Here is a 72089-nt window from a genome sequence, read left to right as displayed (position 1 = left end):
TTTTGCTTGGGAGGCTTTTGATGACTTCTTCTATTTCTTTAGGTGTTATAGGGTTATTTAGATGGTTTACTTGGTCCTGGTTAAACTTTGGGACCTTGTATCTGTCCAGGAATTTGTCCATTTCCTCCAGATTTTCCAATTTTGTGGAGTATAAGTTTTTGTAGTAGGATCTGATGATTTCTTGAATTTCCTTAGTTTCAGTTGTTATGTCACCACTTTCCTTTCTGATTTTGTTAATTTGGATACTCTCTCTTTGCCCTTTAGTTAGTCTGGCTAGGGGTTTATCAATCTTGTTGATTTTCTCAAAGAACCAACTCTTTGTTTTGTTGATTTTTTCAATGTTTTTTTTTTTTTTTGTTTCTATTTGGTCTATTTCTGCCCTAATTTTGATTATTTCTTGCCGCCTACTCTTTTTGGGTATATCTGCTTCCTTTTGTTCTAGGGCTTTTAGCTGTGCTGTCAGGTTGCTGATGTGAGCTCTCTCCAGTTTCTTCTTGGAAGCACTTAGGGCTATGAGTTTTCCTCTCAATACTGCTTTCATTGCATCCCATAGGTTTGGGTATGTTGTGTTATCATTTTAGTTGAATTCTAGAAAGTTTTTAATTTCTTTCTTTATTTTTTCTTTGACCCTGCTATCCTTTAACAGAGCGTTGTTTAGTTTCCATGTGTATGTGGGCATTTTGTTGTCTTCGTTGTTGTTAAAGACCAGCCGTAGACCATGGTGATCTGAGAGGATGCATGGGAGTATTTCAATCTTCTTATATCGATGAAGGCTCGTTCTGTGTCCAATTATGTGGTCAATTTTCGAGAAGGTGCCATGGGGTGGTGAGAAGAAGGTGTATTCTTTTACTTTAGGATAGTATGTTCTGTATATATCTATTAATTCTAGTTGGTTCAAAGTCTCTGCTAGTTTTGCAGTGTCCTTGTTCAGTTTCTGTTTCCCTGATCTGTCCATTGGTGAGAGTGGGGTGTTAAAGTCTCCCACTATTAATGTGTGGGGTGAAATGTATTTTTTGAGCTTTAGTAGAGTTTCTTTTATGAATGTGGGTGATTTTTTATTTGGAGCATATATGTTAAGGATTGAGAGTTCCTCCTGACAGGTTTCCCCGGTAATGAGTAAAAAGTGTCCTTCTTTATCTTTTTTGATAACTTTTGGTTGGAAATTTACTTTATTCGATATTAGAATAGCCACTCCAGCTTGCTTCTTGGAGCTGTTTGCTTGGAAGTTTTTTTCCCACCCTTTTACTCTGAGATAGTGTCTGTCTCTGTCTCTGAGATGAGTTTCCTGTATGCAGCAAAAGGCTGGATTTTGTTTATGTATCCAGTCTGATAGTCTATGTCTCTTTATTGGGGAGTTGAGACCATTTATGTTAATAGATATCAAGGAATAATTGTTTCTGTTTCCTGCCATTTTTGCTTTTTTGGGTTGAGTTGTGTCTGTGTTTTTTTCTTCTTTTAGTTTTCTTGTTTAGGAGTTTTCTTGTTTTTACTAGGCTGTATTTTCCCTCCTTGTATTGGGTTTTCCACTTATAATTCGTTGTAGTGCTGGGTTTGTGGTCAAATATTGTGAGAATTTTGATTTGTCTTGAAATATCTTTGTCTCTCCATCGATGGTGATTGATAGTTTTGCTGGGTATAGCAGCTTGGGCTGGCACTTGTGCTCTCTTAAGGAGTGCATGATGTCTGTCCAGGCTCTTCTAGCTTTCATAGTCTCTGTTGAGAAATCGGGTGTGAGTCTGATTGGTCTGCCTTTATATATTACCTGACCTTTTTCTTTTACTGCTTTTAGTATTCTTTCTTTTCTTTGGGCACTTGATGTTTTTACTATTATGTGTCGGGAGGTATTTTTTTTCTGGTCCAACCTATTTGGAGTTCTGAAGGCTTCTTTTATGCTCGTGGTCATCTCATTCTTGAGGGTAGGGAAGTTTTCTTCTATGATTTTGTTGAAGATATTTACTGTGCCTCTTAGTTAATACTCTTCACCCTCTTCTATTCCTATTATCCTTAGGTTCGGTCTTCTCATTGTGTCTTGTATTTCCTGGATATTTTGGGTTAGGAGCTTTTTGTTTTTTGCATCTTCTCTGGCTGTTTTGTCTATGTTTGCAATGTTGTCTTCTGCCCCCGAGATTCTCTCCTCGATCTCTTGTAATCTGTTGGAAATGCTTGCTTCTGTGACTCCTGATTTCTTTTTTTGGTGTTCTGACTCTAGAGTTATCTCTTTTAGCGCTTTCTTTATTGTGTCAATTTCTGTTTTAATTTCCCTCTTCCATTCCTTTATTTCTTTGGTTCTGTTTTCATCTCATTCTTTGAGTTCTTTGAGTGTTTTTCTTGTTTCTTCTTTAAAAGCGTCTGAATCTTTTTGCTTTTCCTCCCTTTCTTGTTTAAGTAACTCTATCAGCGTCTTGAGGCATGATTTCAGGTCTGTGTCTTCTTTCTCTGGAGTGTTTGGAATTCCGATGTTTGCTACTATCGGAGAGCTGGGTTCTGGTGTTGCTAGATTGTCTTGGTTTCCTTGGGATATACTCTTTCTCTTTCCTCTTGCCATTTTGTTGTCAGTGATATGTTCTTGCCTTTCCCTTGTATCTGGTCTGTGTCCCTGGTACACTTTCCGTGTGCACTCCGCAGAGATCTCTCTACTCCCCGGCAGCCCAGGTTCCGGGTGGCAGCTGGGCCAGGCTCCGCTCTGCGTACTGAAGTCGCCTCCGGGTGGGAACAGAAGTTCCTAAGATCTGTTCCTGGTCACAGATGCTCAGCCTCTCCGAGCCACCTTTCCGGCTGGCAGGTGAGCCAGGCTCCGCTCTGCGTCCTGAAGTCGTCTCTGGGTAGGAACAGAAGTTCCTAAGATCTGTTCCCGGTCCCAGTTGTTCAGCCTGTACGAGCCGCCTTTCCGGCTGGCTGTTGGGCCAGGCTCTGCTCTGTGTCCTGAAGTCGTCTCTGGGTGGGAACAGAAGTTCCTAAGATCTGTTCCCGGTCACTGGATCGGGGAGGACAGGGCAGGTCAGGGCAAGGGGTGCCCTTTCCGTGTGCACTCCGCAGAGATCCCTCTGCTCCCCCGCAGCCTAGGTCTCCCACTCACCAGTTGCTCAGCCTGTACGAGCCGCCTTTCCGGCTGGCAGTTGGGCCAGGCTCTGCTCTGCGTCCTGAAGTCATCTCCGGGTGGGAACAGAAGTTCCTAAGATCTGTTCCCGGTCACAGTTGCTCAGCCTGTACGAGCCGCCTTTCCGGCTGGCAGTTGGGCCAGGCTCCGCTCTGTGACACTTTTGTGATGCAGCTGCTCTGAAGCCACTCACGCTCCTGTAACCAATCATAGTTTGTTCTTGGAAGTGAGCTGTGCTGTTTAGTTTGTCATCAACTTGAATCAACTAGAGTCACTAGGGATGAGCCTCAACTGAACAACTGCCTCCTTCAGACTAGTATGTGGGGCATCATTCTGATTCATGATTGGTGTGTGAGGCCTTAGTCCATTATGGGCAGTACCTTCCCTGGGCAGGTGGGCATGGGCTATATAAGAAAGCGGGAGCAAACCAGTAAGCAGTATTGGTTACTGACTTCTGCTTCAGTTTCTATCTCCAGGTCTTGAATTTCCACCTTAGCTTCTCTCAGTGATGGACTATAAACTGTAAGATGAAGTAAACCATTTCTTCTCCAAGTTGATTTTCGGTCATGGTGTTTATCACAGCCACTGAGAAATTCTATAAAGTCATTCACCCACCAAAATAAACATGGCCAGAACGGTTCCTTGGGTCTGTTGTTGCCTTTTCTGGGGTGAATAGACATCTATTCATGTATTCTCAAGGAAAACCAGGCAGCACCATTTTAACCAACAATACTTTCCTTACCTTTGCTTCTTAAAGTAAAAGTCATGGAGCATGCCCAGTAACCCATCTGCAACATGCCTGTTCTTCTGAGACTTTGTCCTCAATGATCCTCGGCAGTTACTTCCTGGCCTTTATCATGTTTTTGAAATGTCATGTGTTGTACTTATGTATCCTGTTTGCCATTTGTTGTTGGCTCTTCCCCGAGGCCACTGTATGGATAAGGTTACTTCATGTCTGATGTCTTTCCTGGAAGGTCTTTTCTGAACACCTCTTATATAGCCAAATGACAACTTCTTATGTCTAGTAGAATATCCCCCCGCCCCTTATTACTTTCTAAGCATTTATCTGGCACATCATTCCTTTGTTGCTTGAAATTTTACGGGTTGTCTTGTAACACTAGAAGAGGAGCCACATAAGCCAAGAGGCTTTTCCTGTCTGCCCATCATAGGGTTCCCATCACTAAAACAGGGGCGACAAAGCCATTTGTTAATTGTATAGACAGATGCTGGGTGAGAAGCCAAGCAATTTATGTATTATTTCTTGTTGCTTCTCTCCATATCTACTGTTAGGCATTGTTCTTGCCTTCAGTTTATTGGAGAGGAGCATGAGAGACCAACTCTTCACACAGACAACTCTGTTTCTCACTACCAGGACTTAGTCAACAAACAACTTCTACAAGGAATAAGTTTGCTCCTGCTTCTGGCTCAGGACCAACCAGAGAATCTCAAGTGTACACTTGCCATGCATCAGGCAGGGTGCTCATTGAGAGAGGGAGGTTCTTTCAGCATCTGTTGCTGAACCCCAATTGGGGCACGCCTAACATCCTCTTAGTCTTCTTCTGTAGCCCTCTCCAATTCCTCTGCCTTCCTTTGCATCTTGATTAGATTCGAGTATTGTGACTAACTCCATCGTTATTGAAAAACTTCAATAAGTGGCTTTTATTTGTTCATATTTGGGTGGTCTTTGTGTATTTACCCTAAGTGATGGTTTGAATGAGAATGGACCACACAGGTTCATAGATCTGAATGTTTGGTGAAACTGTTTGGGAAGGATTAGGAGGTGTGGCCTTGCCAGAGGAGGTGTGTCACTGGGGTTGAGGTTTGAGAAAGCTTCCATTTCCAGTTAGCTCTCTGCCTCATGCTTGTGGTTCAGGATTAGCTCTTAGATACTGCTTCAGTCAGCCTGCTGCCATGTTCTCCATCATGAGGGGATGGATTCTAAGCCTCTGAAACTATAATCCCCCAATAAACTCTTTTAGAAGTTTCCATGGTCATGGTGTCTAATGACAGCAGTAGAAAAGTAGCTATGGCATTCCAAATGGAGGCAGCTTTGGGCAACTGATAGTATCTCAAGTTCCTACAATTAAGGAAGAGAAGAAACGGGCCTGGGTTGTAGCTCCATATTTGATTTTATGGGAAAGAAGCTACTGTTCTTTTACCATGCTATACTTTATTTCAAGAGGGTTCTCCTTTCCTCTGCTCCCAACCAAGGAACTAATGGTATGGCGACTGAAAGGAGGGAGTGGGGAAGAGGGAAGATTGTGTAGTTGAAAAGAACAGCAAAGCAAAGAGCCCAGGCCAGTGGCAGAAGATCAACACAGACGACTCAGTTATGAGCTGAGCATCAGTCATCCGTCTCTATGTTGTTATTTGTCTAAAGACAAGTATGACTATGGGGAGATTTGAATGAGAAGAGCAATTAGTATTCCCATCCATCTCAATGAGAGATAATAATAATATTAATTAATAGCCATGCCAGGATGCAGTGGAAAAATTTAAAGTCTACAGGCAGGAGACCTTGAGAGACCACATTTTTTCCTGAGGACTTTTCTGACAGGTGCCCATCTGTTATAAGAACAAACAGAGGTTCTCCACCTCTTCTGTCATCTTCAGCCAGCAGCCCTCGCTTCCTCATCCTGTCATGGTTGTGGGGGTATATGAGGGATAGGTTTAGAGTCCCAGGAGGCTGGTGGGCCAGGACTAGGGTTGGGGATGAGGTGTGATATTATCAATTCGTAATCCCCTAGAGTAGTGGTGTTACCTAGGTAGGGTTTGAGGGGTAGCAGATCTCCGGAAAGTGCTCTTGTGGGGGGATCCCTCAGCATTAGCACCCATCTTCCGATGACAACACAGGTTTTTCTCTGGGGCTTTGTTACTTATCTCTCTGCTGCAAGAAAATACCAGACCAAAGCATCCTAAGGAAGCAAGGGTTTGTTTTGGCTCACAGTCTGAGGGTGTCATCAATTATGGTGGGGAAGGCAGAGCAGCCCGAGCTTGAGGCAGCTGCTCCCATTGCATCCTCTGTGAGGAAGCAGAGAGCGATGTGTGTTGGTGGTCAGTTCACTTTCTGCTCTTTATTCAGCTCAGAATCCCAACAGGCATAGCAGACATCCAAGGTGGGTCTTACTGCAGCTAACCCAATCTAAAGACTTCTTTATAAAGATGCCCAGAGGCTTGTCTCCATGGTGATCTAGACCCTTTCTAGTTCACTGTTAATATCAGCCACCGAAAGGAACTATCTGCCCCTGGCTCTCAGTCTACGGCTGGGTTAGAACCCCGCCTCCTCTTCTCATCCCCAGGGATAACACATGGGCTAGACTTGGTGAATCAGCATACTTCCCTTTCTTGATCACTTTGGCCTAGGGATGGCCAAGAGGAAGGGTTGAAGTTGCTCAGATAAGGATTTGGAGCAGGTAGTCATCGAGAAGCCACAAAAGACCATGGGTAATTGGTCCACCCTAGGAAGTTTCCCTCTCTTGCATCTCACCGGAGATGTCCTCTATTAAGTGCTGCTGGAGCAGCCTCTATGACCATTGGCGTTGCTGCTCTAACTGGCAGATCATCCCACCTTGTCTTCAGTCGGATTCCAGGGTTCATTTGCACGATGCAGTAATGATGTATGAAAAAAAAAAACCCCTCAGCTGACACTACTTAAACGAGTAGATGGGTGTCTGGGTGTTCCCCGCTCTGCAGCTTGCCAGTAGATTTGGGAGTTCTCACTCCACGGCTGCTGTTCTTTGAGAGCACTGGAGCCCGTTCCCGGTTTATAACCTCGGTGGTTAAAATAGCCCAGGTGTAGACAATTAAGTAGAAAGTGGCAACATCTGTGAAAATTTCATAATTATGCTATTTATAGGGAAACAAGCTACACAATGACAATATTTAACAGTAATTGCTTGGGACTGAGTGCAGAGTGGATTGGGTGTGAAGTAAAAGATTGCAGTGCAGTCTAAAGAAACCCTATACCTGGTTGCACACTGCAGCACTCTTTTTAAAGCCAAAGGTTTGTTTCCCTCAACCTCAGGCTGAAGTCCTCATACACTAGGGTTGAAGGTTTACCTTGTCTGCGTAGCTTCTACAGTGGCATTTCTGATCTATATTGAACAAGTAGTCTGCATTTCTGTGTGGGTCTAGAACATATATTTTAAAAGTAATTTTTTTACATTATCTATATGTCTCTGTGTGAGCTCATACATGCCACCATGTGTGGAGGCCGGAGAATAACTTGAAGGAGTTGATTCCTTTTCTTCCAACACATGGAATCCATGGATCAAACTCAGGTGGTCAGGTTGGTGGTAAGTGCCTTTGTCCATGTGCCAACTCAGTGTCCCAGAAACCTACATTTTGAAATGAATTCCCAAGTGAGCTTATGCCCGTGGATGCTTGGGGTCAGATGTTCTGGATGCTTGGGCACAATGAGGAAATATTTCTTATGGATCTTGTGCGCTGGGCTCAGTTGACTTTGTAATATCAAGACGAAGTGGTGGAGGAGAAAGACAGACAGACACACTGAAGCGTAGAGCAAGGTGAATGGAGGTGAGCCAATGTGGTAAGGTGCTGAAGAAAAACTGAGGAAGGGAGAGACATCCCATTCCAGTGGGATCCAGTCAGAACTACAGAAGAAGGTCATTCTCAGTGAGATCTGTAAGACCCGGACCCCGAGGATGGAGAAGAACCAAGTGTTCCTAGAACTTGGGGGAAAAAGGCATGTAGATATTACCTTGCTTATCTAGGGGGAAAAAGCTTGAAAGCTTGGGTGGGGGGAAAACATGAACAACAGTGGGGCCACGTTGGACAGCAACAATGCAGAACTTGCATACTACACTGATGGTGGAAAGTCATCTGCACCTTAGAGATAGTTTGTTTTACATGACATATGCTAAAAGTCTATTTTATTTTTGAAAATTTCATACACATATACACACACACACATACATACATACATACATATACACATATAATTTATATTTTGGCCACACGCACCTCCTTTCTTCCCCCTACTCTCCGCAGCCCCCATAGCATGTCTCCCTACCAACTTCCTATCTCCTCCACCATTTGAAATCCTCCCCTAGTGCAATTACCGTCATCCATCTGCACATGATTATGGGGCCAACCACTGAGGATTAGACAACCGACTAGTGGCCACACTCCCAAAGAAAAGTGACTGTTTCTCCTTCAGTGGCTGTAATAGTGCCTCAGTAGGGGTGGAGCACCTCAGCCAGGGGTGTGGACTTATGGACTTTTAGCTAGCTTAATCTTGTACAACTCTTTTTTTTTTTTTTTTTTTTTTTTTTGGTCTTTTGAGGTAGGGTTTCTTAGTGTAACCCCTGGCTGTCCTGGAACTCACTCTGTAGACCAGGCTGAGCTTGGGCTCATAGAGCTCAACCTGCCTCTGCTTCCCGACTGCGGGAGTAAAGGTGTGAGCATCATCACCCACTTGGCTGATCTTGTACAAGTTTTCTGTATGTAACCCTAGCTGCTGTCAGATCATGTGTGTCACTGCCCTGTCATAGGACCCCTTCTGTGCTCTGGCTCTAACATTCCTTAGGCCTGGGCACAGTTCAGTGGTTTTAAAACACACCGATACCACTGGGAAGCGAACCCCAACACCATCCAATCTCAGAACTTTCACTTAGGAACTCTGTGTTTTCTCAGCATCTAGACTCTGAAAGCGTGTATTTTCCTGTCTGCTCGGGGACTTTATTTAAGTGAATTATACTATTTCTTAGTTGCGTGCAGTTTATTTCACTTAGCATTTAAGCTTCCTCCATGATACAGCAGATGTTAGAATTTCTTCCCTTTTAAAGGCTAAACAATACTCCATTGTGTGTACCTATTACTCAGGTCTATTCATTCATCTACTGATGGGCATTTGGCTTCTTGATAGATTTCAATGAGAGATGATTATGAAAAGATCCGTATTTAGAATAGAGAGAGGCACTGCAGGTTTTTCTTTGTGTCTGAATGAGGATTCTGGAACCTGGATGCTCAGGGCAGACAAGGAGGTGTTACACAACTGTCATGGAGTGAGCACATGCTTGGCCGTTGCATTGAAGAGTGGGGGAAAGAGTTCTGTGATTGATTGGCTATGTCTGGTGTGCTTATGGGATGCTGTCTGGAACTGAGAGAGTTTCACAGCCTGATGAACAAAGAGCTGGCATCCTTGGAAGGGTCTGAAGGGTCATTTCTAGCTTCAGAACCTGCCTTGGTTTAAGAGGATCATGTGGTTTAGCCTCCTCCGACGGCTGTATCTGAAAGAGGAAGACCAGTAGTGTTTTCCTTGGTTTTCTCTGCTCAGTCATCAGTGCTGAGGACAGGATAGCTCTGGAATTCCTGATACAGGAATCCACATGAATGCTTATTCCAGTTATCATGTATCAGCAGATTCTTAGGGAACCGAGTGCTTTTGGCAAATTGGAGTCTGCATTTGTGCCTATGACCCTGGGTGCTATGTCTGTGGGATTCCCATGTTTTTCCTGATTTATTCTTTTCCTGTTCCTCAAGCAACTTGTTTCTTCTGTTCCCAGGGACACACTCCTCTCCTGTTCTCTATGATCTTGGTGGGGAGGAATTTCCATCAAGGTGCTTTGGCTAGCTTCACCTCCCAGCAGTGGGGTGCCCACAGGGTGCAGGTGGGCTTATTAGAATTTCCCGAGACCCAGGGACTGGTTTAGGGAGAGCTAAGCCCCTGACCACTGAGACTTTATACCCCTCCCCCATCTTATCTTCATTTCGATTGCTGTGAAAAGAAAACAGGCCAAGGCAGTGTATAAAAGAGAAAGCAGTTGTTTGGAAGCTTTCTTATAGTTCCAGAGGATGTGTCCATGACCATCATGGTGGGGGGCATGACAACAGACAGGCAGGCGTGGTGCTGGGGCACTAAGTAGCTGAGAGCTTACAGCCACAAGAGCAAGATCTATAAACAGGAGCCAGAGAGAGCTATCTGGGAATGGTGTGGGCTTCTGAAACTTCAGAGTCTGCCTCCAGTGACACACCTCTTCCAACAAGGCCACACCTTCTAATCCTTCCCCAAACAGTTCTATGAACTAAGGACCATGAATTCAAGTATGAGATCCGCCATGAGACCCTCTCTCGTTCAACCCACCACTCTCACAAGACACAAGCAGGGCCTGTTGCAGATAAGGGTCAGCAAGCATCCTTTGTGATAGCTCCAGGGGTGACTATCATGGAGCGTTCTTCCCTCCCTCCCTCCCTCTCTCCTTCTCCTTCTCTCCCTCCCCTCCCTCTCTCCCTCCCTCCCTCCCTCCCTCCCTCCCTCCCTCCTTCTCCTTCTCTCCCTCCCTCCTTCTCTCCCTCTCTTTCTCCCTCCCTCCTTTCTTTCTATCTTTCTCTCTTCCTTCCTTCCTTCCTTCCTTTCTTTCTTTCTTTCTTTCTTTCTTTCTTTCTTTCTTTCTTTCTTTCTTTCTTCCTTTCTTCCTTCCTTTCTTTCTTCCTTCCTTCCTTCCTTCCTTCCTTCCTTCCTTCCTTCCTTTCTTTCTTCCTTCCTTCCTTCCTTCCTTCCTTCCTTCCTTCCTTTCCTTCTTTCTTTTTTTCTCTATGTCCATTGAAGCTTCCGAACTCTGTCTTTGCTTTGCAAATGTTGCCATTGACGACACACCAATGAGTAGATGTGGCTAAGCTCCAGTAAAACTCTTTTTACAGAACAGGCAGTTGACCACAGTCAGCTTGCTGTCAGCCCTTGGGTCAAATTGAAAACACTGGAATATAGCACTGTGGGACTCAGCTTCTGAAGCGAGCCATGTTCATAGCTAACATGATGTTATAGACGAGGAAGTGAATGAAGAAAAGCCAGGGTGCCTGTCACCAGGGGAGTGTTATAAGCCAACCTGGGCCTGCTGGCTATAAACAGATCAATTCAAGAAGCAGATGAATTAATGGAAGAAATGTAATAATGGGGACAGGATCCCCAGTGTGGCCATGACTGCAGGCATGGGCATGCCAGACATGTCAATCAGTGATTGGTATTTAAGATCTTAAGATAGGGTTTTGTCATCAAAGAGTCAAACTCTTATGGACTCTCTGCAGAGTCCTAAAATTGCAAAATGTGTGGATCTGGAAAGGCTTTTTGATATTTAGGAGGCAGAGAGAAAGAAGGAATATTTCAAAGTCATAGCTGGGATTTCTCTATGAAGTCTGATCTCAGAAGTAGGGAGGAGGTTCACCCGTAACTCATGCAAGACTCCTGTGCTCCTTCACCCATTTTATGTGCACCAAATGCCAACCTCTGCAGGGTGAAGAGTAAAACAGACACACACTGTCTTACACAGGACATGTCCCTTGTATGTTTGGGACTCACCTCATCCAATGTTTCAGTCTATTCTTCCATCAGCCTGAGAGACGGGCTGCAATTCCTAACTACCACGGAAGAAACCAGATGTGGGGCTCAGAATGGGTTAGTGATTGGCCTAAAGTAAGCCAGACAGCAAATGAAGAGCTAGGTGTAACCCCAGTCCAGGAAAGTTCCAGAATGGAGTCTCTCTTCCTGCTTCTTCTGAAAATACCCTGATGCCTTCCCAGAGAAGAAGCTATGAAAGGGGTGTTCATCAAAGAGCCCACACTTCTATAAGCCTGCATGGTATATAGACCAATGAAGCAAACGAGGCAACGCCAGGGTACCTGTCACCAGGTACACCGGGAGTGTTACAAGCCAATCTGGGCCTGTTGGCTATAAACAGACTCCAGCAATTCTTCCAAGTAAATTGGTTGGTGCTATAGCTGAAGAATTCTCTCTGCAAAATGCTAACAATGCAGTGGTGGTTAAATTTTATATGTGCAGGATTATGACTTGGAACATAAAACGGAAGAAAAAATGTGCAACTGCCAAGAGCTGGGCACATAATTATTTCTTCTCTCCCTTTCCCTCTCCAAACCCGCTTCTCAGCTCTGGAATGTCAGAGTTTCCTTACGGAGAAAGTAAACAGTGAGAAGTGCTGACCGTGAATGGGGACACAGCTTTCTGTGGGGACACTGAGCAGTTCGTTCTTCTCTTTGTCTGGAGAAAAATCAGATTGTCTCAGGGAGAAGTGCAGCCTGTTTAAAAGCCTTGGCTGTTCCCACCCAATGCTCTTATGCTTTGGACACTAAGGGGAGGCTGTGCTTCTTGTCTGTGCTGGATGACTGGGATGCTGTAGGGGTGTAGGCAGAGCTTGGCACTTGAGCTCAGGGCCAGGACTGATGGGGGAAATAAAGGGAGGGAGAGTGGAATATGTCCCCCTCCTCTGCCTCTGTCTTTGCTGCTCTCTTCCCTTCTCATCCTGCAGAGAAATGAGAGGCGCATCAAAGAGAAACACAGGCTGAAGTGACAGAGGAGGACAGGCAGTAAGGGAGGAAACAAAGCAAGGGAAATAAGACCCAAAGTCAAACCTTGGGAGACAGCTAAGAGGCACAGAAAAGAAAACAAAAAGTAGCTGCAAGCACACAGAAACAAATCACATATGCCATGTACACACAGCTCACACAATACACACAATGTATATGCACAAACACAAACAACAAACAAACAGTACAGACACACAAACAATATAGGCATCTGATATATATACACAAACAACAACAACAACAACACACACACAATGCTAGTTAGTTTTTGTCAACTTGACACGAACTGGAGTTATCTGGGGAGAAGAAATCTCAGTTGAGGGAAATGTCTTCCTCAGATTGCCTGTAGGCATATCTTCAGTGCATTTTCTTAATTAATGTTTGATGTGAAAGGGCCCAGCCCACTGTTGGTGGTGCCACCAGTGTGCAGGTGCTCCTGGTTGGTATAAGAAAGCAAACTGAGCAAGTCAAGAAAAAAAGACAGTAAGCAGCATTCCTCCATGGTTTCTGCTTCAATTCCTGTCTCCAGGTTTCTGTCTTCAGTTCCTGCCCTGACTTCCCTCAGTGATGGACTATACACTCTAAGGGAAATAGACCCTTTTCTATCCAAGTTGTTTTTGGTCACTATTTTATCATAGAAGTTGAAAGCAAACCTGACCACATAAACAACTACATCCACAATAACACACACAAACAAAAAATAATATAAACACACACGAGAGCACACGCACATGCATACACATACAAATAACACATGCATAATACACACACAGAAGAAAGTGTGTCTCATATGCAAACACTGAGAGTAAGACAGGAGACAGAAACACAGAGGGACAGATACAGAGATAGAGAGAGATAGAGACAGAGACACAAAAGACCAGAGATGGGGAAACAAAGAAAATCAGGGAGGCAAATAAAGAAATAGGCAAAGACAGAGCAGATGGAAGGGCAGAGCTAGAAACAGATAGGAATCAGGAGCAGAAGGAAGGGGGAGGTGACCAGGAGAGAGAGAGAGAGAGAGAGAGAGAGAGAGAGAGAGAGAGAGAGAGAGAGAGAGAAGGGGCAGTGAATGCAGGAGAAACAGAGGGAGGCATAGAAGGAACCAGAAGGGGGCCTTCCCCAGCAACAGCACTCACCCAGTAAAGAAAGACCGGTGTTTGTGGTTTGGAGCCTTTAAAACTCACAGGTCCAGAACTTAGGCTGCATCAGGGGACCCTTGACTCCACCCACAGCTCCCAAACTTCCTGTCCCTCGATGTCAGAATATCTGTATTGGTGTCTCAGCCTTGGTTCCAGGATAAATGCATTGTTCTGGCTGGTAGTCCAGCAAGCCATGGGCAGAGAGCCCAGAATCCCACCAAGGACTGACAGTCCAAGCCTAAACTGAATCTGTGCTAATCTACTTGTGGTACTGCTGCACCACCCTTCGTTACCACAATCAGGCTGGCGGCCCTGATGGGGCAGCAGAGTCTTCTTCAAAGCAACATCCTGCTGATCTAGGACCTGTGTCAGCATCATGACCACACAGCAGCACAGGAAGACATCCTGGGTGTAAGCAAGCATGTACCATTCCCTAGGAGAGATTATGGTGATCGTATGTGTGCAAGAAGGTCTCACTGTCTGTCTATGAGGGAGGGGGAGATCCTGGAGATGCCCCAGCTTTTGTTATCAGACATCGCTGCACACACCTCTAATCTCATCGCAGGAAGATAAGAGCTGGAGGCCAGCCTGGGCTCAAACACACATGTGAGTGTCATCAGTGCTTTAGAAGACAGCCACACAAACATTGTTTTCTTGGGGGGGAAGGGGAAGAGACAGTGAGAAACAAGTTTCTGGTCACTGGTCAAGTCCTCTCTCTGACCTTAGAAAAAGGAGGCCACAGACACTCAGTGTATTAGTGAAGATTTCATGAGGAAGCCTTTAATCCTTTTGAAGGCTGAGGCGGGAGGTTCACAAGTTGGAGGCTAACCTGGTCTACCTTTTAAGGTGCTCTCCCGAATCAACAGTAACAACACACAAATACACAGAGTGGAGAATTTTGCCAAAGCAGTCGAATAAATGGTTGAAATGGATGTCCACATCCTGATTCCAGAAACTTATGACTATGTTAGGTTGTCTCACAGAGGGGAATAAAGGCAGTGGGTGGAATTAATTGCTGACTACTGAAGAGAGGAGGTCACCCTTGAGGGAAGTGTATTGTAATCATTGGTTTCCCCCAGAGTAGAAAAGGGAGACAGAGGAAAGAGCAGAACGCAGATACAATGATATTGACTTGGCTTGAGGGAAGGTGCTATGAGCCAAAGATGGCTGGTGACCACCAGAAGCTGAAGAGGACAATGAAATGAATTCTTCCTTGGAGGCAATTCCAGACTCCAGGGCTCTAGATTAATTAATATGCATGGTTCTAAGCCTCTAGGTTTATAGTAATTTGTTGTATTCATGATAGGAAAGGAATATACCCCCTATTAAAAATTCCCCTCTTCTCTTTAGCCTCCAGCAGAGAGGAATCTATTTTGGATGATGGTTTTATGGAAGCCAGAGGGTGGGAGGCTGATGGAGGGGCACCCCAGCTACTAGGGATTGCTCACATTTGCTGCCAAGAGACTCACACTTTAACCTTGCACACAAACCACGTTAGCATCCTACGTTAACTGTTACTGAAGACACTTCTTTCCCCAAAGAAGTTACTAGTAAATATGCCAAAAAATAGGTGGCTTGTTTGCAATCCCAGCCACAAGGCAAGGCTTTTATGGGGACACAGGGACTCCTCTCAGGCTCTTCTCAGTCCACATCCACTGCAGGGCCTGAAACAGGAAGAGTTCTGGGCTGCTTTGTGAGAGAAGAGTTCTTGCATCCAAGGTCACCCTGGCCAAGTCCCCATTTTCAGGAGCAATCTCAAATGCCTTGTCTTATCAGGAACCCAGCAGGGGAATGAGCAATAATGATATTGGTTTTGCTCTTGACTGCTGCTTCACAAACCCCACTTTATCTCACCTTGCCCTTCTCTCTCCTTGTCTTTCTGCCTTCCCTTTATTTCTGTACATCCAGACTCTCTTGCTCTCAAAATTAAAAGGGACTAGCAAATGCCCAGGCAGCCTTGACACGCTCTCTCGGCATCAAACGCTCTGGCCTGTCTGGGGCTGCTTCTGCCAGGGGCAATCAGCCCTGGAAGTTGGGAACAGTTGTATAACAGGAAATTTCAGCCCTTGGCATCTGTGGGCTGGAGCACTACCGGTGAGAATACCATCAGGCAGCGTGGATCATCTTCAGACACAGTGGAAAAAGAAAACACAATAAAGATATTTCCATTCGTAGGAATAAAAAGAAATCAGCTCAGGGCGTGTGCTCTGGTGCAGTGGCAGAGAAAATCCAACGGGCAGATTTTGTCTGGAAGTAAGGGAGAGACAGATGAGGAAGGGTGGCTTTGAAACTGGGTCCCAAGCTCTGACACTCTAAATCTTCCCACACCTGGGAAGGGGGGATACCCAGTTTCCACACCATTTTCTGCAAGGTAGCACAAAAGCTGTTTTCAGTCTACAACTCTAAGGCATATGACCTCTGAGAAATCACCGTACTCTTTTCGTACCTCAGTTTCCTTCAATATGAGATGGGCATATTCTTGGTACCATCTTCATAGGTCTATGGATTTAGGAACTCAGTGAAATGAGTCATGTAGGTGTCTGTCTGTAGGGCTTGCTCAGAAAGTGTTATCTATTGAGATGGGGCCATGACGCCATTCTTCAGCCGGTACCTGCTTATGATAGGGATCCATCTTGATTGAACTCATGGGAGGTGAAAGCTGGGACGGCTTCTGGGCTTGGGCAATGCAACGGATGGATAGAATCTTTTTCTCCTTCCATACCTCAGCTTTCTAGACCTGCCAACCCCCACTCACTACTTTTGTGTCTTTCTGGGGATGGCATTCACGCCCATGACCATTGATAGATAAAAGTAGATAGATTTCTCTAGAGCTGGAAGGACAGAATCTTATTTCTAGCTCTAGGCAGAAAAATCCTGGAGAAACATTGTGATGAACTTGGCTTCTGTCTACTGCTGCCCTTGAACCAATCCCATGTCAGAGTGGTGAGGTCCAATAAGTGGCTTAGCCTCAGTCGTCTGACTGATATTCTGTGCTGGGTTCAGCTTTACTTTGGGGCTACTTGAGGTCCTATTTGGTAACTGAATGACCAATGTCTTGCAATGATTGCAGTCCCATGCCTGGCTTAGCCTCAACCACTCCATTGTTGGGGGTGGGGGGGTCTACAATAGGCTCATCTTTAATCGCAAGGCCAGAAGGATTTGATGTATGCTTGGCATGAAAGGAATATTTTGTCAAAGACAGAAGCAATAGGTGTCTGATAACAATAAAAAACAAGGAGCGCAGTATATTTTCTGATACCCAGCAGATCCTCAGCTAATAGATCTTAACCCGATAGTCTTAACGTTACTCAGTGCCTGAGTTTCAGCCATACATTGAGGTCTGGCAGCTGGTTCAGATTCTATTCCTATGGTTATCCCAACAGGGATCTCAGTGGGGGCAGAAAGCACGGGACAGCACAGTTAGCATCCAGGGGGCAGGGGCCTGGCAGGTGCCTTAGACAGTCCTTTGCCTTTGTCTTTCAGGACCACAGAAGCAGAAGATTACCACGCCAATATCTCCAGCCTTCCAGAGGTGTCCACTTGAGCCCTGCCTGCCTCCAGGACCCCGTCACTTGACAGGGATGCTCCTGCTACTTAGTAATTAGGCTGTGATTCTTGTTTATTTGTACGCTGTACTGTAACTCCCTCTGCCCGAGGCTGGAACTGGAGCTCAGCAAACACAATTTCCTCCGAACTAATTTAGTTTTAAGAGGAAAATGAAAGTTTAAAGTAGTTTAATGTTTTTGGTGAAGCCATAATGGCTGGGGAAGATTGGGTGATGTGAACCAATAAAGTACCCTAATTCTGATAATAATTCAAGCCTTAACTCTTCCCCTGCATCAGTCCCATGTCAGCGCTGACACATGGCCCAGAACAGCATCAGCAAGTCAACAATTGGGCAGTCATTCTTTTCAATTTACTTTAATTCATATATAAAAAAGTCAACAGTCCCGCCTTTGACTTGAACAGAGCAGTTGGGACAAGACTGTTACTATCACCGGCCCCACCTTCTAGTTTTATCCCAGATTCATATTTGCATTCCCAAGCTTCCCTCAGACCTCAGGACGACAGCCACACCTTTGAGAGACTGGGGTTAGGACTTTAGCTTAGAAGGTGAAAGCTTAGGAGAGTCCTAGCTTCTCACTCACAAAACGGAGACGGTTTAGCAGACTGTTGCAGAATCACTAGGGAAGTTTGGTGGCATAGCTTGGTGGGGTACCCAGAAGATGAGACCAAAGGGGGTATGTGTGGAGTGAGTAATTGTGAGGAATATGGCATCCCATTCATTGGCTGCACTTGCTGTATGCTACAGCGGGACCCGAAGAGCCACTGGGACGTGTAAAAGGCGCAGTATTCCTACTGTTAGAAATCGCCATCTTTTTGTTCCCTACCACAGAAATGCCCTCCTAACCCAGGCGGTAAAGAATCCAACATGGAAAGCACTTGGAAGACTCAGCACAGAGTAAGCATGCAGTAAAATATTTGCTGGTTTTCAAAACAGACAGGTCTAATGCAAATACTCCACATGTACAAGGCTAATCTCCCGAGAGTCTCTGCTGCGTGGGCTGCGGGGATTCCGCCTTCAGAACGCCCTTTTGTTCACGCCTGAGTTGATGGTTGCAGACTTGAGGGCCTGGGAATCCATGTGTCTGAATTCTCATGACTCTGAAAATGGCCGTCAGCTCTATCTTGAGACAGGGAAGTGTGGGGCTTGCTGATGACATGTACGCTTCGCTCAGACACCCAAGTGAATCTTGGCTGTTATTTCTTAGTTATGTGGACTTCATCATGCTACATGAACCATGTGGGTGCTCAGTAGTTCTCATCCATGCAATGGCCATTATGGTGCTGCTGTATAGATCACGAGGGGTGTAGACATCTCTTGGGCAGCTACTTTTCTAGGCTGTCCTTTGAACCCTATGACTAATTGTCTGCAGCCTGCAGGGAGCACGGTCACGAATGCAATTCAGACTCACCTCTTTTCTTCTTTTCTGCAGTTTGAGAGAGGTTCTTAAAAATGCTGTGTAGCTAAGGATAACCTCGAGCTTCTGATCCTCCTGCCTCCACTCCACAAGCACTAGAATGAAAGGGGTAATCTTGGTTTATGTGACCCCAGGGTGTCAAATTTGGGGCTTCCTGCACGCTAGGCAAGTATGGTCCCCAAAGAGCTACATTTCTTCACTGCTGCTTTCAAATAAAAGCCCTTCATTGTCTGCCTCTTGCTCAACTCTCCAACCAGATGTCAATTTTGCAACTCTTCCTGCCCTGTGCTAGTTCCATGGACCTTCCATCTGCCACCCAGAGCTTCCAGGCTCGTTTCTTCCTCACAGTGGTGCTTCTGCACGGAGCCTTTGTCTCTCACATCCTTTCAGGATTGGCTTCCTGTCAGTTATTCTTGTCCCAGTGACACCTTGTGCACCTCAAACGTCACCTTTTGCCTGTCTGGCTAAAGTTGTTCCCTTTCTTCCCGTTCCCTCCATGCCTTCGTTTTTCTGATTATTCAATTTTATTTGTTTATGGTGATTGCTGTTAGCAGATACATCTGCCTGTGGGATTTCTGGGTCCCCAGCTATTACTTGTGTTGTGGAGAGAGGGAAGTCTTACTTCTGTATCTTTAATACATAGTGTGTCTGGCACGTAAGGATGCCTGATCAAAATTTATGAAATATGTAAGCCAGGAAGTGGTACTTTCAAGGTGATGGGTAGGAAAACAAAAAAAGGAAAGCACTGTGTTCTCTGCTTCCAGTTCTGTAGGTTAGCTCTTCTTTTTCTGCTCCTTCTCACTTCCTCCTCCCTTCTCTCTTGCACCCAACCTCTGCAATTCTTTGTGCTTATGTGGCATTGGAAGGTTGTTCCAGTGCTGGTATGGGGTGGGGGATGGGTGGAGGAACTTAGTGTGTGGTCTCCCAGTTTGTTAGATGTGTGGTTCACGTATGGCAAGACAGTATATATGGCAGAATGGCGACTGCCTTGACTTGCGTGTGGCCAGGTGAGTGTGTAGAGGCTAGGTATTCATATCTGTCTGGCCTGCATAGCTTTGCTTCCTTCTGCTTTAGCTGACATTTGGTGTACTTCAGCAGGTATGAGCACCGTTCCCCCACACTAAGTTCTGGTGACTGTTGAGCAAGAGCTGACATTTAAACTGAGACATTAGAACACAGACTGGCCTACAGGGAGACAAAGATTTCATGTGGGAGCACCATAAGTCTTTTGTTTAGTTATTTTAAATTTTAATAAAATATAATTACATAATTTTCTCCTTCCCTTCCCTTGTTCTAATTCCTCCAGTGCCCCATTCTAGAAGTCTTAAAACTTTGAGAAACAGCTTGTCTGTGGAGCTAGGACATAGTAGTGAAGAAGGGTCAGAGAAAGTGCATGTGTGTTGTGTGTGTGTATGTGTGTGTATAAATAACCCAACTCCAGGAAACATAGTTCTCAAGTATGCTTGTTTGCAGTGGCTGTACTCAACTCTGTCTGGTATATTTTTCTTCTTTCATCTGGAAAATTCCTGTTCATTCTCTAGAAGCAGACTCACCTGTCTTTTGTTCAAATAGGCATGCTTCTTTGTCTCTGTTTCTGTCCTGACACAACATTATGCCTTGTATTCAACCACATGTTTGGTTTTCTGAAGCATTCACAGGTTTCCCTACAGCCTGGGTTGAAATCACAGACTTCCTGGGTCTATCTGTTTGTGCGCAGAGACCCTTCTATCAGATGTGAATGAAGGAATTCTCATAATCTCTTTGGCATACACAAACTAAAGCCAGAATGATGCAGAGGTGACTAGCAGAGCTCTGGGGAAGGAGGACTCTTCCTGTGTGCTCAGTGAATGATGGCTATAGAAATGCCATTTGCACCTCAGCTATCCATGCTCTGCCCATAGCAGACATCACCAATTGATAACCTATATTCAGACCTTGTCTTAGTCCAGAGTTCAACTGGACATGCTCAACTGCATAGAGGTTCATCTATGACTGGAACTATTTGCTATGATCAAATCTTTAGTTAGTGCTGCCCAAATCTCTTCTTCAAGTCTCTTCCTCTGCTTCAAGGACATTGTGAGACTCTGGGGATAGTATTCAGGAGCCTGACTTTTAAAATAAGAACTTGAGGTGATTTGGGGACATGCTAAATACTGACACAAGCTAATCTAGCTGTCACTGTCTCGAGCTGCTCAAATGAGTAGATGCATAACTTAGCAATGCATGTACTTTGAAATATATTACAAAAAAGGAGAAGGAAGACTATTCTGACAACACCATTCTTCCACAAGTTTCTCAGCCTGAGATGGAAAATTCTAAATTTCCGAAGAAACTCATCCCATGTTTTAGAACTATGCCCTGATAATTTCTTCATTACTTAAAAAATGAGGAATGCATCACGGACGTTGAGTGCCCTCCTGTGTAGGGGTTATGCTAATCATCTCGGTACTGTTCTGATTTTAGTTAACGTGTCGTGAAGCAAACAACGAGACAGCCTTCATGTTTTATCCCTCTGTCTCATATTACATGTGGCAATGTCTCTCAATGATAATGATGAAAAAATTTGAAACCCCCAAATTTCTTTGATATCCTCAGCTCTAGTCAATAAAGATGTTTATTTTAATAGAGCCAAGAAGCAGTTAGCTTTGGAGGGCAGCCAAAACATGGGGAGATTCTGTGGTAAGCATTACCTATTATCTGGAAGAGTGAACCTAAAGAAAAGTATGTTTGCTTCCTTTTCTGGTCTTCAGTGACTTTGGGGTTTCTCCACTTAGAGCCTGCACTTCAGGTGCCTCAGATTCTCATCCCTAGCAATCCTCTCTCCTCTCACCCCTGTCTGTACAGCATCCTGCTTACTGTTTATTCCTCTTTCACCTATGACTCTTAGCCCAACCTCTAACTGTACTCTCTCGGCCCAATTATCCCCAAAGGTGAAGTGTTCCTGACTGGATTTGGAAGATTTTTGAATGGATGATGGGGGCACATTTCAGGCAGGCTGTGTGCTATGACAGGGACAGTGACAGGCAGAAGGGATGGGGGAGAAAACAGAGCCTTGAGGCAGGGGAAATAGCTCGGTCAATAGAGCACTTGCTGCATGGATGGGCATGCATCTGTGGTCCCAGTATTGGGGATGGGGTGGAGACAGACAGATTCTGGGGTATTGGTAACCCCCCAGCCTATCTGAAAATGTTAACTGTAGGTTCAATGAGAGATCTTGTCTCAAAAAAAAAAAAAAAAAGGTAAAGAGTAACCGAAAAGGACACCATGGTTCTTCCCTCCTCCTGTGAAGGAGGGACGAGAAGGGGAGCAACATTTAGGATGCACATAAATAAAATAATTAATCGGTAAAAATAATTCCAGAAAACCTGAAAAGAAAAAGACACCATGGATGATCTTCCCATCATCTACCCTCATGACCGCCCCCCCCAGAACCTCCCCCCCCAACCAAACCACCACCAACACAGAGAGAAAGAAAACAGAATCTTATTGTTGGCTTATTGAAATGACTCAGGGGGTGAAACTGCTTGTCACACAAGCCTATCAACCTGAGTTTAATCCTTGAAACCCAGGGAGAAAGGAAAGAACTGGCCCCTGAAAGTTGTTGTCTGATGTCTACGCTGTGCCTGAAAGAACTCTCTCTCTCCCCTCCCTCGCTCCCTCCCTCTCTTTTTTCTCTCTTCCCTCTCTCTCCCCGCTCACCCTTCCTGTCTTTCTCCCTCTCTTTCTTAGACAGAAATACCCACAATAGTGAGTACACACAGAGACCAAGGTTTAATCTTCAGCACCTTAAAATAATAATAAAACAACATAAATGCAATCTTCAGAGAAAGCAATTCCAGAATAGTCAAATTCACAGAGACAGAAAATATCTGCAAGAGGTGAGGGGAAGAGGAAATGGGGAATGTGATGGAGAGATAGAGATGAGATTGTCTATAGGTTATTGATGATGTTGTAGACTTTATACACATGCCCAAACTCACTAAATGTACACTTGGAAAAGGTGACTTTTCTGGCATGGAATGTAACTCAAAATGATTTTAATAAATAAGCATGATTTTATTTTGTGGTCAAAATAGCTGAGGTCTGAGTCATTTCAGCTACGCAGGAAATCCCAATTTTGACTTAAGTCCTTGGACTAGCTCATGTGTATATTTTGACCACTTTCACCTCTCTCTTCGTCATCTTTTATTAAACTTCTGTGGGGCCCCTTCTTCTCCCTTAGGAGGCCTTTTTGCTTTCATGCCATCTGTTGTTTTGGGTGGGAGTTACTGTATCATGGGCAACCTACCAGAGTTTATATCACTGAGGAAAAAGACTTTTCCTATCCCCAGCAACAATTAACTCTCAACAATCCCTCAACTGGGAGTCATGAATCTTTCCTAGGGGGGACTTCCCCAATGCTCAATACTTTGGAGCATGGTCTTGTTTCTCTCTACTTTTTCCGTATTAGTGTCCTTCCTCCTGATTATTACTGTCTGTCCAAATTGTGCCGACACATCAGGGCAGAAGGCAGACTTCATATGGGGGGTTCTTTAATATTCCCTTTATTTATTGTATGCATGTTTGCATACTAGCAATCGTGATCATATTGTATTCTGTTTTAACACAGTTTGCCTTACTGGACTGTGAGCTCCTTAAGGACTGATTATCCACCGATGACACTTTCTGTTGACAATAATAGAAAGTCAGTTCCAGTTTTCTCAGAAGACAGATAAAAGGTCTAGGGCCCAGGCCTCCACCAGATGTGTTTTCTCCTGGACTCAGCTCTCTTTGCCTGGTTTGCCTTTGTTTTCTTGCAGGCTCTGCTGGAGGGGGCAAGTGCAACTGCCTTCTGGTGAACTTAGCTCTGTTCAAGGTTTACCTTGGAATGTTGATTCCCTGGAGCCATTTTTGTGGGTAGGGAGAAGAGATGCCTAGGGACTTGCACAGCTCAGGAGCAAGAAAGTGGATGAAATTGGAGAGATATTACTTAATACCACAGGAGTTCATTCTGGCTCATGTTCTCAATACTTAGCACATAGGCATTTAGTAGACAACTATTGAACAAGTCTGTAATACAAACACTTGCTTTCTACTGGCTATTGAGAGGAAGGAGTGCTGTACTCTGAATGGTGAACAGGACAGAACAGACATCTGACACTAAACCCACATAGTGTTTGGAATGGATATATGAAATGTGGGCTGTGAATGATGCTCTGGCAGTTTGTCCTAGCACGTGCAAGGCTCAGCATGAATCCCCAGTACTCCAAAAGCCAAATACCTCCACCATCAAAGAGGTGCACGGCTGTTTTGGCAATCTCTTTTACATCAGGGAAAATGTTCTAGATATTTGGAAAGTTAGAAAAAAAGATCTCAACCCTTTTGTACACTGATGTTGCTGTGGTCCCTCTTGAGAGTCTGTGAAAGAGAGACTCTCAGGAAATCTTTTGTTCATGGATGTTGCCGTGGCCCCTCTTAAGAGTCTGTGGAAGGGACGGACAGACAGACTCTCAGGAACTTTGGCACTGTGCCCATACTTCTCATGGCACGTTACCAGTTCTTGGGTCCTAAAGATCCCCAGATGTTATAACTGCACAGTGGGCTTTGTGTGTTTCACAATCCTTCATTGTTTTCAAATTTTTTCTCCTGGAACTACCCTGACTCAAGGCTAGAGGGCATTGTGTGACCGTAGTGAAGCTGTATCTGCCAGAACTCCTAGGCTTTTTACGCAAAAAGGCTTGCTTGCTCAGTTAACTAGTGAGTTCTTCCCACTTCCAAGAGGGAATGAAGTCAGCCCTCCTGTGAAGAAAAGGATGGGGCCAGGGGGAGAAGAGCCACCTAAGTGTTTCCCTCATTTGTATGTTGATGAAATATCTGCATTTCCCCTAGAGTTCAAGCGCCTGGTTTGGATTGATTTCCCAGCAAGGACCTGGGTATGTTGGGATATTCGGCAGATGAGGCTCAGGGTCCCTGCCCTGCCTCTGGCTTCCTGTGGGAAGAGAGACCCCTTCTCTTGATTGAGTCTGAGTCTCAGTGCTCTTATCTGTAAATTTCGGCACTGGATTAGGAGCTCCCATGCTAGACATGGTGCACGAGGCTTCTCAGGTTTGAATATTTCAGGAGTGGAGGAGAGTGAGGAGGAAAAAGATTGCAACCAAGGAAACTGTGGCTAGACTTGCAATGCATCAGGAAATCCCATGAGGGTGTGTGAGCAAGGCAAATGCAGCCAGTGGATTTGAGAACGGGAGAAGGACCTCTCAGAAGACTGAAGGGTGTGTGTATTAATGCAACCTACTTAATCCAAAAGGAAAGCAGCTCTGGGTAAAGAGCTGTTTACACAATCTCAAGGATCAGCAATGCTTTGTGTAACCCTCTCCTCCCAAATGTAGACTCAGTCTAGTGACTCATTTCTGACCAGTAGCAAGAAACACAGAGCCTTAGCCCAACAGGCCACTAAGAAATAAATCCTACCAAGAGATTCCCCAACCCTGAGTGAAGTTAGGAGTGGATCTTTGTCCAGTTAAACCTTTGGATTAGACTCCAGACCCCACTGACCGCTTGATAACAGAACCCGAGGGAGCCTGAGGCACCTACTAAGCCATGCCTGGATTCCTGACCCACTAAGTACTGACATATCAGGGCATTGAGTTACATAGCAATTGATAACTAACATGCTAAAACAGTATCTTTCAGATCATTCTTTCTCTCTGTGTGCATGTGTCCGAACACGCACATGTGCACATGTGTGTTTTCATGTGTGCGTGTATGTACCTGTGTCTGGAACAGAAGTTCCTCAGTATACCATCGCCCTTCTTATTTCTGAGGCAGGGTTCTCAGAGACTTGAAACTTGCCAAGAAAGCTAGGCTAGCCAGTGAGCCCCAGGGGGTGCCTCTGTCTCCATCTCTTTGTGTTGGTATTACACTGTCATGTCCAACTTTTCATGTGGGCTCTGAGAATTGAATCAGGTTTTTATGCTTGTGCAGTGAATACTTTTCTGTCTGAGCAATTTCATGGCCCTTCAGACTATTCTCTCTCTTAGTAGTGTGAATTAGGGGGATCTTATTTTATCTTTGATTGATTTATTTACTTATTTATTTAGTCATGTGTGTGTGTGTGTGTGTGTGTGTGTGTGTGTGTGTAACAGAGGACAGCCTCTATGTGCATGCATGTGGGGAGTGTGTGTGTATGTGTGTATTTGTGTGTGTGTGTGTGTGTGTGTGTGTGTATGTGTGTGTAACAGAGGACAGCCTCTATGTGCATGCTTGTGAGGAGATCAGAAGATAACTCACAGGAGTCAGTTCTCTCGTCCCACTATGGGATGGAATTAGGTGGTTAGGCTTGGTGTCTTCACCTGCTCAGTCATCAATCACTAGGTACATTTTAAAAATGTCTCCAAGCATTGGTTTTGGTATTTGCAAAGATGATAGTGACGTCATGTATGAAAACTGTGTGATGCAGCGTCTGGAGCAGGGGCACTTAATGACTACAGTGATTGCCATCGCTGATGATACTTTCTCTTGGTACCCTGATCTGTGCTGTGTGACTGTTTTGCCTCTCTGTTCCTATCTTCTTCTTCCTTCGCTTTCTTCTTCCTGTATCTTCTCATCATCCCTCTTCCTCTACTTCCAGCTCCACTCTCCCCTTCCTGTACTCCTCCTGCATGTCTTCCTTATCCTCTTTCTCTTCCTCCTTCTCTTTCTCCTATTCTCCTCTTCCTTCTCTTCTTTTTCTCTCTCTCCTCCCCTCCAATCCTTCTTCATCATCGCCACCCCCATCCTTGGAATCCAATAGCACAGATAGAAACTAGTAGGATTTTTCTAAAATAATCTGTCCTGAGACCTTTCCCTCATTCTTACAGTCATGAAAATCACGACTGTAAATGACTGGGCACCCAGCGAGCACTATCGTCTGGCACCATCTGTTTCAGGTGGCAGTAGGCCTTAGGTGAAAAGGACCGAGTTGAACCCTTTTCTGAGCTTTGTGGAGTTGCTCCCAGAGAGAGGCTGTGAAGCTTTCCACAGTGACTCACTTTCCAGTTTCTTTATCTGGAGAGAGAAATCTTTCAATCTTTTCTCTAGACTGGAGGCCAGCATTCATTTCCAGCAAAGCCTTTGATATTTATTTTATTTCCAGCAGAGTTAAATTGTAGTAATTAATCCAGCCTAAAAATGTCCCCTAAGAAATGAACGCCACAGAAAAGAAACTTAGAGCCCCATTTAAAGTATTTGTAAGTAATTTCTCACGGCTAATTGGTCCTCCCAGGCAAAAATCTTACTGTTTCAACAAACACTGGTCATTCCAACGTGAGCGAATGGCCAAAGACTGTGACCTATAAGCACTGGAACCTGAAGCTGCTCATGTATTGAGCCTTTTCTCTACCCCTATTCAGGAAGCTGAATTCCAACCAGGAGTTAGCTGGTAGGAAGACATGCTCAAGTGAAGACTTCCACGTACCTTGTGGCATTCCTGATTTAAGGAACAATATCTTCTTTTGGGTGGTCAGGAGAGATGATTTCCGCAAACAGTTACTTAAGACAGGTGTGGAGGTGCAAGCCTGTGATCTCAGTACTTGGGAGGAGAGGCAAGATAATTCCAGACCATCTATATAGTGAGAGTCTACCAAATAACCAAACCAAACCAAAACCAAACCAAATTAGAAACTCACTGCCTTATAGGATAACCTTATCTACATTTATTTGGCAGAAATGAAAATAAAGATAATTTGGCTCCTGAATTGTTTAATTGGAAAACTAGTTGTTTAACTTTGGAATGCTGAACTTATATACAGTTCATCTGCATGGGAGTGTCAAGTAGCCATTGGTTATATGAGTCTACAGATCAATGGGGTGAATATATTTGGGGGGTAGATATAAGTGGAAGGCATACAAAGCTCTTCACTGGGTGGGGTGACAGAGACAGGCAAACTAAGCTCCTTTTTGTAATGGTGTTTCTTTCCTTGATCATCTCTGGAGTCACCATGTAGATTCTTAGTTATTCAGGCTGTCACTTCAGCTCCCTAATTCCTTGAGCTTGTGTCTCTTTGAGCTCTCCACAGGAGAGGCTGGGTACAGAGAGGAGCTGGGTATCTCATGAGTGCTCAAGGTCATGCAATGTGTTCCTTGATAATGCCTCACCCAGATTTTGCCCTACTCTGTCTTTGTGCTATGGCTTTCACATGTTCATGAATCTGGCAACCTTTTTTCTTTTCATCCTTTTAGGGCAAGAAACTTGTGGAGGCTTTTGTTTGATTGGAACCATTGGAAATCATGAATGTTACAGCTGTTTATGCCCAGAACCTCTCTTTCCTGGAGCCATGTAAAACCTCAGTTCCCTTATTGGACCATTTGGGTTTCATGTTCAAATTGTGAGACACTCATCTTTCTCCTTGGATGTGTGCCATCCAAATGGCTGCATCTCTGTCCTATTCTGTCATTTCCTGTACACTCTTCTCTCTGCATGACTGCTGCTTTCATATATGTCATCATATGATGGTTGTTCTTTGTGAGTCTTAGTTCCTTCCTGTACCCTGTTCTATTCTGTTCGACTATTATGCCTCCGTTTCTCCTCTCCTCTTCCTCTTCCTCTTCCCATGTCTTTTCCCTGTCCTCCCTTTTCTATCTCCAATTCCCCTTCCTGTCTCCAACTCCCCTCCTTCCTCTTATATTCCTCCTGCATCCCTTCCTATCACTCTTTCTCTTCCTCATCCCTCCTCCTTCCTTCTCCTTTTCTTCCTCCTATTCTTTTTTCTTCCTTCTCCTCTTCCTCCCTCTCCTCCTCCTCTCCTTCTCTTGTCTCTGAAGGTGCCAGCTGTGTTCCAGTAAAGACAGAACCTGTCTGTTTTTCTCACTCTTGTATCCCCTAGTGTCTGGTATCCAGTAGACATTCAATATTGCTCATCTAAGTGGATGAGAAGATCAACTTTGACCTAAAGACAGTAGGTCAAAGAGAATTAGTTACTTCTGGAAGAAAATAGGTAAAAGCCACTTACTATCATATTATTTTAGGAAAAGGAAGAAGTCCCTGCCACCATGGTCTTTGTGAAACTCATCTTGATATGGAGGAAGAGGACATTTCTCTCAGCCAAAGTAAGGGTATTGTTGCATATATAATTTCCTTCCTCACTGAGGTCTCTTAGGAAGCCTTGCCTAGATGCAATTTTAGCCTCAACAGAGAACATATAGTTATTACCAAGCTGTGAAATCATAACTTCACCATGATTTCCCTTCTTTTTTTCTGAAAGAAATTGGTGTGTCAAAGTAGTTTTTCTGGAAAAGTTCACTGTAGACGGTAAGATTTCTTGGCAACAGTCCTGAACTGATCTTGCTTTGGGAACTGTGTTAAGTAAGCTAGCCTCTCTTCCTGGACCACAGTCCTCCACTTTCACAATGTTAAGTCAAGCCAAGCCATTCCCATGGACTTCCCATGGGGAGGTTCTTACCTATCCATCTAGTAGGATAAAAACTAACATTGCAGTTTGGGACTTCATATCCAAGGATGGGATCTAAACAGTTATGGGAAATACCATGTGGCCCTACTTTTGGGAACTTTGTAGATTAGCTTTCCCATGTAAGCCTGCTGCACCCAGGAGACCACAATAGCTCTGAATACTGCCATCCTCTCTCACCCATCTTTATGTTGGTTTATTAGAATGTATTTGCCAAGAATGATGGACACAGAGAAGGAACAATGTTTAAACATGGTGCTACATCAATTTCATCAGAAAATATTATATCTGACCACAAAATTTATTGTATAGGCTTCTGGGAAGGAGTTGTTGATAAAAGATGGAACATCTTGGAGAAGGGATGCTACTCTCTGTTGAATTTTCCTGTGTGACAGAGGGAAGAAAGGCTTGCTCATTATCTCTCCATGATACAGCATTTAACAAATACTACGTCTTGAGAAATATCTTCATGATACACAACTTCTCAGACAAGAACATCATGGGGGAGGCAGGTTAAGTCCCCAGATCCAGCTTTGTCACTTGGTTACTGGATGAATTTGGGGGAACCTTCTTAAACTTTCTGAGCTTGTTTGTAAAACTGGTCGTTGCCATTGCTACCACACTCTAGGCTATTGTGAGCTCTGTTCTTTTATACGCCCTGGCCACTGTCACCTTGAAACCACAGAAGCCATGAGTACTGTATGAGATACAAGACAGGCTCAGTAATATTCCCTGATGCAAGTGTGGAAAGCTCATGAGTGCTTGGCTTGCACGCACGCACGCACGCACGCACACACACACACACACACACACACACACACCATCTTGTGCCCACCTGACTCTGCACTGATTTTTGGGATCTAAGAAAGTATTTCTTCTCTAAAATCATTACAATTCCTGACACTTGCTCACAACATTTAATGGATACCACGTTCAAGTGGATGTGTAGCATCACCTCTAGGTTCATTTCTTCCCACTTTTGTATAGATTACTTCATTTATATTATATAGTACACTTAAATGGCAGGCGCCACAATTACATACATGGTACAGACAAGGGAAAGAAGGTGTCCAAGGGTTCTGTGGTCTCATTCTTTCACTGTCATCTCTAGCACATCTCATCTTTGGGGCACCTCTGCCAAGGTGGCATTTTCACTTTGTAACCTGGGAAGCTGAAGCCTGGGGGACACTAAACAAATTTTCTCAAGTTTCAAAGCAAATGTAAGACAGCTTAGAAGCATAAACCTATACAATTTCCAGACCTAAAGTCTTTCCCCTACATAATGTTCCGGACAGAACCCACCTGGTTGCAGTCACCTTGTGCTCTACTCTATCTAAAATACCATCTGCTTTAAACTGTAGCACCCCTCTCCCTTCTTAATGCATCTTCCTTAACTAATTCCCTAATGCTCAATAGCCACATTTTTTTTTTCTTCAGGTTTTTATCTCCATCTCTTTAACAAAATTGTAAACTCTCTGAATGCAGAGGTTTCGCCCTCCATTTTATCCATTGTTCTGTCCCACCACCACCTGCCGCCAGAGTTGCCTGGCTCAAGGTAGGCACATATACAATTTTCAGTCTACCAATAACCTCAGCTCTACCACTCTGTCATTGCCTCTGATGATTTGCTTTAGTGAATTTTCTACTGTCTTTGCACCTCCATTTTCTCAGTAGCAAAACGAGAGGATTGTAAACCCACCTTATAGAATAGATGCAAGGATTAAAGATGTTAATGTAACTAAGAGGTCTCAAACAAGGTCAAACGAACATTTAGGAACACAAACAATGTAAACTATGATTACATAAGTACGTTCTTTTTCCCCCTCACTTTTATTGGATATTCTATGTATTTACATTTGAAATGTCCCCTTTCCCCCACTCCCATCATAAGTACATTCTTTAAGGATTTCAGCTATCTCTTTATGACTTTGCCAATATTTGTTTTTACATATATTAGCTAATTGACTCCTTTAAGCATTCATTATCTTCCTCCTCACTTTATAGATGAGGAAGTGTAAGGATTAAAAGACAGTGTATTTTTTAATGACTTTAATCAGCGTCTGGGAGAGGCATTTATCTCTTGGCTCCCAACAAAGTCATCCTATCCTCTTCAATTGTTTTTCTATGGAAGCTAGCCCAATATCACACTGCCAGTTCATACTGCCATCCATTAACCACAGAAGCTTTACACCACCCGTGTTGGTCTGCAAAGTGTGTCACTGACATACTTCTTTAATTAATGCCAGTCTCAATGTAAAGCTGAATTAATAGGACTATTGTGTATCATGACCCAAGGCAACACAATATCTAGGACCATCTATTTACATCCAAAGCATTTAAAACAATTCCCCTCCCTCCATTCTACCACACACACACACACAAATCAATTTATACTAAATGTTGTTACAAAACCATATTTATCACCCAAGGGATTAAAAAAAGCAAAGAGCCAATTTAATGACAGGATGTAGTTCATTATTTATTTCTTGCATGTAAATTATAGATTGTCATAAATTTTTTATTCTTTGGGTGGCCACTACTTTATTCTAGGGGAAAAATGGAGAAGCTTGCATCACAAAGAGCAAATGTCTCATCTCTGGGCATAAGAGCCACCTCTTTTGCCTTCTGACAGACAATAATCTGTCAGAATGAAAAATTAATGGCCCTCCCCTTAATTTATCATCTCCTGCCTCTGTTCTAGCAATGCCTTCTTTCTCCGTCTCTCCCCCAACCCCACTTCTCTTTCTCTGTCTTCTTCCTCTTCACCCACTCTGTGGCTCTGTGCACCAGCAGTGAATTTGCAGGCAGAGGAGTGGAGCAGTTCAAGGAGAAAAGACTAATTGAGATTTGTTCTCATACAGTGTCTGGGGGCAGGGGCTTTACTCATTAAGTGCATCGGTCTTGGTGGTATAGATGCTAACAGTGTGTGTGCTCTCAGTGGCATCGGATGCTCTTTCAAGACTCAAGATCGGCAGAGGGGATCTTAAGCAGCATGGTGTTTCAACATGCGATTTGTCAGGGCACTTACAAACCATGAGACCATAAGAAAGAGCCTCTGAGAGGAGATCATGAAATGGCTGAAGTTGATACCACTACAAATACTGGCTGTTGAGCATTGGTGGGGCATCAAGCATCAAGACTACTTGCCAATCCCTCTATTTTTTTTTTCAAATAATTTCCCCTCCTATGTCTCTTGAAGCCTCTTCTGAAATTATGGCCCACTTCTCTGGCTCTGTGGGAAGTAGACCTACGATTTTATTGTAGCAGACGCCTGTATCTCTTACTAAGTATTTCTACATGTAGTCCTTCTAGACAAACATCAGTCTTTAAGCATAGGCTCCAGGGCTTGTTTTGACCACAGTCAGGTGAGAGCACCAATGGAGTCTCTTGTAGCTCAAGCTGGTCTCAGGCTCACTAAGTGGCTGGGGATGACCTTGAGCTTCATAACCTCCTACTTCCACCTCCCGAGTGCTGAGATTGCAGATGTAGATTAGCACATTTTTATTTTTGTGATGCTGGACATCAAACCCATCTGTTCAGGAGTGCCAGGCAAGACCTCTACCAATTGAGCAACGTTCCCAGCTCAGATGTATAATATGTTTTCTTGCCATAAACCACGGTGCAAGTGTGATGGAATGATACTACCATCATTTGGATTCTTTGGTGACTACAGCAAGGCGTACAGCTCTGAAGACCTGTTAGCCCTTGGAGGTATGAAAGGAAACCTTACAAGGCTAAGCCTCTGAGACACTGGGTGCACTTGCTTTAGGCATACCATTCTCCTGCTTCCTCAAGGCCGAGTCAACTTTTCCTTCTTCTCCTGGAAGATACACCACTGTCTTGTCGAGTCTCAGTCCTTCCATTCTCTCCCCAAAGTTTTCATTTGTTCTCTTTCCCTCCTATCTTTTACTTTATTTTTTTGAAAGTTTTACTCCTATCTGCTTCCATTTCTTGCCTTTGTTTGCCTTTTTATTGAAAATCAGAGTTTTTCAAACGTCCCAGTGATGGTCTTTGAGATATTCAATGCCTTTGACTTTGTTGGGTCTAGTTCGTTTATTATACTAGACTTCATTAATGTGCCCGATGCAGTTGATGTAGTCTTCTACTTGAAATGCCATCGAACTTGAATTTTATTATCCTTGAGCCCCATGAATCTTGGTGTGGCCTTTGTCTCATTTTTGGAACTTTGTCCTACTTCAGTTTCTGCACCTGTTATTGTTGTTTCTTAGAATTCTAGAAGACATGTGAGATTTTTCCTATTACACATTTCATTCCTCTTATAGCTTCAACTCTTTTAACTCCAAGGCCACACCCCTGTCTCATGTGTTCCTAAAGACATAAGCACAGCACAGCCAATGTTGAATGTCATCCTCCTACATGGAGATTTAACATCAAAAACATGTCCAAAATGGTGCCCACCAATTATTTTTCTCCATTAACTCATTTCCTTCTTTTTCTTTCTTAGATAATAACTTTTGTGATATTATTATTATCATTATTATCATCGCTTATAAAATCCTCATTGGAGGAAGGGCTCATGGTTTTAGGGGGCTCCAGTCCAACGGTATTGAAGCCATGGTAGTGGGAAAGGTTTGGTGCGCATGTGGAGTGAGGGTGTGAGGTGTTGGCCCATCACAAACAGTGAGGACCGGGAGGTGGAGCCAGCAGGCTGAAACAAGAGGCTCATACAAGGTTTACAGGTCTACAACTAGTGACTTGTTTTCTTTAACTGGACCCTACCTCTTAAAAATTCCATAGCTTTCCAAATGGAGCCATAGCTGGGGACTGAGAAGTCTGTGGGAGTGTTTGAGAGCCATGTCACACTTGTCTTCATTTTCAGAAGGTTCTCTCAAACTCTGTGGCTGTGTTTCCATCCTTCAGCTATGTACGCACTATACTTCAATCCCAGTAGCATCCAGAATTTGGGATCCATCCCCCCTCCTAAGTTGCTTGTCTACCTCTCTGTAGCTTCAGTTAGATTGGACTACTCACCTTAAGACAGCAGAAGCAATCTGCCCAGCCATGAACTGCAGAGTCCAGGGCATGGGCACTCGGAGGTTAACTCATTTCCTATTTCCTGTCCCTATTGTGACCTTGAGAACAGGGCTCAGGACATCCGGTCAAGTTCATGCTACAGCTTCCTCCAGATCATTGTATTTTTGTCAGTGAGCTTTCTTTCCCACTTTAATAAAACAACATCCAAAATAGATCGGCTTGACTTCCCAACAAATTGCCGTTGTATAAGTGTTGGCTGCTTTGCATGGCTTGAATATTCAGAGGGAATTAGTGATATCGTTGAGTGGCTACTGTGAAGATTTATGTGCAGAGCTGAGAAGGGTTGCTTCCTTCTATTTTTTTCCTCCCCTTAAAGTAATAATAAAGATTACAGAAGAGAAATAAGCAGGGGAAGTTAATTTGAAATGAATCTTTAATCAGGTTTCGTCTGTTCGAAGCAAACGTCTCCTTTGTTTGAGCATGGTCACGGAGGCGGAGCCTGGAGACACCATTCTGTAGATGTATCCTCAAAGTCAAAGCCATTCTGACAGAAATCAAACGAGAAATAATTTCTCCCTGAAGGAATTCTGTTTCAGCTTAATGACGGCTCAAGTGTTCCTGTTCAAATGGCATAATGGGCCTTTTTAATTACGGTTCACACTGTCCAGTGTAATGGCAAGACTTTTACTTATTTATTTTTTTCCCTGAGCTCATTTGTTGAGTGTGTATTGCCAAATGCAGAGTTTACCCCAAGGTGAAAAAGCAAATTAACTTCGAAAGGTAGATGTGTGTTCAAACTTCCCTTTTATGGGAGAGGAGAATGGGGCATGGCTCAGCTAATAGGGCACAATAGACCCAGGCTACAGTTGGAACTTTATTCCCCAGGACCACTGAAGGGGCATGATCAGAGGCACAGGCTGTCTTATAGACTAGAATGCCCATGTTAGTTTCCTTTTCTTTCTTTCTTTTTGTTGTTGCATGATATATAAAATAACCAGACAAAAGTTAGCAACTCCAGGGACAAAGAGTTTATTTTGGCTCCCAGTTCCAGAGAGGATACAGATGCAATCCATTATGGTGGGAAGATATGGAAGCAGACATGGAAGGCATGGGAGCAGGAGCTTGAGGGAAGGGGAGGGAGGTAGAAAGAAAGGGTAGGAAGAGAGGGAGAGAGGGATGTGAGCTAAGGACCAAATGGTCAAACATGATCTTTATAGAGGGATATTTAATATGCAAACCGCAGTGCCCAACATCAGAGCTGAAAAGTGAATCTGAACCTCTCATAAGGAGGGTAGATTAAGGCAGCTTACCCATTGGACAATGAAGAATGTACTTCTGGGATGCTCTGGGGGAAAACTCCCATTTTAGTATTTGTGCTCTGGCTCTGTGCAGTAGCAGGCTCGTCTAGCCTTGAACCTTCATAGCAGGCATTTGTAGTAACTGTAGTGATGTAGAGCCATGAGTTGGAATCCAGCCCTGCTTCTTATCAGTTCTAGAATTTTCTCAGGCTCTTTGAGTATGCGTGGTGACAGAAAGAGACATGGATGAAGAGAACTGAAGGCATCCAGTGTTCTTGCATTATAGCAGAAGACATAGTAAACACACACAAGTCTGAATGAAGCTGTTCAAACCCAGCCCCGTTTCCCACTCTTTATCTAGTTAGACATCTTCCTCTAGGGATTCCCATCTCTGCCTCTCCTAATGCCGGAAATATGGGTGGGTCATCATTCCCACCCAGCATCTTTGTTTTGAGTGCTAGAACTCTGAACTCTGTTCCTCATTTGTGTATGGCAAATCCTTTATCTGCTGAGCTATCTGCCCAGCCCAGAGCATCTTGACATGAAATGACTGGACATCTTTATAATGACCTTTCTTTGTTTCCTGCTGTCTAATTAACAGAATCATGGTAGTCTTGTTAACTAACAAGCCCTCAAACCAGAAGCCTGGGCATAGTAATTTTCTAGCAAGGCTTTAGGTCAGAAGACAGGATACCTAGCTTTTCTATTTTGCTTTAGAAAATGTAGAATTAAGGACATTTCTGTCTCATATGAGTGTTTAAGAAACAAGAGCTTTAAGAAAAATAGGAGGAGAGACCAGCAGTGTTTTCATTGCTGCCGAGCCGAGGCTGCTTCCATTTCCCTACTGCGCAGTTCTAGATGGATGTAGGTCATTACTGGGGAGGGTGAGAAAGTATGCTGAATTAGTGTAGGAAATGACTATAATTTTGGAGTTTGCAAAAGCTTCATGAAAACCTTCCTTTCTGTACCCAGCTTGCCTTGGAATATTATCTGTCTCAGGACGCTCATGAACTGGTCAAGAGTGTCAGGATATCGCTGCCCATCTCCATCCTAGTTTCTCCTGACCCCCCCCTTGCAGCCCCAGAGGGTAGTTTCTAATACACAGAGTGTTTGCAAAGGTGCAGTACATCTATGTACACAAATTTGGACATGTGTGTTATATTGACACTGTCTATTCTGGATGTGTTCATTCCCTCCTTGGCCACTTGAAGGTCTAGTTTGATTTTTGATCTGTGAAATTGATGCTTAATTAAATAAATGTTGAGCGGAGGAAAAAAAATCTATCCCAAGAAAATACAAGTCCACGCAACAAATAGGCATTCGATAGGTAGTCATTGAACAATGACTTTTTATCACTTTGGATGACTTGATTCTCACCCACAAACTCTGTTTATAACATCCTATTCTTTTCTCGCATCCTATGAATTAATAATAAGCTCATTAGAGTTCATAATTTTCTGTTTTATGACTTAGTCACTGTGATGGGCCATCTCAATCATCAACTCGATGAGATCTAGGCTTAGCTGAGGGAGGAGCCTCTGGGTATGCCTGTGGAGGACTATCTTGATTATGCTAATTGAGGTGGGAAAACTGCTCCCCTGTGTATGACCAAGTCCCTGAGTTTGGACCCTAAAGTCCATAAAAATGGAACAAAGAATTGAGCATAAACACTCATTATTTCTTGACTATGAATGTAGCTGTCCCATGCTCTCATCCCTGTGGTTTCCCCATCTCTGAAGACTATCAGCTGCCCTGACTTCCCTCCCACAATGGGCTATATAAAACCTGGCACTCTGAGCTGAAATAAGCCTCTTTCTCCCTTAAGTTGCTTTTGTCCTGTTATTTTATTACAGCAATAGATAAGATGGACACAATGCCCAGTAGATAGTCTCTGGAACAGGGTGTCTAGGTTCAGGAAAGAGGAAGAGGAAGTGAGTGATCGTAGTTATTTGGCTACCGTGGTGGTCTCCAAGGAGAAGGGCTTTGCTATGACCATGCTGATCGCTCATGTATGGAATGTCAATAAGATGGCTGCAGCCCAGAGACCTGAACCTCCTTGGTCTTGAGTCGTCACACACTTGGGGTCTCAGCCTTTTGATGTTTTTATCTTTTATCTTGGAAGCAGCTACTCATGTCACTTTTGCAAGAGCCTGACACTAGAAGCGAGTTCAGACAGCGGGACTGTCAGGTATTTGTATCTGTGATCTGGATTGAAGCAGTTCCTCCAGAACTCTTCAAAGCAACACAGACTGTCTCAAATCACTTGTCCCATTTGATTTTCGCAGTGCATTCTAGACTGCACTTCAACCTCTGATTTACATGGTACCAATGATATTGCCCATGACCATTCCAAATATCGCTACAACCCTGCCTTTTCCCATCTGTGTAAAACAAAATAGCACAAGTAGCTAGCTCATTCTCTTGTCTATGTGACAGGGGGACAACATACTGATATACAGTTGATATCCCCTGATGCTAGTCTGAATATTTGGTACCTCAGACACCTCAGCTCATGTATTTAATAGTTCTCCTTAGTTCATTTCTTCAAAATCCATTACCCTTTTCCTTATGTGTCCAGGTATGTATATGTAGACCTGTGGTATGTAGACCTGTGAGCCCATACTAGTACAGGTGTCCCAGTCACGTGCCTGACTACTGCTTTCATCCTTTCCTGGTGATGTGTCTGCCTGTTACTCAGTTCCCATTCCTAAGGTCTAATTCCATCATGTGTAAAATAGAGATCAGGATCCTTGTCTTTTCCACATCACTGGGTTTCTGGGAGAATTATATAAGCTGGTGGAAGCCAATTAAAAATTTTACAGTTCTATAACTATATGAGAGATTATTGGGTATAGTTAAATACAATTGGCGCTACTCAGTAAATGAAGCCATCTCCTCAAAGCACCACAGCCTTCCTCCTCACACTACTTGATATGACAAAGTTATATCTGCTTGATGATTTAATCCTTGTCTTCTCCCTCGGCCATGCTAAAGTTCTTTGAGGACTGAATCTGTGAATGCATTGGCCGAACTCTTGGTAATGTAATCGCTGGAGGTGGTTTCTGATTGCTCCAGTGGGGCAGTGCCTTCCACTTAGATTCTAAATGTCTGTGAGGGTGGGATGCAGAGAGCATCCTGGGTAGCTGGGTGGAGAGATATCAAGGGGGAGTTCCATGGATTTTATTCTGACCTGCTTGAGGTTCTGGCAGCTGGGATGGAAAGTCTGTTAGGAGAATGGCCAGTAAGTGTTTCTCAGAGCAAGGTCCCTAGCATCAGAGAAACACAAAATACTCTGAGACTTGCTCTCAGAATGGCTACCATCAAGAAAACAAGTAATAAATGCCATTGAAAATGTGAAAGAACCCTTATTCACTGTTGGTCGGGACGTGAACTGTTGGGGTTCACTGTGGTGGTTTCCCCAAAACTTAAAAAAATAGAACTATAATATGACCCAGATATAGCACTCATGGGCTCTATAGTCTACCACAGAGATGCTTGTACATTAATGATTATTGCCACTGTAGTCACAACAGCTGGGGAATCAAATAGGCCTAGATGTCCACCAGTAGATTAATGGTTAATGAAAATGAGGTACATAACAGAGTGTAACTTTATTAATATATTTTTATTTTGAGGATTCTAACTACACCATCTATTCATTTTCTTTGGCCCCTCCAAACCCTACAATATGTCCCTCCCTGCTCTCTTTCAAATTCATTGCTTCTTTTTTTTTTACATTAACTGTTGGTATATGCACATATGTATATACATGTGTATTTCTGTATATAGCTAGCTCAGTCTATATAATCTTATTTGTATGTGCATATTCAGGGCTGACCATTTAGTATTGGCTATCCAGTTGGTGTTTTCTTCAGTTGGAAAATCTCTTTCTTACATACCCACCATTTCTTGTTGCCTGTAGTTGAGTTATTGTGAGCTTTCCTCTGTCCACTTTAGCATGTCTGTTGGTGCCAGCCTCATTCAGGTTCTGTTGTGACAGCCATGTTGGTGCGACTTTACTGGTGTGGCTTCTGACATTTCTAGGAGACACAGTCTCAGAAAACTCCCTGCTCTTCTGGCTCTTTCAATCTTTCCAGCCCCTCTTCTCAAATGATTTCTGATCTTAAGTTCAGGAGTTATTCTATAGATGTAGCCCTTGAGACTGAGCCCCCAAACTCTGATGTGACCCCATGTGTTCTTTCTGTAATGGTGTGCACCTGTTGTGAAAGCTTCCGTGGGTATGAGGACAAAGTTTTAGAGTGTAGTTAGAGATTTTAGTGACTGCTTTTAGTAAAATGACACTTGTAGGGATTCCTGCACGATTCACAACTTCACTAGGCCTGAGTAGTTGGCTAGGTTTCCAGTACCAGGCATGATTTCTCCTTGTTGATGAAGTCTCAAGTCAAATTAGAGAGCTTTTGGTTACTGCCAAAGTATGCTTGCCACCACTGCACCCGTGGGGTTATCATCTGTTGGTGATTGTTGTGGTTTATAGGGGTCATAGTGAGGTAGGATTATTGGTTGCTTTCCTCTTTTTAAAGCTTGCATGGTAACTTCTAGCTTGTCCTCAAGGAGGAGGTTTGGGGTATATACAACTTGGGGCCTTTGGGCCCTGCATCTGAAGGTCATGGTGTCTTTAGTAACAGGGCTTTCCCGTTTGTCATTATAGGGGACTGACAAGGTCAACGGCAATGACCTGTAATGTTTTGAGACTCTATTGATACACCACAAACAAAAAGTAGGCTGAGGAAGAAAGGTTTTATTTGGCTTACGCTTCTACATTATATTCCATCTTTGAAGGAAGCCTGGATAGGAACATAAACAGGGCAGGAACCTGGAGGCAGGAGCTGATACAGAAGTCATGGAGGGATGCTGCTTACTGGATTGCTCCTCATGGCTCAGCCTGCTTTCTTATAGAACCCAGGACCACCACCAGCCCAGGGATGGCACCACCCACAATGGGCTGGGCCCTCCCCCTGATCACTAATTAAGAAAATGGCTATACAGCTGGATCTCATGGAGGCATTTTCTCAATTGAGTTTTCCTTCTTTCAGATAACTCTAGCTGGTGTCAAGTTTACATAAAACCATCCAGCAGGGTAGTTTTAGGTATGTAGTTAATAGTGTGATTCCTTATAGCTTTTCCAGACACCCTTAATTGTTACTCTACCTTTCTTCCTCCTTCTGTATTTATCTCCTTCCCTTCTTACCACCTAATTAGAGCATCCTGTCTTCCATTTCCCCATCAGATCACTGTACACTGATATTCCCCTCTCTATTGCTACTCTTCACCCCGAACCCAGCAATGGTCTAACTTTCATGATTTCTGCAGTTGCTCCAGGATATACAAGAGATGAAGACTTGGAGCTAAGAGCCTCCAATGGGAGAGAATAGAGGATGTTTGTCTTCCTGGATCTGGGTTCCCTCACCTAATAAGATCTTTTCCAGTTCCATCCATTTGCCTGCAAAGTTCATTATTTCATTACTTTTCATACAGTGGGATTTTATTTAGCTGTAAAGAAAAAAATGAAATTAGTACTTTTGCAGGAAAACAGAAGGAAATGGAAAAATAACTATATTAAGTTCAATAAGCCAGGTTCAAAGAGAAAATTACATGTCTTTTCTTACTCATGGATCCTAGCTTCTCATTTTCATGTGTATGTGTGTGTGGGGTCAGGAATGTAGAAAGCAGCCTGTGAGGAAGGCGGATGGGGAGGGCAAAGAAACACAGAAATGAGAACACTGGGGGTGGAAGCCAAGGAGGGCAGGAGATGGAGGAAGACCAACACCAACCAAGCAGAAAATGCCTCAAGGAAAGTGCTACTTTGTGTGTTAATTAAAATCTAAAATTAGAGCCAGGCATGGTGGCATATGACCCAGCACTGGGAGGCAGAGGCAGGTGGATCTCCTAGGCTAGCCTGATCAACAGAGAGAGAGTTACAGGTTAACCAGGCATACACAGTGAAGCCCTGTCTCAAAATGCAAAGCAAAACCAAACCAAATCAAACCAAGAAAACCAACCAATCCAAATAACAAACAAACAACCCAAAAAGTCAACTCAAATTAAAAACGATGCTGAAGTTCTGAAAGGGAGATTTACATGAGGAATGTAGATTTATGTTAAGGCATTACATGAGTGGACAGGGAGAGGTAGGTGGAAAAAAGGGAAGAAATCAGAAGAGGAAGAGAGAGAGAGAAAAGGAAAATCAAGATGGAGACCTGGATCCTGGTGTCTGTAACTGGCAAAAGGTAGGAATATTTTAAGGGATTCTATAGGTCTTTTATTGAATATAGAAGGGGCAGTTTGTGTCTTTGTCCATTTTATGTAATCGTATTGTGTAGGGGGTTTGTGAGTTGAGAATCTATTATGTAAACCCGTTTGAAAAGTTACCCGGCTTGTGATAGGCGGTAGGGGAGAGAAGACACCGGGGCGGTAATTCCACCCGGGAGGGAGTCAGTAGTGCAGGCGGAGTGAACCGCTTGGGAAGGAAATTGTGTGGAGGGGGTGTCATGTGGACCGAGTGACAGAGTCCATGCGCTGGGCTCCATATTAGGCGGTGCCCGAGGAGTGAGACGGCGGGGGCTGATAAAGAGATAAGCCTTTCCAATTTTTATAGTTACTACAAGGTATGCGAGGAGGAAAATGTGGTATGGAAATACCCCAAACTCAGTCTAGAGGTGTACGAGGTTGACAAAGATTAAAACAAAGAATGGGTGTAAAAATAAACTCTTAGGGGCCCATAGAAAACTGGGCCTCACTCAATAAATGGCCAAGCAGCCCATGTCTAAATGTCACCAGTAAGCAGATGCCCAGGGCATAGGAAAGTCCTTTTGTTGTTAGCTCTAAATGGTGTGACATTGACCTCTGTCACCATGCAACCCGCCCTTTGTAGGAGCTTGCCTCGCTCTGCCAGACATCCATCAGCACGTTTGAAGCCAGCCACAGTCTACCACGGAGCTTCCTCCAGGAAAGCACTCCCGGCATCCTCCGGCATCTCGTGCATAGTCTGAGTACCAGTCATTCATATTTGAGTGAGAAATTATCCCTCTAGGTCACTTATGCCATGGAAATAAGTTGGTGTGGCACACATATTGATCTAGAAACAGCTGGAATAGTATGTCAATTGGCCCCTGAGAAATGCGATGACAGATGAATGTATGTGAACTTCCGGTAGATCAAAAACCCGGGAGTCAAATATGGGGAGAGTATAAGACCATTTTAGTGGGAGTTTTATTCGGATTGATCAGTGTAATATCCTTTGTGCCTTAGATGAGGTCATGTATGCAGGAAGTGATCAATTAGTGCTTATTGAATCAGTCCTATGGGAAAAGGGAACAGACTTTGCAATATCCTCTCAGGTTGTAGGGTCTCTTCCCCAGAGAGCTCCACATTCCAGGCCCATCCATCCCTCTTTGCCAAGGTTTCCCTGTTGTTCTGTGTGGAGCTCTAGTTGCTTGAGTTTTGATATTTGGATGACTTCAGAGATGTTTTGCCATGAAGCATGGCTTCCGAGGGGCTGAGGACACTTTGTTGTGTGTGTCAGTGATTCTTTAGGGCTGTGCTAAGAGAACGACTGGCACGGGCATCCAGGTGCAGTCTCTATCTGGGGCTGAAGTACTGGAGGGTATACTTCCCACAAAGCTTATTCTCTGTTAACTCAGAGAAGCTGAGTCTCTTCACCCAGCCTGAACTTTGCTCCCTGAGATCGAAGCTTTAAAAACATGAGTGGCTATGCCTGATTTTGATGGCTTTTGCTGCTAGATTGCTTAACTTCTGGTGTGATTTTGGGTTACTTTCTTATCCCTGGACCTCAGTTTCATCAGGATGACGGAGTTGGAAGGTACATTCTAGTGGGCACCTTCTGATCTCAGAAGTCACCACCTCCACTGACTTTGCATAGTTTAATGCGCACATGTGTGTGTGTGTGTGTGTGTGTGTGTGTGTGTGTGAAAGAGAGAGAGAGAGAGAGAGAGAGAGAGAGAGAGAGAGAGTGTGAGTGTAATTACACTTATCTGTATTTGAACTTGTGGAGACCGGAGGCCAACTCTGGGTATCTTTGTATATTGTGTTCTTATATATATTTATGCATATTATAATATATTAAATATAAATCTATCTATCTATCTATCTATCTACCTACATACCTACCTACCTACCTACCTACCTACCTATCTATCTATCTATCTATCTATCTATCTATCTATCTATCTATCTATCTATCTATCTGCAGTAAAGAGAAAGTGATATTTGGCTGAGCTAGCTGGCCATCAAGCCCCCAGGATGTTCTTTCTTCTCCCAGTGCTTCGGTAATGGTTACTCCTCACAACAGGCTCTTACAAGGTTGCTGGGGATCTGAACTGAGATCCTTATGTTTGTACAGCAAATATTTTAGCCATCTCTCCAGACCTCATACAATTTTACCTTTACTGGTGAATTCACATAGTAAACGAGCCCAACGTTACAGTTTATTTTTCTTCTTCTAGAAAGCACTGACAAGAAGAGATCAAGAATCAGAGCCATTGGGGAGCAACAGTGACAGAGCAAAGAGACGAAACAAACAAACCCAGCTGTGTTGTGGACAGTAAGAAAAACACACAGCTGTTTGGTGCTGGGTGACAGGCCCTGTGTCTGCTATAACGGGCTGCAGCTGATCGTGGGACAGGCAGGTAGAGAACAGGACAGAATCTAAGACTGGATTCCTGAGTACAGATCACAGGAGGCAGGGACAGGGCAGGAGGATACACTCACTGAGCCACCCTGTGGCTAGGCCACTTACGGATGTGGTTCACTCATTTCTGATAAGAGCCTCCAGAGCAAAAGACCAGTAAACCATATGGATAAATGTTGGATGTAGCTAGGTACCAGGGAACCAATCACAAATCAAAACTACACTGAAATTCCATCCCCAGTCAGAACAGTGATCCTTAAGAAAATAAATAACAATGGATGCTGGCAAAGATGTGAATATAAGGGAATATGTATACATCCAGGAGTAAGTAGGATGGATGGCTGCCTCTCAGCTACAATTACACTACTATGGCTGGTGAGAACATAGGTTTTGGCGGACACTTGGTGACTGTCACCATGCCTGGCACCTCTCAATACCACACCCGCAAGGCAAGGGGAATGGGGTCCATGCTCAGTCTCTGGTGCTTTCTTCTCTCATCTCCCTCTTAGCTGATTCCTATCTTAGTGTTGGGGCCTTCCCTTCCTCCAGGCTCACAGATCTACAAGTCCTCAGACATGCCAAGCTTCTTCTAGCATTTGGATCTTTTGTGTCCCCCTCACTTTCTTCTACTGCTGAATTCACGGAGTTAGCCCCGGTATCTGAAACTCTCCCGAAGGGTTTGTTGTTCCCCTGAGTTGGGGGTCACATACAGGCTAACCAGGCTTTGAACTCAGTCTGTTGCCCAAGATAGCCTCCCAAGTGTGATACTCCTGCCTTCATTTCAGGACTTCTGGGGTCACACACTTGGGTCATCACACCCGGTGGGTTTTCTCTCTTCTGGGGCAACTCATATGTGACTCATCCTTTAACTGAGGATGTTTTCTGAGATTCTTCTCTGGCGTGGTGTCTTTTCTGAGTTTGGGTTGCCCAAGGAGAAAGGAGAAACTACCCACCTAACTGACTTGCGAATATTATTCGAGATGGGAGAAAAAAAAGCAAGAGTCTGCTGGCTGGGAGCAGCACGGCAGCCATCGATTGGGTAATAGGAAGCCCTCAGGTGTGAGCACTCATTAAGGCGGAGGGCATGAATCATTTTCTAATGACATCGCTTCGATCCCAGCAGCTCAGCATGTAGCTTGCCTCCATGGTCAGGCTGCAAGTCAGGAGAGCCATTGGGGTCTGCAGCCAGGCTGCCTGCCATATGTTGTTTCTTACAATTAGCAGGTGCTTGGGGGGTGGGGGATAGACAGCCAGAGGCCAATGCAGCTGCCTCTGCCAGGGATGCTCTCACAGGCCATTCCTGGAGCTTAAGAGGGGAGAAGGTGGGTAGAAGTAGAACAGAAACACGAGGGCCTATGCTGGGGGTGGGAAGAGGGGCCTTTGCTTCGAATTGTCCCACACTCATTGATAAATCCTGGCAGGTCTATGGCATGGGAAGGTTATTTTAGTATAATCATCTTGCTGTCCGTCACATACTAGGGAGTGGACCATAAAAATGTTAGCCCTTCCAGGAACAATCAGCATTATCGATTATATCATTTTCACTTTAACTTTTTACAGATATTTCCTCTCATGGGAAATTGTCGCCACCAAGATCTGAGCTGTCCCTTTGCTCACACGTTGATAAATGCACACCCTGTACCCCATATACTCATCATGGTCTAGAACATTGCCGTCACTCAAAAGACTTTTCTTGTACCCTTTCTCAATAGGTCCCTAGCCACCCTTTCTAGGTTAAAGAACCCCGTCTTCGTCTTTATGTGTCTACTATGGAGATTCATTTGTAAGCTAGGGCTTCACATGAGTGAAAGCACACTGTGTGTTGGGTTTTGTCCATTGCCTTTCGCTGGGCATAACAGTTTTCAAATCTATTCATAGCATGTGCATAAGTAGGCACTGCCTTTTAAAAATCATCAAATAGCACTTTGTTGCATGGACAAACCACAGTTTGCTCATTTTCTCTAGTTATAACATATGGGCTGCAGAGCTGAGGACCGGGGGAGGACAAGGTGGCATCCTTTGGTCATCTGAGTTGTGTTAAGTCAGTGGTAATTATGCCACTCTGCATGTCTAATGTGTTTGGTTTTTCTCCAAGATCCCTTTCTTTCTGCCCTGCTCCCCTGTGCCAGGCATTGAGATTGGTCCACGAATGAACACATTGTTCTTGGAGGCTGTGGTCTGTGGTAGGGATAAGTAACCCACAGTGACGTCACACAGTTATAGCAGTGATAAGTGCTGTCTGAAGCCCTGGCCCCTGGTGTCCAGGAGGATCAGGGAAGGCCTCCTTAAGGGAGCTAGCCTCAGAGGAAATGTCATTTTATTCCCCATAGGTCACTAGGGTTAAGAAGGAGTAGAACATCCAGTAGAGAGAGGAATCTGTGAGGCTGGAGACAGCACAGCACATTCAAGGACCCACTAGTAGATGCCACACGTGACACATAGTAGGAGCCAGAAACTGTAGTAAGATTTCAACAAGTTCTTTGCTTCCTTCCTGCTGGGAAGATGAGAGCACTGGGCATCATTTTGGGGAGGGGCTACCCGTCAAGTCTTCTCTCACTGTTTATACTAATTAAAAGTCTGATAGGTGCCATAAATGGCTACCAGTGTAGGGCTGAACAACACGTCAAACATTTTTATATCTATCTCAAGTTCTGCTGTGATTCCTCCGAAGAAGGTCATACGACCCATTTTGCACATTAGAAAACTGAGACTCCAGATATAAACTGGAGGGCAATACACCCAGGTAGTGGCAGCATCATGGTCCAAGCTTATGGACCATGTTTTTTTTTTTTTTCCAAGATCCATGTTCTTCTCCATCTGTCTCTGGTTGCCTACTCCTTGGTTGGAAGCAGGGAACTGGGGAGAGGTAATGGTTGTGGTTAGTCTGTTAGTCTTCCCAAGTTCAATTCAGTTCAAATTGCTTCTTAATGAAAGGCGTCCAGCCACGATCTCCGTGAGATCCGCTAAGGACTGACAGGCAGAGATTGCCAATACAGAGTCATTAATATGGAGTAATGATGAGTGATAAGAGATGAAGATCTAAGTGAACTATTAAATGACAATATCATTTTCTTGTCTTCTTCCCTTATGCACACTGACAGGAAGAAAGTTGACACGGTAATTTTATAAAATTCTCTGACACTTCCTGTTAACTCCCCTCCATTAGCTTAGTGTGATAATTGGCAAGAACAGACACATCAGAAGAGGAAACACGTTCTTGAAAGATGGAAGAGAGCTTCACAATGGGACGTAGTAGCCTCTGTCTAGGGCTCCTGGGGAGATGGCTCAGTGGATATGGCAGCACGAGTACCTGAGTTTCGGTCCCCAGAACAAAGATAAAGCTGGACGTGGTAACATGCATCTGCAACCTCAGCTCTGTTAAGGTAAGATGGGAAGCTTAGACAGGGAAATGCCCAGGAACTCATGGACCAGTTGGAGAAGTAAATATCAACAAATGATTTGACTTCAAACAAGGTGACAGTCAAAGACTGACACCATAGGTTGTCCCCTGACCTCCACACATGTGTGCTGTGGCACAGGCATGTCTGCACTAACACACACACACACACACACACACACACACACACACACACACACACACCATCAAAGTCTTAATGGCACATGAAGAACTAAGTATTTCTTTTGACAACTCTAGTATCTATAAAGTCCATCCACTAGGTCTTTAAAAGCAGAGGAAAAAATGAACTTGACCTTTGGTCTTTTACATTCTACCTTCTGTCACCCTTCCCACATATCTCTATTTTACTTATCCTTCAAGGCTCAACTAGATCTTCACACAGCTTCTACATACTCTTAGTTTTCCTGACTTTAAATTTGAGCTCAGGACTATGGATAACTTGGGAGTAGAGATCTGCAATGTCCCCTCATCCAAGAAATGTAGTATCTCAGACTTGTAATTATTCTTTGCTTTGAGAATTATGAGACTAGGGACCTAAATGAAGTTGTACATTCATTGGAATCATCTAAACTTGTTTTAAAGATCTTGCCTTAGGTCTCCATCGTACAAGTGAAAGCAATGCTATGGAATGAATTGTGTCTTTACCAAATTTCTATAGTAATAGTTTAATATCCAGGCTTTTATAATGTAATCATATTGGGTCACAGAGTCCTTAAAGAGGTGATTTAAAATAAAATTATTAGGTGACTTCTAATCCTGAATGATGACTATCCTAAAAAAGAAAATAAAAATGAAGAGAAAGAAGAGAAAAAGAAGAGGAGGGAGAGGAGAAGGAGGAGGGAGAGGAGGAGGAAGAAGAGGAGGAAGAAGAGGAGGAAGAAGAGGATACAGACATGGAACAGAAGAAGAAGCAGGAAGAAGGCTAACCTAAACTCTGGGAGAGAGACACAGAGCAGGTGTCTCCTAGCTCTAGGTAGAAATTAACCTTGTCAACTCCTTGACCTGTTAAGTCTCCAAGTTTATAAGGAAATAAGTTTGTGGTTTAAGTCATCCAGCTTGTTTTTTTTTTTTTTTTTTTTTTTTTTTTTTTTGTTACAGCATTTCTAGCAAGTTAATGCTTCAGCCAAATAAACAGAAATTGGGTAGGCAATTCAAATACCAATTGACTACTGTTAATAAATATCTGGGGACATGAGTCATTTAGTAAAAGGGACAATTTTGAATCAAGTGGTTTGATATTTAAAGTTATTAGATTTTATTTGGGAACACCATGATTAAATCTGTGCTAAATACTGGTACAAATAGATCAATTACCTTTCTATTATTCCAGTTCTTAGGATTCCCCCAGTAGCTTTGGAAACCACTACATGAGTGAACGTAGAGCTCCTTCACCCATTCATTTTCTCATTTGGCCACTCAATACTTAAGTTTAAAGTTTAGAAAAATACTGCAGTATAATGCAAGTCAGTCTCTAGATTAAATTACATCTATTATAAAAAAATTACATCTGCCATAAGCTCTGGAAAATCATTTAGCCTTTATGAGCTTTGTATGGACTGGACTAAAGGAAGGGAGCTTCCCGTTGTCTAGCAACTGACATTCAGGAATTTTAATGTAGTGTGACATAGACCAATTGGACTTACAAAACTAAGAACAGTTTATTAAGAATTGATTTGCTGGAATAAACATGTTCTTCAAAAAGTAGGGAGTGTCCACAAGCTTCCATGTTAAGTAAGGACCACTGAAGCCTCTCATCTCCCTTTGTTCCTCTCATCTTTCTTTCCTACCTTTCTTCCCCATCTCTCCCTTTGTTTTCCTTTCCTTCCTCCTCCTTTCACACCCTTTCCCCTTTCTTCCCTCCCTCCTTCCCTTTTCCTTTCTTGTCTAGCCTTTCTTTTCTCATCATTGCAACTTGTTTCCTGTTGAAGGTGGAACTCCTCAAACAGATGTTTGACATTGTCCTGGGTGTATCTTCTTTTAGAAGTAGAGTCCCCGTGGATGTAAGCTGATGTCAGAATGGAAGAAGGTGGGCCCAGAATCCAGTGTGACAGGTATTATTAAAGTTGAAGTGGCACAGGAATGGGTAGATACATGAGGGACAATGGCACATGAAGTCACAAACACACAGAGGGGAGGTAAGTATGTGACAATGGAGGCTAACTGGAGAGAAGACTAGCCACAGTGTGAAGCTAGGAGACTAGTTTCATGGCTGATTACAGACCTCTGGCCTCTAGAGATGTGAGAAAACAAGTAGTAATTGCTTTATCCCTTCTCCCTCACTCCCATATGTGCTACCCCCACCCCCATGGCAGCTCTAGAACATACCATTTTTCCAGGGCAGAGTTTGATTAGGAATCCACCTGTTACTGGCAGCAGAGTCTTGGTCCTATGATCACTTTCTTACTGACTTACTTATCCATTTTGACTTTTTCCTAATGCTGAGATTACATTTAAAATTTAGAGAAGAACTTTCCATTGGGCCATTGTATTGATACCTTGCTTCAAGGCTGAGCGATGCTGCTAAGAAACCATTTAATGGATCTGAGAGTGCCACTTTCCAACAGAGTACTTGGTTTCTAGAACAGACGACCTCCCACCAGAGAGCTGCCACCTGGGTGCCTAGGACCAGTGTTTCTTTATATTTGTTTTTGGTGGAATTGCTTGACCTTGGAGTGGAGGAAATTTACTTGTAAGCATTCTGTCTCAAATGCTCTTGAAATTCCTCCTTTACGTCTGAAATACTGTCTGAGTGGTGGCTCTGCCTATCCTGAGCCTGCCTGCCTTGAGTAGTCTACATTCCAAATCATTTGTGGGACAAAGCAAGGTTGTGCCTTCTCCCTTGTCTTATTTATTGGCACATTAAGACCACTAATCACAATTAAAAATAACGATGCCATCAAGATTATTCAAATCAGGGACAACCAATTTCAACTACCATTACCTGGAGATGGAATTATGGATTCTGCTCTGTCTTCAGCACTTTTAAAGGACTCTTCTCTCTATTATCCTTCCACCCCCATCAGACTCCTGAATTATACTGGGAGTTAATATAATATGTAAAGTCACTTCTAAATGAACTCTGTCCTGCTGCTTTTGCCTTGCCCACACCAGTCTCAGCACCTCCCTTGGTAGCCTTCAGATGTCAGGATGGGTCATTTTCAGTGCAACATCTGGTGTTGTTCTGAAGCATCACCCCGCCACCAGGTAGAATGTTCTTGTAGTGAGTTAAGGCTTTGCTTGTCTGGGTCATTTACACGGAAATAGAATTCTACATTTCTACACATACCAAGCATCTGTAATATTTATTCCTTCAGCACCCGGGATTTTTTTCCATAATGTTAGACACAGGAATAAAATGAATCCCAGTCTTTGTCTTTCTCTGAAGGTCTCTGGGATGGTGGGAGGGAGGACATCAAGATAAGCTTTTTTTTTTCCCCTGGAAGTAAAACTTCTAGATGTGGATGATGGGAAGAAAATCTTTTAAAGAAACCTGGCAGTTAGGCTGAGGCAGAAGAAAGAGTAAAGAGCAGGAGGAAAATACAATAGAGGTGAACCATAAATGGGCAACAGTGGGGGACGTTAGTGAGGTGGGCACAGTGTGAACCGGATGTGGTATAGCCATAAAGGAAGCTCAGGCACAATGTGAACCGGATGTGGTATAGCCATACAGGAAGCTCAGGCACAGTGTGAACCGGACGTGGTATAGCCATACAGGAAGCATGGCATTTTGCGGGGTGTTGCTTAGCAAGAACTTTCCATTTTTGTGCCTGTAATGCAGAAAACTTGAGAAACCTTTGTGATAAACATGAAGCTCATGAGAACGCATGTGGGCCTGTCCTGTTCTTAGGAGAGTGGAGAGGTGAAGGAGTCTCAGTTTAACTCTTCTTTTCTCAGCCATTTACACACTTCACTGTGTGTGTCAATAGGGATCTCTTTTCCATATCCTTCTGCTCCAGCCCCACAATAGCTGTAGCGCAGGGGCCCAAGCTGGGGCTATCAGTGTGACCTCTCTGTCTCTCCATATTCAGCCCATAGTTATAACCTGCACACTGCCCTGAGCCGGAGCTCAGGGGGTTGAAAAGATGCTTAGTGAGTAAAAGTTCTTGCTAATTCTGAGGACCTGAGTTTATCCTCAGCACCACGTAAAACTCAGGAGTGGTAGCCATGCCTCTATATCCCAGAACTGGTGAGTCACACACAGTAGAAAGCTCATGACTAGTTCAATTGATAAGCCTCTTCTTTTCAAAAAACCAAGGGGGAAAGTCACAGAGGAAGACATCTGACATTAATTTCTGGCCTCAAACACAGTATGTGCACACACACACACACACACACACACACACACACACACACACACACACGGAGGGGGGCTGGTCCGGCATTGAAGGATTCTCCGTCCCTCTTTCACCCTCCTGTGATGACCAGTTAGACCTCATTAGACCTCTGAGAGCTTGTTTCCTCACTCAGAAAAGGGACTCAGTAAAAACCTACCTTCTGGGACTGCTGCGAGGATTAACAGAAATAATTCATGTTATAAAGCAGACTCAAAGGGTGTTATGTAGGATAATGACTACTTAGAGCTTATTTCCTTTAATCCAATTCTAGTTGTTCATGGATTAGATTTTGAGATCTTCAGTGACATTGAACGAAACATGGATCTCTGATTTTTCAGGACTTGGCAAGCTACTGGTACTCAATGCATGTCATCTGACCCTGTAGATAAGCTTGCTGTGGTTTGAAGCGAGCAGTGGAGGGTGTGAGCGGAGTGTTTGAAAGACAGTGAAGTGACGATGACTTTGTGGATGTGTCCCTCTCATCCTTTGCATCCCTTCAACTCAGCTGCTTCGGAGCCCAGGCATTTCTGGCATTCACGGCTCCTCTAAGAAACCGAGACAAGGCTTGCACTCAACCCCAAGCTGGGACAGGCACCGTGTTTTCTCTTGGTTATTTCCTATTACACTCCAGTGGCTAATATACACATTTTTGTTCTTATATAATCAATATTGTCTAATAGTGGGCATTAAAGATCTAGGAATTTATTTTTAAAAAGTGAAAAGGGGTTAAAAGTATTAGAAAAAGAAAATAACTGTAGAGAAGTCTGAGGCAGGTGAGACATCTATCAGATCACCAAGGTTCCCTGCATTCCTAAGGGGATAATGGGTTGAAAACCAGCACTTCAGAAAACTGTTCAGTTGTGAAAACTCATGAAGGAGCCATTGCAACTCCACTCTTACTTCCTATGCTGCATTTTTGTCCTCTACCATGTAGAATAAACTGTTGTATTTAGCACACTTTGAATCTCATTTTTTTCTCATGAAGCATTTCCCTTTCTTCTTCTCTCCCTCTTCCCTACTCCCCACCCCCCAAATTATAGAATGAGATCACCAAACCCTCTGGTAAAATGGAAACTCTTCAACAGGTTACAGAAGGAAGTCTTTCTCCTGCTTCAGTTCCTGCCTATCTTTCACGCTAAGCACATGCACAATCCAAATTCATTTTTAATGAACATTTTCCATCCTCTCTCTGCTCTGTCTCCTGCATATGCTGACATCTACCAAAAATACTTCTCCTGTTTAAAAAAAGTAAAGAATGGAGTTTATTTAGGGCATGGAGAAGGTAGTAGGGGAAGAGAGAGAGAAAGATTGAAAGAGAGAGAGAGAGAGAGAGAGAGAGAGAGAGAGAGAGAGAGGTAAAGAAGTAGAGGCTGGCCATGAGTACTTGGAGAGAGGGAGGAAGAAGGGAATGGGGAAAGGAGAGGCAAAGGGTAAGAGAGCAAGATAGAAGAACAAGAACAATACTTCTCTGTTTAAACTGTATTTTGTTTATTTACTGGGGATGCAGCTATTGAGGTTAGAAGACAACATGTAGGAACCCATTCTTTTCTTCCACTATGTGGGTCCTAGGGATCAAATTCAGGTAGTTAGGCTTGGAGGCCATCACTTTTACCAATGAAGACACCTCACCTGTATCTAGTGTATCTTTTTGATGCCTTCTCCAGGCAAGTATGTATGATAGCTTGCATGCATGCACTTGTGTTTGTATGTGCACATGTGACTACACACACACACACAGACAGACACACACACATGTGCACACACACTGAACTGGCTAATTTCACCATCTTTCAGGTCTCTCTGCTCAGACATCACTTTTTATGGGAAGTCTTCCATGCGTTGTATATGGTTAGGTACATATGTATGACCTCACCAATGTGCTTTTTCCTCCTAGCAAATGATTCTCTGGTACCAACTGCTTGATCTCATTAGAAATGACTTAGAATTCCATCATAATTGTTCTTTACTCTTTTCTAAATATTTCCATCAGGGCCGAGAGTGTTACATTTACTCATCAGCTTATTTCCATCATCTAGCACCATGCATAGTCCTTAGTAGGTGCCTAGTAAACATTCATGGAACTGTCTCTGCTGGCACAGGCCAGTAATATTAGCTATGTGGGATGCTGAGGCAGGAGGGTTGCAAGTCCAAGGCAAGCCTTGGAAACATAAGATTCTGTTTCAAAAATAAAATAAATTATAAAGAAAATGGGCTACAAATGTAGTTGTAGGGTTCTTGCCTTGCATACATGATGTCTTAGGTTCAAATTTCAGAACAGCAAAAACGTAATAAGAACAAGTGTTGTCACTGGTGATCTGAACAGCCAGGTTTGGCCACAGACAGGTGCCATCTCCCTCTGACATGTCCTTCATTCACCTACTCTTCACATGGCATTTAATACCTGCTTTGTAACAAGGTTACAAAGGACACAGCACCTAAGACTCAGTGCTGGTTTCAGAAACTCAAATCCAGGGATGCCACATTTAGGGGCTGGCTCTTACTTAGTACCTACCAATTCTATAATGGTTTGGACATTCAACTAGTTGTTGCATGAAACAAAATTAAATAATTTCAGGATGCACACATTATTAGAGTGTGTGCATACCAGGAGAAGCAGACAGTCTTACCATGCATAGGGAAAAATTTCAAGGGAGAGACAACCAGTTGTGGAAGCAATAGAGTCACTCAGCTATACTACTGGTCATAACTGGGTTTCAATTCCATCTCTGTCACGATGCCATCTTTGATGGTCACTGTGGTCTTTTAAGCCTCTATCTCTGCCTCTGGAAAACAGGTCACAGAGTTAGCTTCCGTTGAGTCTTCTGAGAATTTAGTGAATGAATCAGTAATCTTTTAGCATTGAGGAAGGCATGTACTGGGTGTTAGGTCATAATGCTCATGTGTAGAGGGCAAAGGTGGTATTTTGTGCGTGAGAATGCCAGGAAGTGGCACGCATGTGCAGTGTTCTAGTCCATTCACACCACTGTTATAAAACACCACCACCAAATCACCCTGGAGAAGAAAAGGCTTTACTGACTTTCAACGTTAGGCCTTCATTCATTATTGCTGGAAAATCAGGGTGGGTACTTAAGGTATCATGTCCACAGTCATGAGCACAGAGACAAGAAATGGATGCATCTTTATTCTCTTAGAACTCAGCTAATTTTTTTTTCTCTTTTTTTTCTGCTCTTACACAGTTCAGATAGCACATGAAATGGTGCTACCCACTTTCAAAGTATGCCTTCCCACCTCAACAATGAAGACAGTCCTTCACAAGACATGCCTACAGTCAGCCTTGATGTGAATAATTGCTTACTAAGACTCTCTTTCCGGATGTTCTAGGCTGTGCCAAGTTGGTAGTTAAAATGAGCTGGTTTGAATGATATTAGAGGTAGATTGAGATGTGAATGTGAGCTATGATTTGTGAGTGTGTTCTAGTCCTGAAAGCTCTCCCACCCCAGGATTACGTATAGCATATAACATGATTTGGTTTGCCTCCTTTAACTGCCAGCAAAAGAAATTTCTCGAGAAGAAAAGAGAGAGGGACGGTGGAAAATTGACAGAAATAAAAGAGAAAAGAAAATGGGACTGGGCAAAGAAGAATGGCAGAAGCAAGGTAGGGGAAATAAAACCGCTGCAGAATGATGTCAAAGGCTTGCATGTGGATTAGCAGGGAGTCACAGGACCAGCCTAGGGGTTCAAGCACAAGGGAGCTGTCAGGGTGATTTACAGATTTCCGACTCAGGGTTTAGTTGGATGATGAGGAATGGGCTCCCAGTGGCTCTTCCTGTAGAATACAGTCTGGGCTGTGGAGGGCTACCCATCTCAGGACTCAGCTCCACACAGTGCAGGTACCAATTACTTGGGGTCAAAGCGCAAGAGCAGTGTGCCTTGGGGTATGCTTTGCAGCCTCTAGACATTCAGCTGATTTTGCAAGAGCACATCTCTGCAATGTCACAACAGGGCTGATCTGTAAAGCTTCCATCCCCCTTCCCTTCGGGCAGTAAATCCAAAGATTTTTCTAGCTTTAATTTATTTTTTAAAGTAGCGTTATGAGCCTGTTAATAAAAGGTAAACTTAATCCTTGCCCGACTGTCACTCAGCCTCTAGCTTCTCTCCTCTTGCCTGGGAAACTCTCTGGAAACAATGCCAGCTCCTTTCTGCTGCACATAAAAAGGTTTATAGATCTCCAGTTCCCCTACAACTCAGCCCAAAGTAGCTCTCACTTGACAATCGTCAGAAATCAGCATTGCCCTCTCTTCCACAGGGTTCCAGCCTGCACAAGGTCAGATGCAGCTCTGTTGTCACTGTTGGAATCACACTGGCCATGGCCGCATGGATGTCTCTCATCAGAGGATGCATCCATCTTAAACAGTGCTTGCCAGAAGCTTACACTTGTCAAATAGACTCCGGTTCTTCCTGAACTCGGTTGGGGGCTCAGATATGAGAAACTAGACTGAGCTGTTTGTAGCAGACCCAGTCCTTCAGGTTAATGTAGAGAAGGATTATGGGAAAGAGAAGCCATTTTACATCTGGGCATCTATGGATATACTGGGCTGGATGTTATCACAGGGCATCTGTCCAGAAGCCCCAGACACATATCCCCTAGTTTCTGTGTTTATCATGTATACATGCTGTGTTTAACATGCAAAAATGAGGAAAAGCAGGATGACCTAAATCTCATCATTACTGACAGTTCTGGTCCTAAAACTGGTCAAGCTGCTACTCTATTTATTGTGCGATATCACTAGCATCTGAGGACATCTTGCTGACTGGATGTCAACAGCATCCCTCCCCTTTGACAACTAAACGTGCACTCAGATTGACCAGTGCTCAGATATCACCCACATCAATTTGTGCAGAGAAGGGCAGTCCTGCAGCATACCTTTATGACTGGGTGTGGCTGGTTGTGAAAGAGTGTGATCATGTGTGTGCTTGTTGTTTGTTGTTTGGTGATAGAAATTTCTTTATGCATAAAGTACAGATTTACATGAAGAACACACATAGGTTGACAGTCTGTCCGGGGTGTTTGAATTTTGTGGAGGCTTTCCAATTAGGAAAAAGTGTTAAAATTACTTTTCAGAAGGAGATCCTTTTAAAAAGGTTTGTCTCATCCGGTATAGCAAAAGTAACTTTGCAAGAGCAATGAAGCTCACAGATATTGAGACAGCACAATTACCCGATTAACTGGGTTGGTCTAACCTAAATGTTTGAGTCACTGAAATAGAGGAACTCTCTTGGTTGGCTTAGAGAGATGAGGTGCAAGGAGGAGGAGGCGGTTTTCCAGCAGAAAGGGGTTCAGTCTACCGATACTGGCTCTGGAGGTGAGAGGGTAGGCTATAGAGAAAGAGGTTGTTGTCCAGAGGTTGGGACTGATCTGCAGTTGACAGAAAACGAGGTATTTGAAAATATGGACAACAGCATTGAAGTCAGTTTAGTGCTTTAATGAGCATTGGAATGCTGTTTACAGTTTGCTCTTGAGGTCCCTGTTTAGTGACTGGTCATCTTCAGGAAATCCTTGCTGCCCTGTTTCTAACACGCCTCCCTCCCTAGCTCAGCTCACTTCTACTTCATGCTTCTGCCATGAGTATTCTCTGCATGCCCTGCAAAGAGCATTGTTGGAGGGATTTCACTTGAAGTCAAATCTGGATTCTTTGTCCTATTGTCTGTGGAAAATGGGGGACATTGCTCAGTCTTTCTAACCCTCCGTTTTCCCATCTATAAAATGAGGATATTAATGAAATCTACCTAAGGAGCTAAATGAATCTGTGTAAAGCTCTCTTCATGTCTGTTGATTAGAAAGCTCTTAGCAAAACATCTTCACAACTAACATTATTTCATTACTACCATTGTAATGAGTTCTGTTGCTAACACCACCACTTCTGGGACCATCACTGTTGCTATGATCATCACCATCATTACCACAAAACCACCACTGCAACCTGTCATTATCATCATGGTGATTTCATCACGATAATCAGCTTTACGATCGCTGACATAATCCTTACCACTATCATAACCAGTGCCATTACACCACCACCAGCACCACCACCATCATCATCAATAACAACAACATTCTCACTACCACCGGATCTATAATACCACTACCAGCTTTCTTACTACCTCCATCATTAATACCATAAACAGCAGGATCACTGCTACCATAATTATCATTATAACAAGCATCACTATAATCACCATTATAATTACTGCTATCACCACGATATCATCGTCATCTCTACCACCATCAGCCTCACTATCATCACTGTTCTGACTATGGTCATGACCATTGTGTTAACATAGTGACAGGTGTAAGCAGATGCTTGTTAAATAAGACAAGTAGGCCAATCATCTGACTGAGTGAGGCTGGGTAAGCTCAGCTAAATAAACGCCCTATCCTTATCATAAAATATTTCAACAATATGTGAAAATCTCTTAGAGTCCTACTATCCTAACTTCAACATTGTCAGTAACTGGTGACTTTCCTTCCATTAAAGATGGCAGGCAGAGCACAGTGCCAAGCAACAGTGACATATTTTAAGCTCATCACTCAAATAATTAGTAAACTCTTTGTTCCCTAGTAAAAATAATGAGTAGGAATGATAAAGGTACTTTTCTTAGTGGCTTATTACTGGGAAAAAGACACCATGACCAAGGCAACTCTTATTAAAAAAGCATTTAACTGGAGGCTTGCTTAGAGTTTTGAAGGCTAGTCCATTATCATCATCATGGGGAAACAGACAGGTATGGTGCTGGAGCAGTAGCTGAGAGCTTTACATCTGAATTCCTAGGCAGCAACTACAGACAGACAGACAGGCAGACAGACAGGCAGACATTCATGCAGGCAGACATGCAGGCAGACAGGCAGGGGGAGGGAGGGGGAGGAGGAGAGAGAACCTGGACCTCAAAGCCTAAACCTCAAAGCCCACTCCCAGTGATGCATTACCTCCAACAAGGATGCACCTCCTAATCCTTCCCAAACAGTTCTGCTAACTGGGGACAAAGCTTTCAAACAAATGAGCCTGTGGGGGCTATTTTCATTCAAACTACCACAGTACCTACATGATTGTTGGTAGGGGGCTGAGTTAATGGTCAGTTAATATTTATAAGAAATATGCATGGACAATGTACTGTATCTTAAAAGGAAATTGTTCTTCTACCCCCACACCCCCACTGCAATGTTAGATGGTGTTAACATGCCTTTCTTTTGGCCTATGTGCTAACAGAGCTATTGATAATTGCTTGTTTTATAAAACTGTGCTCCTATCATGCATACTTCACTGGAATGGGGCTTTGTTTTTTAGCTTGCAGTGCGTACACTATGGAATCTGCTCTGCCACAATAATTGGTATCAACAAGTGACTACATAATCATTATTTTACAGCAGAGATGCAAATCCTTTTATGCAACCATTCCCCTGGAAAGGCTCATTTTATTTGTTTGTTGGAAAAACTTAAGCATTATATTGGAAAGACAGGGGAGGGGCCAGACAGACTGATTTTTATTTCTGAGCTCAAGCCTCCTTTGTGGGGTGAGCTATGGATTTGATGCATGTAGCAAGAAGTTCATTTTGAGTTAAGTAACTATCTGAAATCACCCAACAGTTAGATAATTGACCCAATTTAATTTTCTTATAGAAGGGACGACTGCTGGTTTGCTGCCTGATGTATAGGTGTGTCATTGAGTGCATTACAAGCCAGTCAGCTAAGTATGAAGCTATTATTACTAATTAAAATCACTTTTCTGCAGAGTCCTCACCTCCTCCACTGCCTGAAACACACCTGCCCACATTACCTAGGATTCACCCCTTTGGGAACGGTTAATGTGAGCCAGAAATCAATAGCTCAATTAACAATCAGGATTGGGCTTCCAGGCAACAGAGATCAAGATCAATAACTTATGTTCAGTAAAATTAAAGGCAGTTGTTAAGCCAACTGTTTAAAATCTGTGAATGTTGACTGTTAGGATATGCGCCAAAACCCTCAGGCTCCTGTGCAGAGAGGTAGAGAAGACCATTTTTCGTTGGTCTGTCTTCCACATGGACGAGCACCTAATGAAGCAAGTGTATTCTTACCAAATCTTCTTTTTTCTGAAATAAATCTCCTGTTCTCAGGCCTGCTATGGGCATTGTCTTAGTCAGGGTTTCTATTCCTGCACAAACATCATGACCAAGAAGCAAGTTGGGGAGGAAAGGGTCGATTCAGCTTACACTTCCACATGCTGTTCATCACCAAAGGAAGTCAGGACTGGAACCCAAGCAGGTCAGGAAGCAGGAACAGATGCAGAGGCCATGGAGGGATGTTACTTACTGGCTTGCTTCCCCTGGCTTGCTCAGCTTGCTTTCTTATAGAACCCAGGTCTACCAGCCCAGGGATGGCACCACATACAATGGGTTGGGCCCTCCCCTCTTGATCACTAGTTGAAAAAAATGCCTTACAGCTGGATCTCATGGAGGCATTTCCTCAACTGAAGCCTACTTTTCTCTGTGATTAACTCCAGCTTGTGTTAAGTTAATACAGAACCAGCCAGTACAGGCATCTAAGATGTCTTTTCTTTCATTAAGGTGGTTATCAAAAGTACAGTTTCAGAACCATTTCTCAGTGTCTTCAGCATTTTCTTAGAGGGCAGTGCATAAAGTTTCTTTGTGTCTTATGATTGTTTGTTGCTCCTAGAATTAAAACTTTTACCATCTGACCAATAGTTGGTGAGTGCTTACTTTGGGATTTCAAGCTTCACACCGAACTTTCTGTGAATTGGGCTAGATGTATAGCTTTAGAATTGTTATTTGTATGTAGTCTCACGTCCAGCACATATACTTTTATCTGTTCGTGCCTTTCATTCAGTCCATGTAATTGTGACAGACCTTAGCACAACTGCCACCATGTGAGAAGCAATGTTCTGACTTTAAAGCCAGTTCATAGGCCCCAACAACACCTGCCATAATGGGAACAAGGATCCAATCCACAGATCCAGGACAGTTCCTAAGTAAAAAGTCCTTACGTATACTTACCTTGCTTTTTGCCTTCTGTATTTCTACTTCTTTCCAAATGAAGTGTGATAAGTAGGATGTGGTTGTTGAGCATGAAATCTGTAGGGTTTGGGGCTGCATGATTTGGACACGTTCCTTGTGTAGCTACCAGCCAGCAATAAAGACTTTCATCTTGGCTCTATGAATATCTACATGGTGGTCTCTGTTGGAATGACCTCACAACATGATAATGTAGTTAGGCTAGAGCTAATAGAAGTAACAACTATCTTCAGACATATGATAAATAGTCACAGCTTGTTTTCTGTAGGCAACAGTTACATGTTATCTAAGTGACACAGCACATCTTCAGTGGGAACTACTGAAGGCCTTTCTACCTTGAAGAATTGTTTGGTCACTTATTGTCTACTTATTAAATTTATCAAGATGGGGGTGGGGTAGAATAGCAGAGAGGAGGTGACCTATCACTTCTTAAATGTCTGGTCTCAGAAGGGCATTCATAAATCTGTTTATATTTCATTACCCAGATGTAAGTCACCACATTCCTTTGTATAATTTTACCGATTATGTCTTTCTCTTAAAATTTTTTTTAGCTTTGTGTGTGTGTGTGTATGTCTGTGTGTCTGTGTGTGTGGGTGAAAGAGAGAGAGAGAGAGAGAGAGAGAGAGAGAGAGAGAGAGAGAGAGAGAGAGAGAGAGAGAGAGAGAGAAAGTGTATAGCGGTCCCATAGGTGGTCAAAAGAGGGCATCAGATCCTCTGAAACTAGAGATAACAGGCTGTTGTGAACTCCTGATGTGGGTGTCAACTGAGCTTGGAGTTTATGAAATATCAGAATGAGCTCTTAACTGATGAAGCAAATCTCCTGTTCCCATTTTTCATATTGGCACCCAGAGAAGGAACTCATCCTATTAGATGATATGGTCCACATCTCTAATCATAAAGCTAAGCATAGCATATGACACAGATCTGGCCAAGCATGTTTTTTTTTTTTTGGGATAGGTCACAAAAGGAAGGTTCTTGTGGGTATCTTCCTGTTTATCTGTTTCCTGTTCACCTCATGGTCCTACCATGGGCCCAGAATCAGTGGATCTAAAGAACTGGGAATGGAACCCCTGAAACCATATGCCCAAAGCTGACACGCTCTTAGTTTGCACAATTCTCTTTTGGTCAGAACTTTGCAAGGTTACATGACATGATAAGAAAACCCTAACTGACTTTTACTTTTACTTCTTTCATTAAAAAATGTTAAAGCATAGAGCAGGGGAGGATGGTAGCTCACCAAAGAACAGGGATGTGGGTTTGATTTTCACACACACACACACACACACACACACACACACACACACACACACACATATGCCATTAAGAATAGGATACATGTGTTAGTTAGATATAAAATGGTAAGGAAGAGGCAAAGCAGTTGAAATAAGACTTACAAAGTTCAGATAACAACTGTTCAGACTCATGCATGTTTTATCCTAAATATTTTCACTATTAGTATTATCTGGTCAAATACCGGGAAAGATCCTTACTGCAAAGTTTTGACTTAACTGTATAGCATAAACATTCTTCTGCATCATTATGGCCCATCACAGTGTCCCTTTCTGCAGTTAGACACCGACTCAGTCTTCAATTGAATATTTATGTTGTTTTTAGTTTTTCAGTCTTATAAATAACTCTGGGATTAGTAATTTTTAATTTTATATATTTTACCACTACAGAAGTGAGAAACTACCAACACATAAAATCCTGAAAAAAAAGACCTCTAACCATCTCTGTGCTATCATAACCACAGCTAATATTTTCCTGCATTTTCTCCTCGCCTTTTCTCCCACACATAATTTTATGCTCACTTTTTTCCCTGACAATAAAAGTGATGTATGACAAGTTTCTAAAGATATGAAAGTACAGAAATGGGGAAGCAGGAGCAAAAATCATTCTTAATTCCTCTACCCAGAAGCAGCCACTTATAAAGTCTTTGGCCCGTTTTCTTACATTATTGTTATTAATAGTGGTATTATTAATGACTTCTTATTTTCTGTAATGGAGACCATGCAGTCCTTTTGTGCTTTGCTTGGTTCTGCATCTAGGCCCTACTTCCTGCATGTAAAGGCTTTAAGAGATAGTTTAAAAGCCTCGATTTTTATAACAAAATATGTTAACAACTGCACAACATCCCTTTGAACAGATCTGTCACAAGCCATTCAACATTCCCTGAAGGGTGACGGTTCTACATGTAATGTGCTTTGCTGTGCAAGTGACTTTGCACATGCATTTTGGTCACATTCAGCTGACTCCTTTAGGACAGGCTGATAGGAGCAGCATTACATGTCATGTTTTAGACGCACATGATGGTTTTAATGGTGTCCATAGGCACTTTAAACATTGGGAACACCAGCCTGTATCTCCATTGCTACCTACTTTCATTTATTAAATTTTATTTATTTTGTGCAGGTATTCATGTGGTATGTGTGTATGTGTGTTTGTGTGTGTGAGTGTGCGTGTGTGTATGTGTGAGTGTGCATATGTGTTTGTGTGTGTGTGAGTGTGCATATGTGTTTGTGTGTGTATGTGTGTGTGAGTGTGTATATGTGTATGTGTGTGTGTGAGTGTGCATATGTGTATGTGTGTGTGTGAGTGTGTATGTGTATGTGTGTGTCAGGAGACAACTTGTGTGAGTTGGTTCTCTCCTTTCACCTTTTGCTATGTGGGTTCCAGGATTGAATATAGGATATTACACTTGGTATTAAGCATTTTATCCATTAAGGCATCTTTCTGGACTTATATTTATTAGTATTTATTACTTGTATAAAGCAGGTGTTTCCATGACTACATTTTTATACATTTATGTAATGTACATTCATCACACTCAACTCTTTTACTACTCATTCTATTTCCCCTTCCTTTCTTGCCTTTCCTTTCATCCTCTTTGCTTTGGCTTTATGCTTCCTTCTTCCTAGATCCACAAAGAGAAAAAGCATGAGATACTTGTCTTTGTGGAAGTGGCTAATCTCACTTAACATGGTGATCTCACGCTCTGTCCATTTACCTGCAAGCAATATACATCATTCCTCTTTATGACGGAATAAAAATCCATTGTGTGCATGTACCATACTCTCTTCATCCACCCACCATCCATCCATCATTCCATTCATCCATCCATCCATCCATCCACCTATCTTTCTGCCCATTCATCCATTTACCCATCTATTCATCCATCCATTTATCCATCCATCCATCCATCCATCCATCCATCCATCCATCCATCCATCATTCCATCCATCCATCTTTTCAAGGGTGCCTCAGTGGATTCCATTGTAACTGTTGGGAACAGAGCTATAGAAACCATGTGTGTTCCAGTCTCTCTGTGGTGCTTGACTGAACTCCCCTCAGGTGAACACACAGAGTGCTAGAGCTTCGTGGGTTGGCAGGTCTATTGTGGGCTTTTGAGGGATATCTTCACCTACCTACGTAGCAGCTGCACTATGCTCTACCTCTCCATCAGTGTTTGGTGTGGTTTGCTTTCTTGATGAAGGGCAATCTGATTAATTTCTGTTACATTCTCTCCTCCCTGCAATCTTGGCATCAGAAGACAGGGATCCTGTCTTCTGTCTCATCAAGGGTGAGTGAATGTCCTCTCGCAAAGCACCAGCACACAACAGGTGAGCTACAGATTTCTGACAAATATCTTTTAATTTATTCATAATTTATTCAATTTCACACACACACACACACACACACACACACACACACACACACACTGTACTTAGATCATATTTACCCTCTTCCTCTCTCTTACCCTGCTTCCTCATCATTAAATCCTTCTTGACAACACACCCTTCTCCTACTTTCATGCTTTAAAAATTTTTGTAACCCATGGAGTTCAGTCAGGGCTGCTTGTATATGAAGGTATGAGGGTACTTAACAGGCCGTGGGCAATGTACCAGTGGCTACATCATTGAAAAAAATGGCCCACTTCCTCAGCAGGTATTAACTAACAACACCTGCTTAGGTAATGGGGCCTCATGTGCTTCCTCTCCACCCATGATGGGGTGTTGTTTGGCTTGATATTGTGCAGGAAACCACAACTGTTGAGAGCTTACGAGTGTGACAGCCATGGCCTTTTCAGAGGACTGTTTCATAGCCCCGTCTAGCTCCAGTTTCCCAGCTCTTCCCATCCCTTCGCCCACTCTGAGCCCTGAGGTTGGGGGGTTTGTACTGGCATGAAAGAATCTGCACTGCAAAAAAAAAAAAAAAAATGCCCCCAGCAGATAGGCCTGTGGGGGAAAAGCCTGTGAAGCATTATCTTAATTAGTGATTGACGTCAGAGGTCCAGTCCATTGTGGGTGGTACCTTCAGTCAGGTGGTGCTAGGGTATATAAGAAAGCAAACTGAGTAAGCCTTTGGGAGCAAGCCAGAGAGCAGCACTCCCTGTGATCTCTGTATCAGTTCTTACACCCAGTTTCCTGCCTTGAGTTTCTGCCCTGACTTTCTTTCTTTAATGGTGGGCAGTGATGTAGAAAGTGAAAGCCACATAAACAATTTCCACTAGAATCTGCTCATGGTCAAGGTGCCTTACTACCTCAGCAATAAGAACCCTACCTAAGATGTGGGGGCAGACTGGTCATTGTAGGACCAGGACTCCTTAGTGATTATTTTTTTTTAGGATTTTATCAAGTATGCTTCTCTTTATTAACTGTTGGTCATTGCAAAAGGAAGCTTCTCTGGCCAATGTCTGAGTATAAACCCAAATACTTGGAAGCAGCTTGACAATAATGTTCATTTAATGAAAGGACAATAACAGGTTCCCTTTTAGTATCTATGAACTACCCAGCCAAGGGCTTTGAACCAGGTTTGCAGTAGCAGGTGAAGGAATGAGTTACTGTCCAACAATAAACACATTGATGAACAACTGAACACAGATGTTGCTAATATGCAGATTGGCAAACAGGTTCAGAAAAACTTACTGTCATTGAGATGAAATCTTGATTACCTTTTACCATTTTGAGTGTGTGTGTGTGTGTGTGTGTGTGTGTGTGTGTGTGTGCACTCACACACCCATGTGCAAGTACCTGTGAGTATGTGGGTTTATGTGTGAACATCTGAGTGGGAAGCCCAGGGGTCACCTCTCTTTTTCCTCAAGTGTTGTCCACCTTGACTTTTCTTTTTCAGTCAGGGTCTCATTAGATTGAAATTGTCCAAGTTGGCTTGACCATGAGCACAGGAATCTGCCCATCGAGGCTGCTTCATCCACACTGGGATTCCAAGTGTGTACCACCACACTCAGCTGCAAATGTGAGGTTTTGGGATTGAACGAAGGTCCTGATGCTTATGAAGCAAGAACTTACAAACTGAGTTACCTCCCTAGGCCCTTATTTTATTTTAAGATTAGGTTTGGGAAAAGAAGTACCCATTCATAGTTTGAGCAAATGCAACTTAAAAGGTTCTTATTGAGCAGTATGAAGGCGGCAGTAGCTCCCCGGCTCTCCTTTTGGGAAGTTCTTTTCCGAAGCTCCCTTTGAAGCCATGTAAATCTGCATTTCACTGGACTTATTGCCAGCCTTCCACTTTCTGTGTGTACTTCTGTGAGTCTGATTGGGTTTCTGTTGGATCTATGGGCCAGCTGAGGGAGAATCGACATTTTAACTCATTTCAATCCATGAACAATTTTTTCCCCCTCGACATCTGTTTAGATCTTGTTTAATTTCTCTCAGAAATGTTTTGTACATTGTCAGAGAAGTCCTATTGTATGTCATTTGTCAGATTTATTCCTACATTTTATGTTTTTGATGCTATGGTAGATGCTACTTATTTTAAAACTTCAACTCCAATTGTTTGCTTGTATGAAATGCAATCAGTTGTTGTAATCGTGTATTTATTTTTATTTGAGTTGTTGGTCTTATTGACAGAAAGTTCAATAGAGAGTTCATAATATTTCTTTATTATTCTTTTACTATCTATGTTGATATTCTCCTGTTCATTCCTAATCCTAGTAATTTATGCCTTCTGTTGTGGTTTTCGTTGTACATCTAAATACAGGTTTATCAATATGATTGAGTTTTTTTTTTTTTTTTTGTCAAAGAAGCAGCTTTCGGTTTTATTGATCTCCATTTCATTGATTTTTTACTGTGATCTTTATTACTGTGGTTTGCATACAAAATGCTACCTCTCTTCCCAAGTGATTTATACATTGAAGGCTTAGTCTCCAACAGGTGGCAGTACTTTGAGAGCTGGAGGAAACTTTAGTCAAGGAGGTACAGCCTCACTAGTGAAGGAAGTCACAGTGGTTGTACTTGCAGGTATCTTGCTCCCGTCTCTCTACATACTTCCTGTCTCCTAGCAGGTGAGGAACTTTTGTAGCATGCTCCCCCTACCATCATGTTCTCTCCAGGTGCACAGGACAAGGTCACCACTGACTGAAGTGTCAGTTCCTCCCTCGGAGTAGTTAATATCCAGTGTTTTAACACAGCTCTGATAGAACCAAATAACACATTCCTTTTCTTTTTCTGCTCCCTTGGTTTATTTTCACTTCTGTTTTGCTCTTCCTAGAGATGTGGGTTGAAGAAGACCTTCCTTCTTTCTAATACTTGCACAAAGAACATGCATTCCCCCTATTTGTTGCTTGAGTGGCATACCACAAATTTACACACACACACACACACACACACCATGGTTCCCATAACATCACAGAAGTGGATACAGGGAAAATGTAAGAGCTGGAGAATGAGGGTGATGCTGTGAAACACTCTTCTGACCATGACATGGGTACCAGACTCATGAGCTCACAGCAGCTTTGGTTGCTTGCACAAGATCTGCACAAGCTCATGCCAACCACAATTCTAGTATAGATGAGGTAGGCACTTTTCTGATCCTACCATTACTGAGGAGATGAGCAATTGATATCTTCCAGGAGAGAGAGTCATTTTTTTTTTTTTTTGAGGTTCCCAGTAGTATGCTTTCTATTCTCCAGTAGGTGTCCCCTAACCCACACATATGTGGGTGGCACTAATTGCTCTTAGTGGGTTATCAAAAAAAGAGGAGGGGGCTCAACTCAGCAGATAGGAATACTGACTCCAGAGGTCTGGAGTTCAATTCTCAGCAACCACATGGTGGCTCACAACCATCTACAATGGGATATGATACCCTCTTCTTGTGTGTCTGAACATAGCTACGGTGCTCTCACATACATAACTAACTAACTTACCAACTAACTAACTAACCAACCAACTAACCAAATCTAAAAAAAGAAAATCAACTTGTAAGGAGGCATGTTGGGGAGCATAATTTAAATTCCCTGTGGCTAGATAATATACTTTGGATGACTTAGTTCTTAAAACATGTTGAGTCATGTCTTATATGGAGCATACAGATGGACCTTGCTTCTTAAAATATTTTATTTTTTTAAAGATTTATTTATTTATTTAATGTATATGAGTACACTGTTGCTGTCTTCAGACACACCAGAAGAAGGTATCCGATCCCATTACAGATGGTTGTGAGCCACCATGTGGTTGCTGGGATTTGAACTCAGGAACTCTGGAAGAGCAGTTGGTGCTTTTAACCACTGAGCTATCTCTCAAGCCCAATATTTTATTTTTTTTTTATGTGTGTGCATGTGTGTCTGTGTATGGGTATGTGTATGCTTTCATGTCTCTATGTGTATATGTGTATGCATGTGTGGTTGCATGTGGAGGTTATATGTGGTATCAGATATTTGGAGCTAGGGTCACATGTAGTTGTGAGCCCCACATGGGTTCTAGGAACTGAACTTAGGTCCTCTGGAAGAGGAGAAAGCTCTTTTAGCCACTGAGCATTGCTCTTGTGTGTTGTTATTTTAAATATGGCTTGAAAATTTCTTTTTAGTAGTTGGCAGTGTTCAGCCCATTTAAATTTGGTGTTACTATTGATACAATTAGATTCGAGTCTTTAATTTTATTACCTAATCTTAATCTGTTCTACCCACCCATTTGCCTTTTGATAATGCATCTAAAGCTGTAATGTTTCTATCTCTGTATCTTGAATAACTTAATATGTTTTATTAAGATTCATTGTAGTTTCTTTTTACTAATTTCTTTATTTTACAAAATATTATTATAGCTCACAAAATTTGTTACATATTAATATATGATGAATACATGATTTTTCTTCTTCTTTTTTTCTGAGAAGGACTGAGACTTGCATATTTTGGCCTTCTTTCTTTTAGAGCTTCAGAAGGTCTGTGAGGTGTTTCTTGGGTATTCAGAGCTTTCTAGAGCTAGTATCCAATTACCAGTGACTGCATATCATGTGTGTTCTTTTGTGACTGAGTTACCACACTCAGGATAATATTCTCTAGTTCCATCTATTGGAAACAATGACTTTACAAAATTCCTAGACAAATAGATTAGGGATGGTGATTCCTGCAGAATTTTTCTTGTTGAGAATAGATTTTGCTATCCTAGGTTTTTTGTTATTTCAGGTGAATTTGCAAATTGTTCTCTCCAACTCTATGAAGAATTGAATTGGAATTTTGATGGGGATTGCACTGAATCTGTAACTTGCTTTGGGTAAGATGGCTATTTTTACAATGTTGATCCTTCCGATCTATGAGCATGGGAGATCTTTTTATCTTCTGAGATCTTCAATTTCCTTTTTCAGAGATTTGAAGTTCTTGTCATACAGGTCCTTCATTTGCTTAGTTAGGGTCACACCAAGGTATTTTATATTGTTTGTGACTATTGTGAAGGGTATCTTTTCCCTAATTTCTTTCTCAGCATGCTTATACTTTGAATAGAGGGAGGCTACTGATTTGTTTGAGTCAATTTTATATCCAGCTACTTTGCTGAAGTTGTTTATCAGCTGTAAAAGTTCTCTGGTGGAATTTTTGGGGTCACTTAAGTATACTATCTTGTTATTGGCAAATAGTACTATTTTTACTTCTTCCTTTCTGAGTTGTATCACTTTTACTTCCTTTTTCTGTCTAATTGCTCTGGCCAGGACTTCGAGTACTATATTGAATAGGTAGGGGGATAGTGGGCAGCCTTGTCTAGTCCCTGATTTTAGTGGGATTGCTTCAAGTTTCTCACTATTTAGTTTGATGTTGGCTATTGGTTTGTTGTATATTGCTTTTACTATGTTTAGGTATGGGCCTTGGAATACTGCTCCTTCCAAGACTTTTATCATGAAGGAGTGTTGAATTTTGTCAAATGCTTTCTCAGCATCTAGTGAGATGATCATGTGTTTTTTTTCTTTGAGTTTGTTTATATGGTGGATTATGTTGATGTATTTCTGTATATTGAATCATCCCTGCATCCCAGGGATGAGAAGCCTACTTGATCATGGTGAATGATTGTTTTGATGTGTTCTTGGATTCAGTTTGCAAGAATTTTATTGAGTATTTTTGCATCAGTGTTCATGAGGGAAATTGGTCTAAAGTTCATGTTCCTTGTAGGGTCTTTGTATGGTTTAGGTATGAGGGTAATTGTGGCTTTGAAGAACTGGATAGTGTTCCCTCTGTTTCTGTTTTGTGGACTAGTTTGGAGAGTATAGGTATTAGGTCTTCTATGAAAGTCTGATAGAATTATGTACTGAACTCTTCTGGTCCTGGGCTTTTTTTGGTTGAGAGGCTTTTGATGACTACTTCTGTTTCTTTAGGTCTTATGGGACTCTTTAGATGGTTTATCTGATCCTGATTTAACTTTGGTTTCTGGTATCTGTCTAGAAATTTGCCCACTTCCTCCAGATTTTCCACTTTTGTTGAGAATAGGCTTTTGTAGTAAGAGCTGATGATTTCTTGAATTTTCTCAGTTTCAGTTGTTATGTCTCTCCTTTCATTCCTGATTTTGTTAATTTGGATACTCTCTCTTTGCCCTCTAGTTAGTCTGGCTATGGGTTTATTGATCTTGTTGATTTTCTCAAAGAACCAGCTCCTGATTTTGTTGATTCTTTGTATAGTTCTTTTTGTTTCTACTTGGTTGATTACTGCTCTGAGTTTAATTATTTACTGCTGTCCAATCCGCTTGCATGTATCTGCTTCTTTTCGTTCTAGAGCTTTCAGCTGTGCTGTCAAGTGGCTAGTGTATTCTCTCTCCAGTTTTTTCTTTTTCTTTTTTTTCTTTTTTTTTTTTTTTTTTGGAGGTACTCAGAGCTATGAGTTTTCTTCTTAATACTGCTTTCATTGCATCCTATAGGTTTGGGTAAGTTGTGCTTTCATTTTCATTAAATTCTAAAAAAAAATCCTTAATTTTTTTCTTTATTTCTTCCTTGACCATGCTATTGTTGAGTAGTGCATTGTTCAACTTCCATGTGTATGTAGGCTTTTTGTTGTCTTTGTTGTTATTAAAGACCAGCTCTGATAGGATGCATGGGAGTATTTCAATCTTTTTATATCTGTTGAGGCTTGTTTTGTGACCAACTATATAGTCAGTTTTGGAGAAGGTGCCATGAGGTGCTGAGAAGAAGGTATATTCTTTTATTTTAGGATGAAATGTTCTGTTGACGTCTGTTAATTCCAATTGGTTCATAACCTCTGCAAGTTTCACTGTGTCTCTGTTCAGTTTCTGCTTCCATGATCTGTCCATTGATGAGAGTGGGGTGTTGAAGTCTCCCACAATTATTGTGTGTGGTGCAAAATATGCTTTGAGATTTAGTAGGGTTTCTTTTATGAATGTGGGTGCTCTTGTATTTGGAGCATCGATGTTCAGGATTGAGAATTCATCTTGATAGATTTTTCCTGTGATGACTAAAAAGTGTCCTTCCTTATCTTTTTTGATAACTTTTGGTTGAAAATCTATTTTATTTGATATTAGAATGGCTATTCCAGCTTGTTTCTTGGGAGAATTTGCTTGAAAGTTTTTCCCCAGCCTTTTACTCTGAGGTAGTGTTTGTCTTTGTTTCTGAGATGAGTTTCCTGTATGCAGCAAAAAGCTAAATCCTGTTTGCATATCCAGTCTGATAGTCTATGTCTCTTTATTGGAGAATTGAGTCCATTTATGTTAGCAGATATTAAGGAATAGTGACTGTTCTTGCCTTAGGCTCACCCTGGTTCAGGTGGAAAAGCGCCTGTGCAGCTGTTGTGGGAGCTCAGCCGTCCGATGGCAGATTCTGAGTCCTCATGACCTCAATTGTAGTTTCATTATTGGATGGTTAACTATAACTTCCCATTTAGTTATTTTAATATTTGGCTTTAAGATATGTAGTAGGCATCAACTTTTTTTTTGTAATCAGTCTTCTTGTAGTACTGTGTCACTGCGCAGTATAAGCTTCATATTACTCATGTCATATTGATATTATAACTTACTTATGCATATATTCTAAACCTCAACCCCTTTTTGTTCTGTTAAAATCAATTATCTTGAATTTAAAAAAACATTTACTTTTACTTTTGTGTCTGTTTGTCTGTGTGGGGTATGTCTTGTGAGTGTGGATGCC

This window comes from Micromys minutus, assembly GCF_963924665.1.
Source record: "Micromys minutus genome assembly, chromosome: 31".
Classification (NCBI taxonomy): domain Eukaryota; kingdom Metazoa; phylum Chordata; class Mammalia; order Rodentia; family Muridae; genus Micromys; species Micromys minutus.
The sequence above is the reverse complement of the archived record's forward strand: the minus strand, read 5'-3'. Positions refer to the sequence as shown.